The sequence below is a fragment of the Pinus tabuliformis genome, chromosome 1_2, assembly GCF_031772625.1.
Source record: "Pinus tabuliformis cultivar Carrire ecotype Pingquan chromosome 1_2, CPIR1, whole genome shotgun sequence".
In the NCBI taxonomy this organism is placed as follows: Eukaryota; Viridiplantae; Streptophyta; class Pinopsida; order Pinales; family Pinaceae; genus Pinus; species Pinus tabuliformis.
The window spans coordinates 343,587,369-343,659,457 of NC_142298.1; the positions used below are offsets into that span (position 1 = coordinate 343,587,369).

The 72,089-nt window shown below is 36.0% G+C and overlaps 1 protein-coding gene across 1 annotated transcript; it reads left to right on the plus strand.

Moving 5' to 3' along the window:
• Nucleotides 1-43,055: 43,055 nt before the first annotated feature.
• Nucleotides 43,056-44,336, plus strand: LOC149205780 (uncharacterized). Its single transcript, XM_089393558.1, has one exon. It carries the CDS (start codon nt 43,189-43,191, stop codon nt 43,951-43,953), a length of 765 nt encoding a protein of 254 aa, XP_089249684.1. The 5' UTR covers nt 43,056-43,188; the 3' UTR covers nt 43,954-44,336.
• Nucleotides 44,337-72,089: the final 27,753 nt, after the last annotated feature.

A 72,089-nucleotide genomic window follows, 5' to 3' on the forward strand; every position in this document is an offset into this window, starting at 1 on the left:
GCATATAGAAGTTTTCAAATGACAGTTGCAGGGCCTTGAAATTGAAACCTAATTCAAGTTCAACCATTAAAATTTATTGAATTAACCTAAGGAAGCATTAAGACTTAACACTCACATTTAGTGGTCTACGTTAGAGACACGTTTCGTCGTCTTTAAACCTAGCAGTTGTCTTTAACTTTAGACAACGCTAGTATGGACTTGTGCTCCCCGTACCGTCATGTATATAAAGGGAGACCCCACTAGGTTTTCAATCCTTTATCCATAGGAAGCCGAGTTTTCCACCTTGTAAACATGATACACCAAACACAAAATTCTGGGAGATTGTCTACTCGTACTTTTCGGTTCGTCGGGAGGTATTATGCAGTTCATGGTTACCTAGTAATCTCTTTTGCCTAGATTACCCTGAGCAGTCATTTTGGTCTTTTTGACTCTTTAAATTTGAAAGATCATCGAGAACTTGTCCTTTCAAGCTCGTTATCTCCAAAAGTGACTAGAGTCATCTTTCACCCTTTTCTTGACTCTTAAAATATGAGAAGGAAAAGTTTTGTTTCAGTGTCTTAAAATTAACTACCCACGAAATATTCTTGATTAAATTTATCTTCCTTAGTGATTATTTAGGGTCAATTCCAATGGCAACATTTCCAGAGTCTACTAGTCAAGGATTCCCCTCGGATGGGAATCCTAGTGCTTTACCTTCTTTTGGAAACGCTGGTGCTCCTTATTGGCAATGTTGTCCCTCCCTGGGTTAACCATTGGTTTACCTATGTGGTTAATTTCGACCTTGGTGGTCCTGAGTGTCCTAACTCCTATACAACCATATCCTTCATTTGAACCACATCACGTTGATTCTAGGTTGACCTCTCACCTACTTCCCTTATTTCTTCACCTTCCTCTTCTACTTCATCTGGTGAAAGTTTGAAATCCAGTAACCATGATGCTAAGAGGAAGAAGAAGAAGATGAATAAGAAGAAGTCAAATAAGAAAGAGGCCAATTGTGCAGCTATTACTCCAAATTCACCTCCCGTAGACAAACCTTCCGATCCTCCACAGAAGGTCAGATTCCCTTGCAAGATGTGTAAGGGTGACCATCTCCTTCAAGACTATCCTGGAATTCCTAGAGTCTTTGAGGTATGCTCTCAAGACATGAATTGACCATCCCCATCGACCTCTGGAGATCATTTCGATGCTACACCTTCTTCTAATGATGGTAAGAAGAAGGGAAATAGTATATTCCCCTATAGGTTGTGTGAAGGGAAGAATCTTCTTCACCTTTTCCCTCTTATGGATAGAGCTTCTAACGTTTTGGAAAACCTTACAGCTCCTCAACCCCAACTTCCTATTGGTTATCAGAGGCTTTCTCTTAACCCTCTCCTAGTTGGTAAAGAGATTGACTTGGATTCATCTCTTGCCAATCGTGCTCTTCCTGAGCATCACTCTCTTGTGTCTGTTCCCGACCAACCATTGGTCGAAAAGAGTGTCGACTTGGCTCCACCTTCAGTCATTCACTCTCTCCCCGAAGAGAGTGATGATAATACTGCTCATGTTATTCTTGTCTCCTTAGATTCTCATGAATCGAAGAGTGACCCTCCCATCCCGTTTTTTTAGGAGTGTCCTTTTCCTACTCTTGCAGGGCATGGGGGCCATCATATGATACCCCCATGTTGTAGGGAAAAGTATCCGACTCGGATGACCCTATCCCACTCTAAGGGTGATAGTTCCTTAGCAACAACTGTAAAACAAACTACTTAAGGTTTACTTCTTTATGAAAGCAAAAGAGAATGGAGAAATGCACTAACCGTTGCCTTGCGCTTAATGTCGAATCCAAACTCCTCTCTTTGGCCGCTTGCTCCTAGCTCCTTGTTCTTTTGCTTGCCCAGCTACAATGAGATCCTGCAAAACAACAAAGAAGGAAACTACAAGAGGCGTGCAATCATAACTGGTTCATGGATTAGTGTAAACCAAACATGCAATCATCACAATATATCATTGAAACAAGAGCACATAGAAGAACCTCAATAGCTTTTATTAATGAAGAAATAAAGGTTCTGAGAGTATTACAACCATTGAAGGCTCCAACCCAGCAACACCTCCCAGCAGAAAGAATTTCTCCTCTTCACCTCTCTCAAACAATCACCCAATAGTTCAATAGTGAAACCAACAGCATATCATTACTTTGCACAAAATTCCAGCCTCCTGAGCTCATAGGAGAGAGCTCAATATATAGATGAATTGAGAAAGGATGAGTCAGCTTGCAACTGATGTGTAGCTGCCTTGTGTCCTCTCTCTCTTCAGTTAATCTTTGGTTGATCTTCAGTTCTTGAGTCCACTTGGTGAACCTTGCTTCCACTTGGAGAAACAAAGCCTCTGACTCATCACAAGGCGAAATCCCTGATCCAAGTGTCATTTTTGGAAGATTCCAAAGCAATGACTCATTGTGCCACTTGTCCCATCTCGCTCAGCGCAGGTGGCCTTTGTCCCACTTGCTTTGCAACGCAGGTACACCATGGAGCAACTGAGTTTCAGCGCAGAAACCTAGTGGAGCACCTGCTTTGATTTCAGGATTGCTTGTTTTTGAGTGTTTTCAGGTGGAGAACTGATCTGAGAGCTGTTGGTTTGCTGACCTTGTTCCTCTAGGGGTAGGAACATCATGTTTAGGGAACTTTGGATCCCTTGGATTATTGAAAATTCATGCTTGTTGCTGTAAGGCACAAAATTGTCTATAACAGATGCCCCCTAAAGTATGAGGTCGTTTATCGGGTGAAATGCTTTATTGAGAGGATCCGAAGTTCATTCAATCTGCTGAGAAGTGTCCTGTAATAAGATACAATACGATACATTATTTTTCATACATTTTCATGATCTAGCTGAGGCGGGCATTCCCATGCTCAGCTTTATAAATACATTTTGGTACATAGAACAGATGATCGTCTGATTGTAGACTGATAATTCTCTGCTGAAATTATCATCCTTTGAGAAGGATGATCATCTGCTGCAATGATGTACATATCAAATGTCTTTATATCCTGAATATATATCGCAGCCCGGATGGATGAAACTAGATCCGGGGTCTTCAATCTCTTCCGATCTTCACTCGATGTACAAGTCGATCCATGTGAGAATTTCTTGAAGTCGAACATGGAAAGACATCGCTTGATTACCGGCCAATGATGTAAACCGTTAACAAGTGCGAGAGGAATCACCGATAAGGATGATGACCCTCAAGGTACAGCAGTACAATTCACATGGTGGGAATAAAGGACTTGGCGTCGACCACCATGCAAAATCCTCTGGTCGAAGGTCATTGATGTATACCTGTCGCCGGAAGTGAGAAACTTGCCATTGAGGCATGCAAGCTTCAAAGTACTGAAGGGGTTGTTCCTAGATCAACTCCTTGGATAATGAGCTGATGTCGACAAGGAGCAATCCGTCAAAGGAGGGCCTAAATGAATCCCACATCAGTGACACGGAACGGAGCTAGTGATTGTGATGAGGTGAAAACAAACTGTGATGTATGATTCAGGGTGGCGGTCATGAAGTGGATGAAGGATAATGTATGGCAGTGGGTGGGACACGGTTGACTCTTTGCAGAACCACATCTCTTGAACATATAACGACACTGATGTGATGGATCGGTAGCATTACCCCAATTGTGGATGGTGTGGCGAGGACCATGGTTATGAGACCGGTGAATGAAACAACCCAACCCGATGTGATACGGAGGACAAAGTGTCATGTTCAAGAGCGACTTGCTACCATTAATGCTGTGAGGTTCTCCCAATTTTTCCCCAGTCATTGCTGACCAGTACCTCTTTATTTTTGTCAAGCTTGAGGAGGATAACATATGCTTGTTCTATAACCTGCCCTTCGGGCAAGGCCATCGCTATGTTTTAACGAGCCTAGCGATAGGGAAACTCGTTCTCGTCTAAAGACAAGTTTGTCGCTATTTAATCATTTTAACGAGTCTAACGACAAGGAAAACTCGGTCCTTTTCATTTTTAGAGAGTCTGAAAAGGTACGGAAAGTCAACTCCAGAATTCCTTTTTCGTCATCTAATCCCTTAAGTCCGAAAAAGTATAAAACAATACAGAAGGGATGAATTTTCGATTGCTTTAACGAGCCGAACAAAACAAGCGCTCGATCTTTTTGTGCAATAATCCCTCAGGTCCAAAAAGATTAAAATCTAGAGGAGGGATAGCTCTTCCGGTCGTTTAACGAGCTGGAAGGCCAAAACTCGAAAAACTTTTCATATTTTACGAGTCAGGAGAAAAGAGCTCAAAGAAGACTCGTCTTTTGAGGAACGAGTGATAAACAGGGATAGCAGCAGATTCCAGGTACAGGTTGGAATTTTCCAATCACGGCAGTGTCACAAGGATGGCTAAGTGAAATCACTCTTCGCAGCTGTTCCTCAAAATGGGTAAACAAACATATGGAGATGAACGATTGGTCAAATGAACGGATGGGGGTGAGACTGCAAGAACACGACCAAGGGCTTTAATATGGCTGTCAAAGGTTACATTTACCAAGGTTATTTACCGGTTCATTTTTTCTGGGTGAGCTTGAACTCTAGGGGAAGATTGCTCACAACTTATGTTTATTTTTTAATGAGCATGAACTATGTGCTAAAACTGCTCGGATCTTTTGCATGCCCCCAGCATCATAATGACGCATGTCAAAGGAGGGTGCCCCCCAAGCTTCATTGCATTAAACTTGGTGGTTGGAATGAAGGTTTACCTTTGAATTTTGAAAAGGGGATTTGTTTCATTTTTTAATGAGGTTGACATAGTACAAGAACTATCCTCATGACTCCTTGTTTCATTTTTTAACGAGGTTGACACGAGATAAGAACCGTCCTCGGGGCCCACTGTATTTACAGTATTTCCATTAGGGCGACGATCCATGCTGACAAAATATTTAGGAATCTTCTGAATCCATTGGATATAGAAGATTTCATATTGTAGGTTTCCACTGTGGCTACTTCCGCCAGATTACTTGCCGGCGGTAGGGCAAAAGTACCCATTAAGGCAGGGTCTTTTAGGAGACCTACTCCGATATTTTGGAGTGATTGATTACTTTCATGGATCATTGTGCTGCTTCCCGTAACTTGAGAACTGTTGGGGAGAAATGTTTGTTGGTCGACGATTGTAATTTTTCCTTGAAAAGGAAATACAATTCTCCTGTAGTAGGTCGACACAACTGCAGCCATGGCATATATCCAAGGCCTTCCCAGTAGGATGTTGTAATCGAGGTTTCCGTCGATTACTTCCACATCAACTTCTACTGTTTTGCCCCCCAGTTCAACTTGCAAGTTACTTAAAATCCCGTATGGAGTGTATGATCGTCCATCAAATGCTTTTAACGTCATTGACGATTTCGACAAGGGTGGTGAGCCTAAATTTTTCCAGCAACTCATCGACATAAGACATGTAGATGCCCCCTCATCAATAATTGTTCGATGAACAGTTTTGTTGAGGGCTTTCACTTTAATAAGGAAAGCTTGTTGAGCTGGTAACTTAGGGTCATATCCTTTATGATCAAAGGCCACAAGATTGGAATCCATTGGGCCAATCCCACCTATAGCTGATAATAAAGCTTGCTCTTGGGAGGTGCAATTTTGTGCTACCTCAAGTGTCGACATAGCGGACGACGATTGGGTCAGGTGGCACACTGAGTCATTAATGATTTGAAAAAAGCTTGCTTCTCATCTTAGGCTGCATTTAGGAATTGTTCATATACATCTCGTGGTGAACCTTGAAAGGCAAACTTTAAAAAGATCAACTTAAAATATACTGAATGAACCTAACAACGCATTCGAAACATAACGCAAACATCTAGAGGTCTAGGTAGAGACGTGTTCCGGCGTCGTTAAACATAGTGACTGTCGATCTCTACGAAGGTGGGTGATTCCTCCTGAGAGTCGGTGGCACTAATACGGACTTGTGCTCCCACGTACCGTCGCGTATATATTGGGAGACCCCTATAGGCAATTATCTTTTATCCATAGGAAGCCGTGTCGGCCGCCTTACTGATCGCGATGCAGTGAACACAGCATTCACGAAGATCGACCACCCGTACCGTAAAACGTATTCTGTGGTTTCGCGAAAGGTTTGGCACACCCTCTGCCTAGATCTCCGGAGAAGTTTCTTTTGGCCTTTTTCAAACTCTATAACTGAAAAAGTCCATCCGAGCATTTGTCACTTCGGGCTCGTTAAAACATCGAAGGAGACTAGAGTCATCTTTAGCTTTTTCTCGACTCTTAAAACATGAAAAAGCAAAGTTTTGTCTAAAGCGTCGTTAATAAAATTCATTTTAAACGGAACATAATCACCTCCTATTCCTGCGTTGATCTTCGAAGTTAGTCTTTTGGCATCATAAGTTCTTGTAGAATCGCTAAAATCTTTTGGATAGACTCAAAATGTCTGAACAACCGTCAACATCTAGGACTGTATCGTCCGACACAGCAACAGCAGAGCCTCCTGCTGCTACTCCAACGATGTTCGCTGGTATACCATCTGTCCCGGCAAATTGTCAACAACAAGCCGGAGTCCCATCAGGGACGACAATATGGTTAGTTCCTATTTCTTCATCTGGATTATCATCTGGTACTTCTTATGTTGAAACTCAACAAATTGATCCAGTGTGTCTTCAAAGGCCATTTTACCCTTTAAGTACTGGATTTCCACCATGTGGAGGGCAGTATGCTCTTTCATTGTTCCCTCCTAGAGAACAACCATATAAGAGTTTACAACAAGGATCGGGTCAAACTGGAATTACATCCAGCGGTCGGGTACCAATGCTGCCTCAACAATCAGGAGTTGCATATTCAATGCAACCAGTACACCCTGTGTCAAATATTCCCACCACACCTGCTATGGCGAATGCGTCGCAAGTACAAACGCTACCTGTTGTAATACAACAACCTCTTGTCTCAGCGGCTCAATCACAATCTCAGGGTAGTGCCTCCTTATCTGGAGCGACTCAGGCTCAAACAAGTACTGTGACTCCTCATCTTGGTCAACCATCCAGTATTGGTCAACAGCAAATGGTCCAACAACCAGAGCTGGTTCAATCTCAACGACCGCCATTCCAGCGATCATATAAAGGACCTGAGCAACAAGTCTTTGTGAGTAATGGGCAACCATGCTATAATGGTTATGCCCATCAACTTTGTCAAAGTTGTCAGCATTATGCTGGTCTGCAAAGAACCATTGCTCAGGCGATACCATCTTATCTTGGATATGCTTCGCCTAACCTGAACCAACAGTTGCCCTTTATAGCAACTCTAGAATTACCAGATCTAAACCGGCTGACTAATGATCCAATTGCTTATGCCTCTTGGTGGCCAGCGATTCCGCATAAACTTCCATCGGACATTCCTAAATTCAATGGAAATCCAGGTGAAGACCCGTCGAATCACGTCATGACTTTTCATCTGTGGTGTTCATCGAACACTCTAAACGATGATTCGATAAGACTTCGCCTCTTCCAGAGGACATTGACAGGTCCAGCGGCTAAATGGTACATTGAATTGCCAAGAGCCTCTTTCGACAATTTCAGCTCCTTAGCCACGACTTTCTTAACCCATTTTCAATTACCGATAAGGTATGAAACGGGAACAGAACTCCTTACCAACTTCAAACAGACAACGGCCACTCACATATCTGATCATATACATGAGTGGCGACGTCGTCGTAGGATGGTGAAAACTTACGTTCCTGATCAGCTGTTAGCTGAATGGTTTATAAAGTCGATACTTCCGGCTATAACGGAAGATGTGGCCAAGGGAGGAGTCGTAACAGAGGAGCAAGTCATTGCTCGTGCTCAATACTTAGACTTAGTATATACTCAGTCGGGCACGCTCTACAACAAAATACCTGACGCCCCTAGACCTGAATTTTCAATTCCTCCCCCTCCTGAATCGAATACTAACTCTCACGCCAATAATGGCGTGACTGGCAAACGCAAAATTTCTAGTCAAAATGCAAATGAGGAACTTCTTGCCTCAGAAGTAAATGCCATGTTGACCGACAAGGGCAAACAACTGAAGCAACCAGGGGGCAAGAAGATAAAGAAAAGGAAAGGGAGACCCCCGACAGGGTGTCATATATGCGATGAGGATCATTGGACGAAAGATTTTCCACATATACCTGAGGTTAAGAAACTCTTCAAGAGTTCAAAAACCCCAGCAGTATTGACTGATCCGTTCCCTAATCCAAGCCAAAATCTGGTTGCCAATCAAAATGCTTCCCGATCCCAAGTGCTTATGTTGTCCACCTCAAAGCAGCAGAATAATGCTTTGACAAGGAATAAAGGTTACCAGAATCCACAGCGGTTGAATAACAAGGCTGATAAACAACCTAGCAGTTCGACAACAACTTTGAACGAAGTTGTGCCAGCCATCGTTTCTAAACCAATGATAAAGTCGCCAAAGGGAGTAGTACACAAGTCTACATTTAATCCTCGTGAAAAAATAACACAAGATTATATAAGATTCCAGAGCAATGACTCAGTGTGCCACCTGACCCAATCGTCGTCCGCTATGTCGACACTTGAGGTAGCACAAAATTGCACCTCCCAAGAGCAAGCTTTATTATCAGCTATAGGTGGGATTGGCCCAATGGATTCCAATCTTGTGGCCTTTGATCATAAAGGATATGACCCTAAGTTACCAGCTCAACAAGCTTTCCTTATTAAAGTGAAAGCCCTCAACAAAACTGTTCATCGAACAATTATTGATGAGGGGGCATCTACATGTCTTATGTCGATGAGTTGCTGGAAAAATTTAGGCTCACCACCCTTGTCGAAATCGTCAACGACGTTAAAATCATTTGATGGACGATCATACACTCCATACGGGATTTTAAGTAACTTGCAAGTTGAACTGGGGGGAAAAACAGTAGAAGTTGATGTGGAAGTAATCGACGGAAACCTCGATTACAACATCCTACTGGGAAGGCCTTGGATATATGCCATGGCTGCAGTTGTGTCGACCTACTACAGGAGAATTGTATTTCCTTTTCAAGGAAAAATTACAATCGTCGACCAACAAACATTTCTCCCCAACAGTTCTCAAGTTACGAGAAGCAGCACAATGATCCATGAAAGTAATCAATCACTCCAAAATATCGGAGTAGGTCTCCTAAAAGACCCTGCCTTAATGGGTACTTTTGCCCTACCGCCGGCAAGTAATCTGGCGGAAGTAGCCACAGTGGAAACCTACAATATGAAATCTTCTATATCCAACGGATTCAGAAGATTCCTAAATATTTTGTTAGCATGGATCGTCGCCCTAATGGAAATACTGTAAATACAGTGGGCCATGAGGATAGTTCTTATATCATGTCAACCTCGTTAAAAAATGAAATAAGGAGTTAAGAGGATAGTTCTTTACGATGTCAACCTCTTTAAAAAATGAAATGTCCCCTCAAGGATTAGGGGGCATATGCCTCGTCTGCATTATTATGCTAGAGGGCATCCATTTCGAGCAGTTTTAGCACACAGTTCATGCTCGTTAAAAAATAAACGCAAGATCCGAGCAGTTTTAGCGCATAGTTCATGCTCGTTAAAAAATAAACATAAGTTGTGAGCAATCTTCCCCTAGAGTTCAAGCTCACCCAGAAAAAATGAACTGGTAAATAACCTTGGTAAATGTAACCTTTGACAGCCATATTAAAGCCCTTTGGTCGTGTTCTTGCAGTCTCACCTCCATCCGTTCATTTGGCCAATCGTTCATCTCCATATGTTTGTTTACCCATTTTGAGGAACAGCTGCGAAGAGTGATCTCACTAAGCCATCCTTGTGACACTGCCGTGATTGGAATATTCCAACCTGTACCTGGAATCTGCTGCTGCCCTGTTAATCACTCGTTCCTCAAAAGACGAGTCTTCTTTGAGCTCTTTTCACTGACTCGTAAAATATGAATAGTTTGCCGAGTTTTGGCCTTCCAGCTCGTTAAAGCGACTGGAAGAGCTATCCCTCATCTAGATTTTAATCTTTTTGGACCTGAGGGATTATTGCACAAAAAGATCGAGCGCTTGTTTTGTTCGGCTCGTTAAAGCAATCGAAAATTCATCCCTTCTGTATTGTTTTATACTTTTTCGGACTTAAGGGATTAGAAGACGAAAAAGGAATTTTGAGGTTAACTTTCCGTACCTTTTCAGACTCTCTAAAAATGAAAAGGACCGAGTTTTCCTTGTCGTTAGACTCGTTAAAATGATTAAATAGCGACAAACTTGTCTTTAGACGAGAACGAGTTTCCCTATCGCTAGGCTCGTTAAAACATAGCGATGGCCTTGCCCGAAGGGCAGGTTATAGAACAAGCATATGTTATCCTCCTCAAGCTTGACAAAAATAAAGAGGTACTGGTCAGCAATGACTGGGGAAAAATTGGGAGAACCTCACAGCATTAATGGTAGCAAGTTGCTCTTGAACATGACACTTTGTCCTCCGTATCACATCGGGTTGGGTTGTTTCATTCACCGGTCTCATAACCATGGTCCTCGCCACACCATCCACAATTGGGGTAATGCTACCGATCCATCACATCAGTGTCGTTATATGTTCAAGAGATGTGGTTCTGCAAAGAGTCAACCGTGTCCCACCCACTGCCATACATTATCCTTCATCCACTTCATGACCGCCACCCTGAATCATACATCACAGTTTGTTTTCACCTCATCACAATCACTAGCTCCGTTCCGTGTCACTGATGTGGGATTCATTTAGGCCCTCCTTTGACGGATCGCTCCTTGTCGACATCAGCTCATTATCCAAGGAGTTGATCTAGGAACAACCCCTTCAGTACTTTGAAGCTTGCATGCCTCAATGGCAAGTTTCTCACTTCCGGCGACAGGTATACATCAATGACCTTCGACCAAAGGATTTTGCATGGTGGTCGACGTCAAGTCCTTTATTCCCACCATGTGAATTGTACTGTTGTACCTTGAGGGTCATCATCCTTATCGGTGATTCCTCTCGCGCTTGTTAACAGTTTACATCATTGGCCGGTAATCAAGCGATGTCTTTCCATGTTCGACTTCAAGAAATTCTCACATGGATCGACTTGTACATCGAGTGAAGATCGGAAGAGATTGAAGACCCCGGATCTAGTTTCATCCATCCGGGCTGCGATATATATTCAGGATATAAAGACATTTGATATGTACATCATTGCAGCAGATGATCATCCTTCTCAAAGGATGATAATTTCAGCAGAGAATTATCAGTCTACAATCAGACGATCGTCTGTTCTATGTACCAAAATGTATTTATAAAGCTGAGCATGGGAATGCCCGCCTCAGCTAGATCATGAAAATGTATGAAAAATAATGTATCGTATTGAATTTAGGAATGTCCGATGGAAGTTTATGCGGAATCGCTGGCCACCAAGAGGCATAAGCAATTGGATCATTAGTCAGCCGGTTTAGATTTGGTAATTCTAGAGTTGCTATAAAGGGCAACTGTTGGTTCAGGTTAGGCGAAGCATATCCAAGATAAGATGGTATCGCCTGAGCAATGGGTCTTTGCAGACCAACATAATGCTGACAACTTTGACAAAGTTGATGGGCATAACCATTATAGCATGGTTGCCCATTACTCACAAAGACTTGTTGCTCAGGTCCTTTATATGATCGCTGGAATGGCGATCGTTGAGATTGAACCAGCTCTGGTTGTTGGACCATTTGCTGTTGACCAATACTGGATGGTTGACCAAGATGAGGAGTCACAGTACTTGTTTGAGCCTGAGTCGCTCCAGATAAGGAGGCACTACCCTGAGATTGTGATTGAGCCGCTGAGACAAGAGGTTGTTGTATTACAACAGGTAGCGTTTGTACTTGCGACGCATTCGCCATAGCAGGTGTGGTGGGAATATTCGACACAGGGTGTACTGGTTGCATTGAATATGCAACTCCTGATTGTTGAGGCAGCATTGGTACCCGACCGCTGGATGTAATTCCAGTTTGACCTGATCCTTGTTGTAAACTCTTATATGGTTGTTCTCTAGGAGGGAACAATGAAAGAGCATACTGCCCTCCACATGGTGGAAATCCAGTACTTAAAGGGTAAAATGGCCTTTGAAGACACACTGGATCAATTTGTTGAGTTTCAACATAAGAAGTACCAGATGATAATCCGGATGAAGAAATAGGAACTAACCATATTGTCGTCCCTGATGGGACTCCGGCTTGTTGTTGACAATTTGCCGGGACAGATGGTATACTAGCGAACATCGTTGGAGTAGCAGCAGGAGGCTCTACTGTTGCTGTGTCGGACGACACAGTCCTAGATGTTGACGGTTGTTCAGACATTTTGAGTCTATCCAAAAGATTTTAGCGATTCTACAAGAACTTATGATGCCAAAAGACTAACTTCGAAGATCAACGCAGGAATAGGAGGTGATTATGTTCCATTTAAAATGAATTTTATTAACGACTCTTTAGACACAACTTTGCTTTTTCATGTTTTAAGAGTCGAGAAAAAGCTAAAGATGACTCTAGTCTCCTTCGATGTTTTAACGAGCCCGAAGTGACAAATTCTCGGATGGACTTTTTCAGTTATAGAGTTTGAAAAAGGCCAAAAGAAACTTCTCTGGAGATCTAGGCAGAGGGTGTGCCAAACCTTTCGCGAAACCATAGAATACGTTTTACGGTACGGGTGGTCGATCTTCGTGAATGCTGTGTTCACTGCATCGCGATCAGTAGGGCGGCCGACACGGCTTCCTATGGATAAAGGATAATTGCCTATAGGGGTCTCCCAATATATACGCGACGGTACGTGGGAGCACAAGTCCGTATTAGTGCCACCGACTCTCAGGAGGAATCACCCACCTTCGTAGAGATCGACAGTCACTATGTTTAACGACGCCGGAACACGTCTCTACCTAGACCTCTAGATGTTTGCGTTATGTTTCGAATGCGTTGTTAGGTTCATTCAGTATATTTTAAGTTGATCTTTTTAAAGTTTGCCTTTCAAGGTTCACCACGAGATGTATATGAACAATTCCTAAATGCAGCCTAAGATGAGAAGCGAGCTTTTTTCAAATCTTTTTGACTAATGAAAATCTTAACTACTGAGGGAGAAGAAAGGCAAATCTTTTCACACAGTTCATACAGCACAAACTAATGCACTTTCTCCTAAATCATCATGCAAACTTTTTCAAATGCAAAATGCACAATGCATGTATTTTCTTTTCCCTTTCTTAATGTGGATGGGTTACAAAAAGAAAGTTGTTATATAACTTTGATTTCGATTTAAAGCGAAAGTAAACAAGCTTGTCCAAAATCAAAAGACACCTTAAGATTCACTTGCTTAATCACTGGAAATGCATGAAATCAAACCATAATGACGAAAGTAAATGACTAATCAGCTATGGACAGCAAACAAGCTAACTCTTTAGACCAGCAAAATGCCTAACACAGGTTCAGATCTAAGAGGCCAAAAGCAAGACTAGTTTACTTTTCGTTATGGGAAATTGTAAATGAGTAAGAAATACAAAGAACAAGTACAATTTCGTTATATAACAGAGGCGGAATGATGGCAAGTAATATTGGTTTCAGAACAGGTGCAAGACTGGTAACTGGCAGCCAAATCAATAGTGAAAACAGGCAAGAAAAAGGGACGAAACCCCAAATGCACTAGGCAAATTTGGGCCAACGCAAGTGCTGCACAGCCAGTCTGGCTCTCAGCACAGGTAGCCCCTTCGGGACCTGCGTTGCAAAGCAGGTAGCCTGTGTACTACCTGCTTTGGAAAACGAAAGTTGCGTTTTCACAGTTTCCGGGCCATAATTTTCTCAAAAATGCACAGTTTTTGCTCAAATCAGAAGCAATCAGTCAAGCACACTCAAAGGGATGATTAGGAAGGTAAAAAGCTATCACTAAGAGCTTACAAGGATCCTTGTAGATCAGCTCTTCAAATCATGAACTTGCTCAGAAATGAGCTAGAGTAGCTGCCCTCTACTTCGCTTTTGATATAGTCAAAAGCTTTTCGATTTGGTACTCTTTTGTTCAGGAAATAAATAGCAAAATACTACAAACACAATCAAACGGATACGATCCCCAGTGGAGTCGCTAGTTTGTTGTAGGGAAAAGTATCCGACTCGGATGACCCTATCCCACTCTAAGGGTGATAGTTCCTTAGCAACAACTGTAAAACAAACTACTTAAGGTTTACTTCTTTATGAAAGCAAAAGAGAATGGAGAAATGCACTAATCGTTGCCTTGCGCTTAATGTCGAATCCAAACTCCTCTCTTTGGCCGCTTGCTCCTAGCTCCTTGTTCTTTTGCTTGCCCAGCTACAATGAGATCCTGCAAAACAACAAAGAAGGAAAATACAAGAGGCGTGCAATCATAACTGGTTCATGGATTAGTGTAAACCAAACATGCAATCATCACAATATATCATTGAAACAAGAGCACATAGAAGAACCTCAATAGCTTTTATTAATGAAGAAATAAAGGTTCTGAGAGTATTACAACCATTGAAGGCTCCAACCCAGCAACACCTCCCAGCAGAAATAATTTCTCCTCTTCACCTCTCTCAAACAATCACCCAATAGTTCAATAGTGAAACCAACAGCATATCATTACTTTGCACAAAATTCCAGCCTCCTGAGCTCATAGGAGAGAGCTCAATATATAGATGAATTGAGAAAGGATGAGTCAGCTTGCAACTGATGTGTAGCTGCCTTGTGTCCTCTCTCTCTTCAGTTAATCTTTGGTTGATCTTCAGTTCTTGAGTCCACTTGGTGAACCTTGCTTCCACTTGGAGAAACAAAGCCTCTGACTCATCACAAGGCGAAATCCCTGATCCAAGTGTCATTTTTGGGAGATTCCAAAGCAATGACTCATTGTGCCACTTGTCCCATCTCGCTCAGCGCAGGTGGCCTTTGTCCCACTTGCTTTGCAACGCAGGTACACCATGGAGCAACTGAGTTTCAGCGCAGAAACCTAGTGGAGCACCTGCTTTGATTTCAGGATTGCTTGTTTTTGAGTGTTTTCAGGTGGAGAACTGATCTGAGAGCTGTTGGTTTGCTGACCTTGTTCCTCTAGGGGTAGGAACATCATGTTTAGGGAACTTTGGATCCCTTGGATTATTGACAATTCATGCTTGTTGCTGTAAGGCACAAAATTGTCTATAACACCCCACCAAGTAATTCTATTGTTTCTTTTGATTGGAGTCAATTGACTGCTTTCCGCCTCCCATCTTATGTGCCTTTCCAGATCACAGTGCAAGCCTATAATATGGTAGTACATGGCACTGTATTAGATTAAGGCGTGTCTATTAGAATCATGTCTTCTACTACTTTGAAAGCTTTGGGATCCCCAAAGCTTGTGCATGTCACCCAGAATATGTTGGCTTTCAACGGAGGAACTAGTCAGGCCTTAGGAATCCTTCCTAATTTCCCTATTACTTTAGGAGGAAAGACCATCTATATAGACGTGATGGTAGTCCAAGGTCCCTTAGATTTCAATCTTCTTCTTGGACGTGACTATATTTATGTCATGGGAGCTCTTGTTTCTTCACTTTTCCATCTGGTTTGTTTTCCACATGAAAGGAGAATAGTGACCATTGATCAATTGTCATTCATTGGTCACCAAGTGCCTCCTATACAACCATCGTCCCCTATTGGTTCTTATTTGCAAGAAGTAGCCTCCCCACCATAGGTCAATTATGTGGCTACCTGTTCTGTCTCCACATTTGTTGATGATCACGCAAATGGCATGATACATTATGTATTGGGGGCATTGGAACCTGATCTATCATTGGTACTAGTTAACATGTATTCCTCTCAGAGCATGGTTCTCCCATCTAGTGAGGACCTCTTGGGAGCCATGTTCTCTTCTGGTCCATAAATAATGACGGAGAAAAGTTCCTTGTCTTGTGTCAAGCTCATTAAAAATTGAAACAAGGGGTGTGAGCATAGTTCCTTGTCTTGTGTCAAGCTCATTAAAAAATGAATCAAGGTGTCCAAGGAAAGTTTCTTCCTATATCAACCTCGTTAAAAAATGAAACAGATGTGTGAGGATAGTTTGTTACTATATCAACCTTGTTAAAAACTGAAACAGATGTACGAGGATAGTTTCTTCCTGTATCTACCTCATTAAAAAATGAAATAGATGTCCAAGGATAGTTCTTTTACTATGCCAACCTCGTTAAAAAATGAAACAACTCCCTTTTCCAAATCGAGTATTTGATTAAGATCTCGTCAAATTCCAGTCGAGTCTTTCCTTGATATTGAAAGTGAAACTCCATTCCATCCACCTTTTAGCAACCCGATTTCTACTTCTGTGAATGAAGTGAAGTTTGGGGGGCATGTGCCTTGGCTCTCATCATGATGGGGGCATGCCATTTTTTTAATCCAAGCATAGTTTTTCATTTCAAGCTTGTGTAAACATGAAACCGAATCGAAGCATAGTTCCCCGTGGTTCATGCTTGTATAAAAATGAACCCATCTCCATTTTAACCCTTGTGATTGTCATTTTTATCAGCATCTCTCATCAGATAAGCCTTGGTTTTTGTACATTCCATCGCCACCATCTTTGGCCGATCATTCGCTTTCACTTGGTTGTTTTTCCCTTTCTTGAGGAACCACAACGATGAGTGGTTTTACTTGCCAGCCTCTTGACCTCTTAGATTTTGAGAAGTTCCAACATAACCGAAACCAGTTGCTACCCTTTATACCACTCATTCCTCCAGGACGAGTCACCTTTAAGCTCTTTTCTGACTCGTAAAAAATGAAAATATTGCCAAGTATTTTTCCCTTTTAGAATCGTTAAAGCAAATAAAAGCAGGGAGTCATCTTTGAAATCTTTTCTAACTCTCAAAGTATGAAAATATTTCTGAGCTCTTGTCATTTTGAACTCGTTAAAGGTTGTGAAACGTCATTTACCTAGTATATGTTAACCCCTTTTTCGGGCTGGGATAACCCTATTTACGAGAAAGGTATACCTTCGTAAAACATGACTAGGAGGTTCTCCTAAATATTGTTTTCTACCTTTTCGGGTTCGAGAGACAACTTTATGAAAAGGGACCCTTGGAGTTTTATTTTCCATCTTTTTCAAACTCTCTAAATATGAAAAATATTCTAAGTTTCACCTTTTTCGGACTCATTAAAATATTAAACGACATAGGACTTTTCATTATGATGAGACCGAGCTTATCCTTCCTACAACCCGTTAGAATTTACTAGGTAGGATCCATCTGAAGGATAGGCTTATATTACAAGGATATGCTATCCCATTCAAGCTTGTGTTTCAAAAATAATTGGGGTACTCAAAAGAAATGATGGGGGAAATTGGAAGTATTTCATCAATTGTATTCTTCAGTTGAGGTAGCATGTTGGTCTTGAACATTGACACTCATCTGTTGTTCGTGTCGGGTTTTGGGACATCCTCACTCTGTTACTTGCCTCCCTGGGTTTTGGGTTATCCATTTTAAACCTCTCATATGATCTCTGCCACATCACCATGACCTCTGATCCTATGATGTCAAATACTGCCAAAATCCATAGTTGCGTCATCCACATGTTCAAGAGAAGTCTTCTTGCCTGTACATCATCTGATCATCTGTCACATTCTTGGATTACTCTCATTCATTGTGTTTCCCATTTCGTGTCGATAATGAAGGATCCATGATGACCTTCCTTCGACAGATCACTTCCTGTCAACTTCAGCTCATTATGCAGGAAGTTGATCTTGAAACTCCTTTCTAGTACCTTAGAGCTTGCATGCCTCAATCGCAAGTTATTTGCACTTGACGATAGGTTCTCATCATTGGCCCTCGATCGAGTGATTTCACAGGTGTTCGACTTCAGTTCCTTATTCACACTTCGTGAATTGTACTGATAGTACCTTGAGAGCCATTGACATTATGGGTGGTTTCTCTCGTGCTTGTTAACAATTCACATCATTGGCTGGTAATCAAGTGATTTTCTAGCATGTTCGACTTTAGCATGTCTATTCACATGTTAGAATTTGTACTTTGATCAGGTCATGTTGGAGTGCAAGACCCTAGGCTTAGATCACAAAAGTCCAAGTTGCGAGGAGTGATGAGTCATTCATGATTATATACATGATTCTTTAGACAGATGGTTGTGACCATGCCATGGGTATCATTTTGATCTTGCTCAGTCAAATGGCTGCGACCATACCGTGGGTCTTTTCATTTTGATCCTCTCTATGCAGATGGTTGTGCCCATGCCATGGATCTATTTCATATGATCCCTTCAGTTGGATGGTTGTGTCCATGCTAAGGATCCATGCACATGATCCTTTTCTTGATGGATAGCTGCGCCTATACCATGGATTCATGTATTGTTATATGCCTCTCATGTTTATCAGGCATGACTATCAGATTTCAGATATGTACATGTATGTTTGAGTTGCAGGTCTTCTGATGCTGGTATTCCAAGTCCTCACTCCGTCTTAAAGCATTTCAGCCATTGCTCTCAGCTCTGACTTCATGCTTTAGGGGGAATTTTTTACACAATAATTTGTCACTATCCTGTCACTCCCCGTTCCTGATATCAGGGAACCCTAGTAGTTACTATTATGTTATACTTTCACCATGAAACCTATTCTCTTGCATCCCTTGAAGTTTGAAGAAAGTAGTCCCCACTCCCTTCAGAATATTTCCAGAGAATCCTTCTAAAAACCCAGTTTTTAAGATCAATGTTCTTTCCTAGTGTCTCACTCGTGTTGATTTGCAAAGTTTAACATTGCGACCCACACCGATCAGTGCTACTGTTAGCCCAATACCCACACTGGTCTACTTCTGGAAAGTTTTTATAAAAGGAAACTGAGTTTCATGCCTAGAAACTTCTAGTGGTGATGTGTTGGATGTTTGTTTCGTCAGATAAGGTTTGATAACTCCATATAAGGCTCTTTCCCCCTTAAAAGTGGACCTTCCAAAGGAGATAAGACCTTCTTCCCCCTTGAGTGGATCTCATTGAGAGGAGGATAAGAATGAGATCCACTCAAGGGGGAAGACGGTCTTATCTCCTTGGGAAGGTCCACTTTTAAGGGGGAAATAACCTTATATGGAGTTCGCAGCCCTTATCCAACCAAACGAACATCCAACACATCACCACTAGAAGTTTCTAGGCACGAAACTCTGTTTCCTTTTATAAAAACTTTCCAGAAGTAGAGCGACGTAGGTATTGGGCTAACAGTAGTGTCGATTGGTACAGGTCACAATTTTAAACTCTACAAATTGGCATGGGTGAGACACTGGGAAAGAGCATTGATCTTAAAAACTAGGTTTTAAGAAGGACTCTCTGGAAATGTTCTGAAGGGAGTGGGGACTAGTTTCTTCAAACTTCAAGGGATGCAAGAGCATAGGTTTCATGGTGAAAGTATAACACAATAGTCACTACTAGGGTTCTCCAGGATAAAAAACGGGGAGTGATAGGACAATAACAAATTAATGTGTAACAAGTATTCCTGCTGAAGCTACTTAATCCTGCTTTTCTTTCATTAATCCTTGCTTTCCTCTCTTTTCCTTTTCTTGCTTTTCCTTCCTTTCTCCAAAGCTATAGTGCTCCAAGAAAACTCTAAGTGACCAAGAATGAGAAAGAGAGAGAATAATGAGAGAGCTCCAAACTTAAACTGACCAATAGCTTAACACTAACTAAACTTGTCAATTGATCCTCATAAGCCTTTTCATGAATGAGGCCTCTATTTTCTTCATTTTCAATTATTTCCCTTCATTTTCCTCCTCACATGAAACCTGTGACCTTTCACCTCCTTTTTCTCCTAATTTCCATTATTTTCATAAATAAATATTCCAAAAATTCCTTTGCCTTAGCCTTTGCCAATTTCCTTAACCAAAAACACACATCCAGTGATGCCCACTAGGATATCTTTGCCCAACATTCAACTTTGAATATGTGTCCCTTAACCATGGTCATATTTTTCCTTTACTAACTTTTATTACATGGAATTTTCACCAGGGCTATTACAGAGCCCACTCCCTCGGCGACCACCATCCTCGTTGTTAAACCACACCAAGATCTCATCAAAGAAATTGAAAACAACCATAATTCCCATGGAGCTTTATAACTTAACTCATTGTACTATTTACAATGAAAGACCTGCTCAAAGAAAAACATCATCACAACATGACAAGATAATAACCATACAGCTTACTCGAGCTTTATAACACAATTCATTACGGTATTTACAACAACCACGTATACACATATGCACATTTGCTAAACCAACAAATAAAAGGATACGATGCCCATATCAATCAACAAGGGAGTCCAAACACTCACACCTCCACCCTCAAAGTAGTACCAGGATTCACCTCCTTCCCAGGAAGTCCATAATCCATTGCCACAGTCCAAGCTACATCTAATGTCTGGCGCTATAATCCTGTGCCACTTGACTTCTCAGTGAATAGTTACTAACTCATTGTTCCACGGCGAACTCCCAATGTGCATATGATTCCATCTGGAAATGATAATGACTAAAACCAATATATCCGTGACCTTCCCTTCTCTGCTACACAGTCCCTCACGAAATCTGGTCACCCCCTTCCATGTAATCACTCACATTCCAAGTTCACCGAAATCCACTATCGTGAATGATCCATCCCTTGGCAAGGCTTCCTCGCATTAGAATATAAAACAAAAAGGCATATAACTACCTCAACCATCATATCAATAATAGAATGCGCATGGAAATCAATGGACACTATTGGGTACCAGTGTCCCACAATGGCCCTGGTCTTGAAGTGATTTACCAACATACTGTTGCATGTTCTAATTTGTTTTTTTGTTGCTGCCAATTCTTGGAGTCGATTTCAACCACCCAATTGGGCATGCTCATGCATTCCTATTCCAAGCACATAATTTCCATTAGACTCAAATAAATTGAAATAACTTCAAATCATACCTCATTAGGAGTTCGTCAATAAGGTACACTCGCAATCTTGTTCGCTTCCTGTCACAACAATTCAAACTAACTGTTTGGTCAAAACATCATGTATAAACATATCACATCAGGTTAGCTCAAAACATAACCATCATAGATCAACATCATAAATCACATGTAACCATCATAAACCAGAATCATAGATCATATATAATCATCATATGCCATAGTCATAAATTACATGCATAATAAAACTAAAATAAAATTCTTGATCTTATCCTTTCATAAATCCTTAGCTTCTACCTTTGTCTTTATTTCGTATGCACTCCGGTTCAGTTTTCACACCTGAGAAACACCCAGATCCTTCTCCTCAATCACGTGCACATAAAAATAGTGTGCATCGCACACATACAACTATACACATCATACAACACCATGCAATACATGCATCTACACCAGTACCATATGTACCACATGTACACAGTACCACCTGTACACTACAACCACTTGCACAATGTGTGCACAACATCACATGTACACGACACCACCTACACAATGTGTACAAAACGCCACATGTACACTGCACCATTGTACAATGTGTACACAATACCACATGTACATAGTACCACACACACGACATGTATGCAAAACCATATGTACACATTTACACATGCACGACATGTACACAACACCACCTACACACAACGCCACTTGTACAACATGTACACATCACCACATGCACACAACACCACTTGTACAATCATGCACACAATACTATATGTACATAGCGCCGCATGTATAACATGCAGGCAACACCACCTGTACATAGCACTTCATATCCAACATGTACATAGCATCATCTGTACACAACATCGCATATCCAACATCTACATGGCACCATCTATACCTAACACTGCATATGCAATATGTTCACAACACTAGATGCATATAACATCACATATGAAACATGTGCAGAACAATAGTACCACACATCCAAAACCATATTGTCTTTACCAAGAAACATTTCTTCCAGTGTCTTATCCATGATTGTCTGAGCATGTCACAGACCACACTACTTTCATTTCACTGCTATATCCCTCAGTATAACCTATCCATAACATAGACATAATATAATCACATAATATCAACTCATAAACACATGATATTGATATCATATATTTTTTCATGGCTACTCCTCCCCATTGATTCCTCGTAAGACCAGGAACGTTTTCCTGTCATTCGCCTGCGTAAGAAATCATTCCTCCACAAGGCTGATTCTTGGTGACCCTGTCAAACAGTGACATAGATACATGGATACATACATACGTATACATAAAAATTATCATAAAAAATCATGATCATCAGACAACGACATTCATACACACATACATGTATACATATAAACATCAACATAATCATGATGACATCATAGCTATCAAAATCATAAGGTCTAGGTTAAGAGAGCTTCCTTATTTGTGCATAACATGTACAACATTGAGAACAATCATTCCCAACATAGCCAGGGCATCTAAAACCTCAGATCCATTTACTTTACCTTTTCTGGTTACCTTTCTCATGTCTGTACTACCACTATCTATTTACCACAATGGACCAACTAGTCCAACCGACTGTCATAGTCTTACTTTCCGTTGTGCTTACTCATACACCGAGCTTCATCCATGTCTTAAATCACCTGTTGGGTACCACAAATCTCTCCCTGAGCTCCCTTAACGTTTTTCTTCCCCAAACCAATTCCCAAGACTCAAACATAAAAGGCAAGCCAAGAAACAAACAAGAATAAAACCATGAAAACCAATAACGATACGAAACTGCAAAAAAGTGGGATAGTTATGCACCAGACACATGCAAAATCGCAAATCAAGCACAACAATCACAAAATACCAAAAGCACAAGACTAACCACAGACACTATGACTCAATCCCCATGGTTCCCAAGGAAAGCTCAACCAGATCCTTCTTCAAAATTTCATGGCAATTTCTTTGCCATGCAATCCCCTGCATCATATAGCCATAAACACATAACTATTAGTGCATAGATAAATATAACTATACACCAGATACATTATCTTGTTGTGTTGCACACATTTCTTGCAACTGAAAACATCCATGCCATCTCTCAAGCGACTCCAATTCCTTGACAAATCCACATGTAACTAGAGACTATCTAATATACCTATCAATTACATGTCCATGAATATAACACATATCCACATAATTTCAGACAAATCAAGGTTAAGAAGATTTCCTGTGTGCAAAGTACTCATTCGTTTGGAATTAGGGTTTCCAAACATAGCCAAAGGAATTATTTTTGAATTCCTTTCCTTTACCTTTTACCTTGTTGCAATCGATGCTTAGTATGTACTATCACATCAACCAACTGTTAGTTATATAAACACATCAATTATTACCTTGTCATGCTAATACCTATCATGTTTCTTGCAACTGCTCACACATATCAACCACATGTTCTAATATCAAGACGATCATATCTATCAATTTGAAACCAACCTTTACAAAAAATCATGTCATAATCCATAATCAACTCATAGTCATTAGGCATAATGCTACAACTATCAACTACATTCAAGTACATATCAACTGTCTCAACACATGTGTGTTAGTACAGTCATCTTAAAACAATATCATTGGAATGCATACTCATATTATGAAGCTCATCAATCATTCAACCAACTTGTAAACATACCATGTTAAATAAATCAACTAGCCACAAAAAAATCAAACACCAAATAGAAGACATAATCAAATGGTCAAGCACCAAGTATATGACGTAAGAAACTCATACCTTAATGTATCTCAGGGGAGGCAATCTTATCTGCACAATCAATCCATATTAGCATGATATATCTTCACAATATATTAACCCAAACATAAATAATATCATGATATCCAAATAGTCACTAGCTAGCATGTTTACATCATAACGCATACACAATTATGATTCACACATATGAAAATTCAATCTAGATTAGTACAACACCATATCACAAATATGTTAGCTCATACATAAAAGTCGTAACCCTAACCATCTGCATAGGCCAATCCAATTTAGCATGATACATATAACATCAAGGTATAGATTATATAACCCTAATCATCAAGCTAACTATCATTTAAAAACAACAAGTTAACCTATAAGATACTTCATCAACAACATATAACATAATCATCAAGTTATCTAACCTAAAATTACAATAGAAATGCATACAACCGTAGGTTACTATCATTCATGACTATCCAACACATGTGCATATAACTACACTAATCAACTAATATATATCATGAATGTAACCATAACATCAAAATACATGTACATAAACCTAATGTATATAAACCTAATGCATATAACAATCCTTGACTTACGTACCTACATGACAAACATACAATACATGTATGACGATTTTCTCTTACCCCAAAGCCTAATGTCGTAATCTCATTATGATGATTTGCATCTCTTGCTCTATCTCATCCAACAAATTAGCATCATAACATACAAATATCACCCCAATGACCTAAATTTCATACCGTGACTTCACAAGGCATGTTTGACCTACTATTCATGCATAACTATAACCAAGACTATACATGCATAACCATTGCATATAGACATATAACACGAGTACAAAACCATATACAGATCCTTCTAGCTAGAGTCTAGTCATGAATGCATGACCATATCAACTTCTCAAACCATGACCTCATGCATGACAACAACCATTACTCCATTGTACACATTGCCACATGCAACCATCAACATGCATAAACAATTCCTAATCAACTACACATACACATGAATACATGTAGTCGAGCATAAGTGATCAATTCTTGTAACCAACCTACCAAAATGATACATGTAATCAAATATAAAGGAATGCAACCTAACATACAAGGATGTAATCAAGCTGCATATAATCTTGTAACTAGTCATATACTCTTGACGATGCATTCCATAAAATCAACATCAAGTTCCTCATGACAACCTTATACAATGCAACAAGCACATGGAATGCAAGTGTAAGAGACACATGCAACTGATATGCATGCATGACCAGCACATTCACCCAAGGAGAGTGCAACCACGCTCTGAAACCACTCTGTAACACCCCCTCCTCCTAGGTCTACCCAAGCTATGGACCAGTCAAGGTAAACATGCGACGATAGAGGTTACTATAAGGGATTCAATTTCCTTGCTAACCTTAAGGAAGTGGAATCGACGAAACACCTTAAAAACCCCTCCACATCAGCAACAACACCCTCAAAAGACATGTTAGCCACTCAAACATCCTATCCTTGAGTCCCATTGATGATTTAAGCCTTTTAACCCCTGGTCCCTCCAATGCTATAGAAAATATAATGACCATAAGAGAAACTCACTCTCACAGACCTATGTGCCAGCATCCCTAGACTCTTTTCAGCAGACGTGTGCTAGCGTCCCTGGGATTTGAGCCACTTTTCTAGCCCAAAATCTTGACATCTGCTCAAAATTTGTTATAACCTTCAGAATCCATCAAAGACATGATGACAATATAAACTAATCCAAAATCAACCTTAGGACTAGGCCTGCACATCCCCAATCGGGACTGACATTCTGTTAAACACTTGGCATCAATGAAACCTACAGGTCTAGGATACAAGCCAAAGCATAAATGATTGAAAAAACTTATGAAACATAACTAGAAGGATCACCACGTACCACTCGACCATAGGCATGGATGAACCAAATCTCTCTTTTAGCAAGTCACCACCGTGCCATATTCCAAGCATGAATGTGGAATCTCATAGAACAACCAAATCAAGAAAAACCAAGGGAATCCAGAGGTTAAACCACCTCCACCCTCATCAAACCATGATCACACCAAAACTAGTGCTTCGATCACAACCGAACTGGGCTTGGAATGCCATCCTGAATCCATCACTATCCTTGAGGAATTTTCTGTCTCCTTGTCTCTCAGGCTTTACCGCAAACCAATCCTAGATCACTAGGCCCTAAACTGAGACTAGTCTCTCAGCCTTTACCACAATCCAAACTCGGATCACTAGACCCTAAACTGAGACTTCTCCCTCAGGCTTTATCGTGTATCCCGCCAAAACCAGTCAAGGGATTCCTAGGCCTTTGGGAATGAAACTTGAGAACGCTTCCGCCCCAGATTCTGAAATCCATCTGGCAAACCAAAGCTCAAAGATAAGATAAACATCCTAACATACCATGGAATCCATAAAAAGGAAAGGATAGGATGAAAACCACTATCATAACTTGGTAAAACCATGCCACTAACAACAAGAGAGTCATACACTAACATGCAAATCCATGCATGTCCAAACCAGCTAGGAGATCACACATGCAAAAGGCTACCTGCAAGTATTCTTGCCAAAGCTTCTTGATCATGCTTTTCTTTCCTTGATCCTTCTTTCCTTCCTTTCCATTTGCTTGCTTTTCCTTCCTTGCTCCAAAGCTAGAGCGCTCTAAGAAAACTCTAAGTGACGAACAATGAGAGAGAGAGAGAATAATGAGAGAGCTCCAAACTTGAACTGACCAAGAGCTTAACAATGAATAATCTTGCCAACTGATCCTCAGAAGCCTTTTTATGAATGAGACCTCTATTTTCTTCATTTTCCATTATTTCTCTTCATTTTACTCCTCACATGCAACTTGTGACCTTTCACCTCCTTTTTCTCCTAATTTCCATTATTTTGATAAATAAATGTGCCAAAAATGCCTTTTTTACTTTTAATGCCTTTGCCTTTTCCTTTTCCAATTTCCTTAGCTAAAAACACACATCCAGTGATTCCCACTAGGATATCTTTGCCAAACGTTCGGCTTCAAATATGTTTCCCTTAACTGTGGTATTATTTTTCCTTTATTAAATTTTATTACATGGAATTTTCACCAAGACTATTACATATGTTGCAAAATTACTGAACAAATATGGTATGATGGATTGTAATCATGTTGCTACACCAATGGAGAAGAATTTGAAACTCACTTCAGAAGAAGACAAACCATTTGAACGTCTTACAACGTACATGAAACTTGTTGGAAGTTTGATTTATTTATCTATTACTCGTCCTAATATAACCTTTGTTGTTGGAATACTTTACAGATTTATGCATCACCCTTGTGAGGGGCATTGGGTAGCAACAAAAAGAGTTCTGATATATTTGAAAGGAACCCAAACTTATGGCATCCAATATTCCAAAGTTTTAGACTTCCATCTTGCTGGTTATTCAAATTTTGATTTTGATGGAGATATGGAGAATTGAGTCTCTACTTCTGGTTATTTGATGAATCTTGGATCAACAGTCATCAATTGTAGATCACATAAGTCATTTGTTCCTGCTGATTCTACCACCAAAGCCAAATATGTTGCAGCAACTGAAACTACAAAAGAAATCATTTGGCTTAAAAAAATACTTGAAGATTTGCAAGAGAAACAAAAAGCTTTAACTTCTGTATTTATCGACAACTCTTCTGCAATTCAACTGGCCAAGAATCCAAAGTTTCATGATCGAACCAAACATATCAACACCAAGTATCATTTAATTCGACATCATGTAGAGGACAAAACAATTCATCTCACACAATGTCTAACTTTAGAAAAAATTGAAGATATCTTTACCAAAGCGTTGGGGAATGAAAAGTTTGAAAAGTTTAGATCTTTACTTGGTATGTCAGATGTTCCTTTTGATTAAGGGGGAATGTTGAATAATCCTTCTGTATTTTGTATGTAATTATGATTAGGACATATATTAGGTATTTTCCATGTTTTTTGTTATGGAGACATAACTATCTCCCTTCAAATTTGATTGTATAAATATGTCCTTTTTTTAATAAATACATCGCATAATACTATATTTTTATTGTGGAATTCTCCAGGCACTTGTAACACCTTCCATTGAAGATTGTGTTGGTATATCCACTCCTAGTATTTTATGAAGTCTTTCCAGTGCTACAAAACCCCATTGATCCTACACTTGACTTGTATCGAGCTTCTATTTCAAATGGTGCTGCATGCCAAGTCATCTCTTTTAACCCCTTAGTAAAAAAAAATCTGATTATCGCTTCTTCGCATTCAATCAAGACACACACTCAAATACCCAAGTGAGTTTTTTAAATTAGGTTTGTAATGTGGGGGCTCCTCCATAGGCTAATTCTCTATTGTACCCACTTACTCACTTTGTGTTGGTTGCATTGAATCAATAACATCTGTGTAATCAAAGTTTAGAATCAACATTTTTAATAACATCTGTGTAATCAAAGTTTAGAATCAACATTTTTTCATCCTCACCCAAAGAGGAAGGTTTCATCATAGTCATTCCAAATATTATGTCCTTCCTTTTGCAAACAACAACACAAAATCTAAATTTGCATAATTGAAACTTGCCATTTTTTTTTTATTTAACTGTGGAGAGTTATCCCACATTCACCATGATTTTATAAACAATTTCCTTTATATATCCTTATGAATGCGTATAGTAAAGAAACTAGCGTGCTATAAAATAGCTTTCGAGTAAAATGAAATATTCGTATACGTAATGATATGAAATATATAAAACACTATGGCCCTTATGAAATATATAAAAAACATATAAAACACTATGGCCCTTATGAAATATATAAAAAACATATAAAAAAATATAATGTGGCCCAAAGAATATAAGACACTCTTTCATATAAAATATAATGTGGCCCATAAGATATAAGACACTATAATGTATGAAATATATAGGGCACATATAATTTCATAAGACACATATAAAAGGATATAATGTGGCCCAAAAGAGATACCTTTTATTTATAAATAGGGAAACATTTATATAAAATGAAATATAATGGATATAATGTTGCAATGTGAAATAATAACATGATATATTCTACCAATGTCGCCTGTGTGAAATAATAAAATGATATATTTTCATATAAGGGATATAATGTGGACTTTGTGAAATAATAAAATGAGATATTTTTTATCTATAAATAGGGAATTTTTTTATATGTAGGATGAAATATAAAGTAGTTTTTATAAAATAATAAAAATATTTTTTATTTATAAAAATAATAGGTTAGGAAATTTTAACTTAATACTATAGGAATTTACAGGGCAAGTTTTTTAGATATAACACCAAAACGCACTGCTCACAAGCAGATCACAGATCAGTACACCAATATTCTTGACGTGGTTAAAGCTCTCAAAGAGGGAAACAGTCCATGGCTTGAGCCAACGTAGCCACTTCAAGCAATTTATTAATGTAAAAGAAATAAAATTTACATAAGCTTCTCTCATTAACGATCACCTAACAAATGACCCTCCATGCTTTTTAAATAGAGATCATGGACAAATCAGGTGTTAAGCCACAGATCAGGTGTCAGTAATACTGAGGAGAGAATGAACCATCAGATCACTTCATTTCTAGGACATATCGTGACCGTAGGATTGTAAGTTACAAAAAGTATAAATTAAATAAACACACTTTACCTAACTATACACTAGACGAAGTTGTACTTAATTATTTCCTATGTGTCGGAATATCCTAACATCCCCACTTAAGAACAACTTAGGATAGGATTGAAGGATGTACAAAGATGACATAATAGGAGAAGGAAGGAGGCATTAAAGCCTATCCCCCCTTAGTTGCAACTTCCTAAACTCCAACCATAAATCAAAGTTTAGTAAACTTCGCCTGTGTGAGAGCCTTTGTAAAGATGTCTGCAACTTGATCATCGGTTGGAAAACAATGCACTTCAAGAACATCATCATGAATGAGATTTCTGTGAAGTGCATGTGTAGTTCAATGTGTTTGTTGCACTGATGTTGGGCTGGATCTTTGCATAGTTGAATGGTACTTTGATTATCACACCAAAGTGTAGTCGGATGTTGCTGCTAAAAACCAAACTCTTAGAGGAGCTAACAAAGCCACATGGCTTCCTTACTATCTTTAATGGCACCATGATAATCTGCTTCTACTGAAGAAAGAGAAATGGAACTTTGTTTCTTGCAAGCCCATGTAATAGGTCCATAACCAAGAGTGAAGACATAACCTGCAGTAGACTTCCGATCATCAGGGTCACTAGCCCAATCAGAATCAGTGAAACCAACCAATAGAGGATACGTTTCTGCACTATAATGAATCCCAAACTGAACTGGACCCCAAATATAATGAAGTATTCTTTTAGGTGCTTTCCAATGAATTTCATGAGGGTTTTTCATAAACCGAGCAACAAGGCCAACATAAAAGGAAAGGTCAGGACAGGTATGGGTCAGATACAAAAGTTTTCCAACAAGATGATAGTATAAGGTTGCATCAACTTCAGGGGAAGTACAAGTGACTGAAAGTTTGGCTCTAGACTGAAAGGGAGAAGGGGCTGGCTTACAGTCTTCCATGTGAAGGTGGAGTAGAAGATCACAGGCATAATTGGACTCGGAAAGGGAAATACATTCTTTGGATTGCAAGACTTGAAGACAAAGAAAATAATGCAAGTGTCCTAAGTATATCATTTCAAACTGCTTTTTAAGGTTGGCCTTCGCATGGTTTATAAGGTTGGGATCACTACCAGTAAGGATAAGATCATCAACATAAAGAACAAGAATGATAAGAGACTTACCCACTTTCTTGTGTAAACAATATTGTCATAATGACACCTACAAAGGCCAATATCTAAAAGAAAGCTGTCCATTTTGGCATACCAAACCTGAGGGACTTTCTTGAGGCCATAAAGGGATTTATTAAGCCAACATACGAGGCATGAGTCTATTTGTATAAAGCCAAGAGGTTGTTCCATATAGATTTCTTCATGCAAGTCCCCATGGAAGAAGGCGGATTTAACATCCATCTAATGGACTTCCCATTTGAAAGGGGCAGCAAGGGAAAGAAAAAGGCAGATAGAGCTCATTTTGGAAACAGGGGAGAAGGTTCCAATATAGTCAATGCCTTCAACTTGTGAAAAAGCCTTAGCAACAAGACGAGCTTTATGTTTATCAACTTTTCTATTTGGTCCAAACTTGGTTCTGTAAACCCATTTGCATCTAACAAGTTTTCGTCCCTTTGGAAGAGGAACAAGATCCCATGTATCATTTGCCAATAATGAATGATATTCTTCATTCATAGTTGCATCCCAATCTAGATGGCTTGAAGCTTTTGCAAAGGTGTCAAGACAATAATTCACTGAAGCTTGAGATAGTAAAGAAGAGGCTCTATCGAACTGACAACGTGTACGACATTGATTTGTAGGATCACCTGTAAGAACACTTGTCACATCCCGAGTGGCACAAACCCATTTTGGAAGATGAGGAGCTGAAGGAGGACCTTGAGAAGGTGGGGGATGCTTGTCATCCTCGTTGTCATCATTTGAAGAAGGAATATTTTCAAAAGTAGAAGGGATAGAGAGAAGTGACACATCCGCCGAACTAGGCTCGTAGGCTGATATATTTTCTTCAAACTTTACATTTCTTCTAATGATAACATTTTTGGATTTAGGTTAAAGAAGTCTATATCCTTTGACATCTTCAGAATATCCAACAAAAATACATTTTTCAGTCTTAGTTTCCAAGGCTTTATGTTTCTCATCTGGAATATGGGCCCATGCTTCACTTCCAAAAACACGAAAGTGACTTACATCTGGTTTAATTGAGCTCCATGCTTCTTCCGGAGTGATATTCTTTAAAACCTTAGTAGGAGTGCAATTTACTATGTAATTTGCATAGTTAATTGCTTCTGCCCAAAAATTAAGACTAAGTCCCTTAGATTGAAGCATACAATTAGCCATTTCCTTTAAGGTGCGATTCTTCCTTTCAGCTACACCATTTTTCTGTGGAGTATATGGAACAATATGTTGCAATTGAATTCCATGCTAAGTGAAAAACTTGATGAATTTGTTGTTAACATATTCTTCACCATTATCAGGTCTTAGCTTAAGAATTTGATGTCCTGATTGTCTCTCAACAAAGGCCTTAAAGGCCAAGAACATGGTAAAGACTTCACTCTTAAGTTTTAAGAAATATACCTAGGTACGTCTGGAGAAATCAACAATGAAAGTTAAGAAATACTTGTAACCAGAGAATGAAACAACTAGAGGTGGACCACATAAATCACTATGCACAAGCTGTAAAGGGGCTGAGGCGTGCCAAGAGGCACGTTTTTCAAAACTATTCCAATGATGTTTTCTGAGTACACACCTGGAACAAACACCATCTCTACAAGATACCATAGGAAGACCTGCCACCATATTTTCTTTACATAGATTTTGAAGGGAGTGATAGTTTAAGTGACCAAATCGATCATGCCAATATTGCTCACTTCATCATTATGAGCAACAAATACTCAGGGAAGAGTTGATGACCCAAATTTGTTAAAATTATACAACCTTGTATAATCATTAGCAATGTCGGTAGCTAAAATTGGTCTAGGATCTCTTAGGTCCTTAATTACAACATCATGAGGTGAAAATTCAACGGTTTTACCATCATCTGAATGAGTTTTCTGATATATAGATAGAAGATTTCAAGATAAGGTGGTAACACATAATACATCATTAAATTGACCATTGTCTAGATGAACAGTTCCATTCCCTACAACACTAAGATATCTATCATCACCAACATATATATTTTTGGTGTTACAGTCATTTAGAGAAGAAAACATGGCTTGGTTTTTGGCCATGTCATAAGAAGCTCCAGAATCAATGAGCCATTGATGAGAATGAGAAGAAGAAGATACATTTAGTGCATAACTAGACTGTGATGCTTGACAACCACATGCACAAAGTGTTATTCCTGAAGATGAAGTTGAAGTTGAAAAGTGCTCCAAATGGATGTTATGCTTCTTCATTGTTGCTTCCAAGGCTTCCATATTCTTAAAGCATTTGGATTCTAAGTGGCCATCATGATTACAAAAGTTGCAATGTCTATCAGTCTTCTTCCCTTTGTTTTTAGTTGCCTTATCATTTTGTTGTGTTTATTTTTCATTTTGAGACTGAAATGGCTTATGACCCTTGTTTAGTTTAGGATCATTCTTTTTAGGATGTTGCTTCTAAGGATTCTTTGAACTTGGTTGCTGTTGGGTTTTTAAGGCTTTCTTAGAAGAGTTTCCAGTATTAAGAAGACCAAGATGTAAGATTTTTTCTTTCTCTCTTATTAAAGAATCATAAAAGACATCAAAAGAGGGGGACTTGTAGTCTTATCCTTGAGAAATAAAGGCTTCTCTACTAGAATGGAAGGTGTAAACAAAAACAGAATAGGCTAGTCCTAACTTAGTAAGAATGGAGTAAATATGACTACCATATTCTTTCTTAACCTTAACACCTTCCAAGAGAAGTCGAAGGATCTTGAACTTGGAAAAAAAATATTCAATGGAAGAAAAATCATTGGGGTCCAATGAGAGAAACTCATGTTCGAGTCGCTGGGCTCTAATTTAATTTTTAATTCTAAAAACTTTATTGAACTGTTTCATTGCTTCATCGGGGGTATCAATTTATGCGATATGGAATCTAAGGTCTGGAGAAATAGACATCCCTATAAACCCACGTGCTTGATCTTGCTTATTTTCTCATTTGGCTTTCTTATGTTCATCTTGAGGTTTAGACTCTTGGCATGAGGCTATTCTATAAAGACCCTTACTTCTAAGTAAATCCACCATGTAGGATAGTCATTGGAAGTAGTTGGTGCTGTCAAAAATAGCTAGACACAAACTTTCCATTTTAAAAGAAATTGAAGATGAAACTAAGTGTTCCAATGGAAATATCTCAAAAAATTAGGCGGATTAAAAAAAAGGCTCTGAAAACGGTTTCCAAATGAAGAAGTTATGATTTTTTGAAGAAAAGTTGTTGAAGAGGCCGGCGAACCACGTGAATGTTGGGAAGTGAATGATAATGTTATATTTAAACCCATCCCTCTTCCAAAGTTAATCTAATTAGTTCACTTCGAAAAAAGAGATTACTTTATGTGACCCACTTTTATAAATAAGTGAAAGTCATTTTTACAATGGTACTTTACGAACTATCCACTAAATTGTAACTTAAATAAAATATAAAGTGACTTTAGAATTATAAGTGACTCAATTTTAATAATGGGTGAGAACACTTTTACATAAAGTAACTTTAAAACATAAGTTACATGTGTTTTTTGAAAAAGTAATTCAACAAAAAGAAAGACTTGAACTAAGACTTCTATTCTCATAAAGTAACTTTAGACCAAGTGAGCTATAGTTGAAAATGTTAGTAAGTATTGGAAAGGAGGAAGGGGTGGTTTTTTTTTGTTTTTGCTCACTGAAGCTTTTGAGTGCGTGCTTATTTGGAAAACCCATTTTTTCCTACAAAACATGGAAAAACCACACAAACCAAATGAACAAGCAAAAGTAATCCAAGCCTTACGACTTAAAGTTATATTTAGCTAGAAACTAAATATTTTCCTCAGTGTTTCTAATTTTCTGAGATCACACTAAGGCGCAACAGAAAAGACAATACGCATGAGAAAAATCATTTCTCTCTATTTTTGGTTTGCCTAGATCGCACAGAGTCACGAGTCAAAGAGCATACGCAGAAATGAAAGGTAAAGATCCGGTAATAAAGAAATTATAGAAGACTATAAACATAAATAAACAAAGAGATAAATAACTATAACTGCAAATAATGACTCTATACCTCCAAATATTAAAAAAGACATAGCTAGGGCTACCAGAAATCTTTTCGCATGAAATGAAAGGGGTTCCTCACTGGAACAGATGCTCCTAACATAATAGAGTTGTCCTCTTGGCACGAAAGCAATTAGAAACAATAGATCTAGAAAACGACAGTCAGATGCAGTTGTACGAGCTTCAAATTTGGATCACCAAAGGATGCTGCGCTTGAATAGCTATGATACCATGTAGGTATTTACATGGTAATTTCCTTAGATAGAACACTAAAGGACACCACTCACAAACAAATCACAAATCAGTACACCAGTATTCTTGATGTGGTTAAAACCCACAAAGAGGGAAACAGTCCATGGCCTGAGCCAACATAACCACTTCAGACAATTTATTAATGTAAAAGACAAGAAATTTACGTAAGCTTCTCTCATGAACAATTGCCTAACAAATGACCCTGCATGATCTTTAAATAGAGATAATGGACCAATTAGGTGTTAAGCCACATATCAAGTGTCGGTAATACCGAGGAGAGTGAACTGTCAAATCACTTCATGTCTAGAACATATCGTGACCATTGAATTATAAGTTACAAAAAGTACATACTAAATAAACACACTCTAACTATACACTACACCTTATAAAATGAAATATAAAAAATATAATATAGCCCTTATAATATATTAAAAAAATTGAAATATAATATGGACCTTATAAAATATAAAATAAAATGAAATATAATGTAGCCCTTATGAAATATAAAAGACACATTTTATTTATATATACGAAACTTTTTATTTATAAAGGTACCACTTTTTATTTATTATTTATAAAGATAATGAAATATAATGTGGCTCTTGCGAAATATAAAATACATTTTTATTTCTATATAGGAAACTTTAATGTGGGCCTTATGAAATATAAAATACACGTTTTATTTATAAAAAGGACACTTTATTTATAAAAAAGGCACTTTTTATTTATAAATATAATAAGTTAAGAAATTCTAATCTAATTTTAAATGAGTATTAAATTAAGTGGGTGAGGGAATCAAAGTTTTTGACCAGGTAATTTTTAGGATATAACATTGACTCTATTTAGGGATTTTATCAAGGAAAAATATATCTTGTACTTTATCTGTTGATCTATGGAATCAAATCTGCAAACTTTTTTCAACCATTTTTGATAACTTGTGAAATCAGAAGATTGAAAAATAAGAGAAACTTTCTTCTAGATACTTGTTTATTCAAACTTGAACTGTATATACACATTCAATCTAAATGCTCTAGCCATATTCGTTTTTATGTACAACGATCCATACTCTAAACAACTCAAGTTATCTTTGTGAAGTGCAATCAAAATTCCAATGTTACAAGGTAATCTTTTGCTGGTTGGAATTCAAACCTCTTTTCTTTTAACCATGAAAATAAAAATAAGAAAAAATAAAAGAAATTCATACTAAAGCCTAGCCTGGAAACATACCCAGAAAATGTTGCCGATTGCATTGTTTAACATTTTCATATAATCTACTACTAGGTCTTTTAAAACACAAGAAAGGATTGTATTCTATTCATGTTGCCCATATAAAATATTTTCATTCTCAAAAATAATATTTTTATCTTCAAGAAAAGATAATAGGTTTTCTCTTTATATGTCTATCAACAAAAATTTTAGTCTTTCTATTGCGAATATTTTATCATCTTCTTATGTTTGATCAATTAACTTTCCACAAGCATTTAAATTATTTTCTACCTCTATAGAAAAAATTTGTTCCAAAGAAGAAGGCTTACATTTTTTGAGATAGAAAGTAATATCATTTTGAATATAAGCCAAATAATACAACCTAGTAGTTACTTCATAAGGTCTTGTCTCTATAAGTAAATGATTATAGGTCCTTTCAAATCTCTTGTTAAATATGGCAATAAATTCATTATTTTTTCTTTTGATAGCCTAAATTTTTGTAAGATATTGGTCATGTATCTTTGCTTCACCCAAATTTTACAAGAAATGATCATGAAAATGAGTCCAAGAACCTATTAAATTATCTTTTAAATATCTAAACCATATCTTTACCTCTCAGTTAATGATGTCGTCAAGGAATCTTCATGTTGAATCTCTAATGAATCTGTGATGTTTTGAAAAGCTTGCATGTGTTGCTCTCTTGAAATGTTATCTTCTCCATTAAACTTGGGAAGATACCTGAGATAGTTTGAGGGAAAATCATGAAGAATTAATCAAAACTTTGAAGGCTGATATATTTTTAAAACCCATGGATGCAAAGTTGCACATTATTAACTACTTGAGCATTGATAATAGTATTTTGTTGAAGATGATTCAAGAAAAGATCATCATTATTTTCATAATAGAAAAGAAATTTCTCCTTTCTAAAACCCATGGATGCAAAGTTGCACATTATTAACTACTTGAGCATTGGTAATAGTATTTTGTTGAAGATGATTCAAAAATAGATCATCATTATTTTCATAATAGAAAAGAAATTTCTCCTTTCTAAAACCCATGGATACAAAGTTGCACATTATTAACTACTTGAGCATTGATAATAGTATTTTGTTGAAGATGATTCGAAAAAAGATCATCATTATTTTCATAATAGAAAAGAAATTTCTCCTTTCTAACAAAAGAAATAACTTTCTCAATATGCTATTTGTTATTTGTACAAGATAGAAGAAAATTTTCATTAATTGCATAAGAAAAACCAACAATAAACTAATTAATAAAATAAAAAATTATTAAAAATAGACATTACTTATACCTATTGTTTCTTAAAAAATACTTCAATTTATATATAAAATTTACTTGAAATCTAATAAAATGAGTAAGTAAAAGATAAATAACTTGTAACTCATTCTTATTCACCAAATTAGATCTAAAAGATTCTCTAAATAACCTTAGGGAAATCCGCAACCTTCATTCCTCGATAACGACTTAAACACAAGGACTATGAAAAGTGTTGCAATTCTCTCAAAAGTTGTATACTTTTATAATGATTTCTTTAGATGTGATTGGTTAGAATTATTCATGGCATTAGGTGAGTCTTAAATTACTCTTCTATCATTATAATATGCATTAAGTGTGTCTTTCTTGCTCATAGGACAATAAAATGAATTGATGTGTTATATTGAATCATGTCAATAAAGATGGTGTGGGATTCGAGTTTGTTGTAAGCAAAATGAACCATATTTTTTAGTTGGACTTTAAGTTGGTGAAAGGGTCATGTTAAAATCAAATTTTAAATTTTATTTTTGATTTTGTTGTAATATTTTTGATTTTGCTTAGGTTTTCATTAAATATTGAATTGGATTTTTATTTAAGAAATTTTGCGAAACATTTGGTTAAATACATTTTTATAATAGTTTTTAGGTTTCAATAGAATTTTATTATGTGGAGATTTATTTCAGAATAGTTGTTATTTGGTTAAAATGTAGATTTGTTGTGGTGTTTTTGTGGATTTTTGTTTCAAGTCGATTTTTATTTCAAAATTAAGATTTGGCTGAAATTTTAACTAATATAAGAAATATATATTTAAGCTTTATCTATTTAACTAAGAAAATATCTATTTAAGATTTAGAGTTATAATGTTTAACTTTGAAAAATAAATATTTATTTTTCTATATTATTGAAAAATATATATTTTTGATTGGAGCATAACATTAAAGTCTTATTGTAGCCTTTGCACAATATGATGCTATGTGGATAACTCCCTCATATATTTTTTCCATAATTTTGGAATGCAGTTGCAATATTTATGCTAAATTTTTAGAGATTTGTGCAGTGATTTCTTATTGTTAAGCTAGTAAAACCATCTGAAATTAAAATATTTGAAAATAGCTTATACTCAAGTAAATAATATTTGCCATCAATTACTATTCACCATAATTTAAGAAACTAGTTACATAAAAGTAGATAAAAACACAATATAAGTAAATATGACTTATTGTACACCAATATTTATGTATTCTTCATACGGTCAAATTTTTTTGCAAATCCTTATTTTTTAATAATACATTAAATTTTCTACTTTATATCAATTTACTATTTTTTTAGAAAACATAATTTAATATAAATTTACTATTTTTCAAAAAACTTTCTACTTAAGTAGCGACCACTAACCTACCCTGCTATACTTGTTTATTTTTACTTTTCATTGAACATAATTATTTATATTAAAATTTTAATATTATAAGGTTAAATTTTATACATAAAATTTAAAGTGTAAACGTATATGGTATGTAATGAAAAGCCATAAAATAATAAAAAGGTGTTCTATCTCAATCATTTAAATATCCATAAATTCAGTGGGACTGATGTCGACATAGGTGTAATTAGATAAGCTTATTCATGGGGACTGATGTCGGGTTAGGTGTAACTAGATAAGCTTATTAGAAGATAGCAAATAAATAAGATATACTTGGTTAGTTTTTGTTGGATGGATTTATATGTTTTTTTTATTAATATGAGTTAAAGAAATAGTATAATTTTTTTTTTATAAAACAAATATTTGAGTATATAAGTTGTGTAGATATTTAAATATTTACTTAAATGAGTTGCGTAGATATTTAAATATTTACTCAAATACCTACACAACTTATTTATTTAAATATTTAAATATCTACACAACTTATATACTCAAATATTTATTTTATAAATAAAAATTTCAAAAATTATACTATTTCTCTAACTGACTCATATTAATAAAAAAAAACATATAAATCCATCCAACAAAAACTAACAATATAAAACAAATTTGTTTGACATTTAAATAAACAAATACAAATTTCATTCAGCCATAAATGTATAAAAGTCAAAAATTAAATAATATAAAATTTAAAATTTAACTCATGCACATGGGGACTATTAAGAGGGTTATTTTGAGATGGAGTATCAGCGAAACACTTAAAAGTATCCTAAACTGAATCATCATGAATTCAGCCTCTAGAATTTCGCAGCTTAGTGCGAAAAACATGAATTTATTAGCTCTTGCTCAGTCCATTAAAATATATCCGTACGGTGTATCACCCTCAACTGAAATTTTTCAATATACGACTTTTGTGTAAGGTGGATTGAGCACAAATCTATTTAAAAACCATAAAACATAAAGAGAAGTTTGTTGTCAAAGCTATACCTATAGCTATATAGAGCGAGTCTAGTGGGTCAGCACAGGGAATAAGCGTACTTATCTTCAACGCTGAGGGCTTAGCTTGCAATATATTTTATTCGAAGACATAAATAAAAAATAAAATAGTTTTTTTTTTAAACATCATTTGTGATTTTATTAAATGTGTTTTTCGTATTAGCAAATATGTGGGGAATTCAATACATTATCATTTTTCTATGGTATCTTTCATTGACATAATGACTAAATCTATGGGAGAGAGATTTCAACCTAGACTTTTTCTACATGTTTATAAGAGTACATTATTATGTATGGCGAACATAAGAAAATGCAAAAACAATACATTGAATTATTTTAGGGATTTTTGGAGCAATGAATCGACATGGAGTTGGGAACTTGAAGCCATATTAGAATATGTTTCACGTTCTCGCTTTTCTTTATTGGTTTTCTTGCCACTTGTGAGAGGGGGTTCCATTGCATTCTCACAGAAAGACTTTTTAGGGTTGTTTCCGCTTCATGATTCTGCATGAACTACTCGAATTGCCATAACTTCCTTGTAGAATTTTGGGATAGACTACTTCATTTGTGCAAGAGTGGAGGGAGTCAACTGCAATGTCCTTTTCTCAAAAGAAGGATCTCGACTAGGAGGAAGGGGTATCTTCTTCTTGTTCAACATCTTGAAGAGCTTGAAAATAGTTTTTGTTGAAAGAAGGTTTTGGGATTGGATCTCCTACAACAAATTTCTTTGGATCTTTAGCCTTGATTTGTTGATTCGTTCTTTGCTTTTGTGCTAGTTAGAAGCTCCTCTCTTTAGAAACAGGGGCTTGAGTCTGCTCATCGTTTTTTCTTTAGGGGTATTTTTTGGTAAAGTACCTATGAGAATGGCATGCATGCATTTAGAAGGAATCTGCTCATAGTCCAATTCTTGTGTATGGGTTCATTCACCAAGATTTATCTTTAGGGTCTCAGGTAAACCTTCATTGAGGTTTACCTTAACATAGATGCAAGCATAAGAAAATTGACCTCCTTTTGGTTTTTCTTTATCCGGATAGTGGCATAGCTTGTTTCCAATTTCTCTGAGTACATCACTCCCCCAAAGATGAAGAGAGAGGTGTGACAACCGAACCCACACGAGCATGGTAATGATCTTAGAATTTGCATTGAAATCAAGAGTCCATGGAGTAATAAAGAGGCCTCTGAACCCCCCATGCAATACAGATATGATCTGAAAATCAATTCTCTTTCCATTTTATTGATAAACAAAAATACATGGAAACCTCTTCCAACTATAAGGAAAGTTACTTATCCTTGAAGCTTGGGGGCCTATTGCTCCACGATTAAGGTTTCAATAGCTTTTCGATTCGGCCACAAACCCATCAACTTGCATATCCTTATAGAGTTAAGGCTCTCTTACACAGATATTTAAAGGAGAGAGACCCACTATAGTTGTCTCATGTAATTTCTTCATAAATTTTTGGGGAGAGAAGCCACCTTAGGTTTTTGAACCTCCACTAAGGCTTTGAAAGTTACCTCTTCCTCCATGTCACTGCAAACAAAACAGTGAAAACAAACGTTACCAAACAATGATCCACACATCTAAACCTTCCAAACAGACACGATCTTGCTCCAAACTTGCAACGGCTAGGGAAACCCTAGCTGCCTAAAGTTGTAATACACAAAGCTCTCCATCCTCATTTTCTATGTGGCAAAAGTTAAAATTAACACTGCTGCATTATTATGGAACTTACATTGGCACATTAACATGACCTACACCTTGAACAAACTTTAGGTGAATTAAACTATGAAGGGGAGTGTGCCTGCTTGGTTTTGAATTGGGGTCATAATCACTACAACTCTCCAATTCGACCACAAAGGTCCTTTCATTCTATTAAATAAACAACGTAACATTGCGGTGGCTTTTTCTTGGATTATGTTTGTGAATAAATTTAGTTAATGGAGATTCATTTTTGAAATGCGATGCTCTGTAGATCCATTAACTCCCTTCAACTCGCTCCATGCTAAGAGTTTATCTATCTCTACCTTCGATTTACTTTCTGCAATGCAAATAATTTAAAATTAACAAAATCCATAATAACATTATTTTAATGCAAACAAAATTAAGATACAAATATAATTGTAAGCTTAGTGTTAAGATGTATATTAGTTTATTTGTGAGTGGAGTTTAATTTTTATCTAGTTTTAAGTTCAAATTTTATGGGAGAGATTGAGAATGGAAACTATTTTTAGTTTTAATTTTTTTAATGTAAGTTGTGTACATATTTAATAATGTCTTAAGTTTAGAATGGTCTCACCATCCATCATCATATACTCAAATCATCACCATTAAAGCATAATAAATCCTTAAAAATAAAAAGTATATCCAAAAACCAAAAACTTATATCAACTATTTTTACCTAAATTAAACTATCCCGAAACTTCCAAACTAGATTTAATTTCAACCAAACTTCATACCACCCTTGTGATAGCATCCCACTCTAAGTAATATTTTTACCTAAATTAAACTATCCCGAAAATTCCAAACTAGATTTAATTTCAACCAAACTTCATAACACCCTTGTGATAGCATCCCACTCTAAGTAATATTTTTACCTAAATTAAACTATCCAGAAACTTCCAAACTAGATTTAATTTCAACCAAACTTCATACCACCCTTGTGATAGCATCCCATCCCACCCTAAGTAAATAATTCTTCTATAGTATAGACAAACTAACCCCTTTCTAAACTCAAACTTACTTTTATATAAACAACTGTAGTCATGATTGAAACTTTTCCAACTTGCCCCTTAATTTATGACAAGGAAAACGTCCTCCCACCAGAAGATTATCGTGATTGAAACTTTTCGAACTTACTCTCAAATTTATGACGAGGAAAAAGTCCTCGCACCAGAAGATTATTTTAGTCGAGGGTCTACCAGACTGGAACGATTCCAAACATAATATCTGACACACAAATCGAAGATTCTTTTGACGGAAAATCTTCAATCTCCCCGATTTCAGAATCAACGTCGTGCCCACGATGAGGGATGGTGAATAGTAATAAACATGGAAGCAGGGGGCTCCATTATATTTAATATAGTGGTCGCGAACAAATTTCTTTGATTCTCCGTCCATGTTCAATTATTTTACAGTAACTCGATTACATCGCCCTTCTACTAGAGATTATTTTAATCCATAATTACAGGACGCCAAGACCCCACACTGATTCTCACAACACGTCTGTTGCCTCCAATTCTCCATCTTTGCTTTCTTTAATTAGGTCTGACTATTTCCATTTCCGGTGAGGATAGAAACGACGACTTGTAGGTCTGCCGTAACCCCTATATATGTAGATGTGAGGAAGCACGCCTCATTGTTTCTGCCATTGGTTGGATAGTTAGGTTTTGTTGCATATTTGGGTTTTTTGCTCCAGTCTGCAAAGATCGTTGTGAATAATACAGTTGAGGAGTCAGGGAGGCGCACAAATTAGGCGGCGTGGAATTGAATCAGAAGAAAACAAGGGAGGCATGAGTTCGATGGAGCAGCAGCAGCAAGCAAAAGCTTCGAAGCGGGAATTGCAGGGTCCACGTCCTTCACCGTTGAAGATCTGGAAGGACTCTCACAAGATCCGGAAGCCGACGATGCCGGTGCCTGCCATGGCATACAGACCACCGGTGATTATATACACGCGCTCTCCTGAGGTCATACACACTGAAGCCCAGGAGTTCATGACGCTCGTCCAACGCCTGACAGGTCGCGCTAACGCTCACGGTGATTCCAGTATGCCCTCCTCCTCTTCTTCCTTTCAATCTCAAAATTGTCCTGCACTTCCCTATTCTCATACCTCTGTACCTGGAAACCCTAATTTCGTCCAGATTGATGCTTCTCCTAGACCTCCTAGACCTCCACGTGGGGTACATGATTTCCCCGTGAAAGAAGATAATTCTATTGTCACACTTTCAAATCCTTCTGAACTTTCAGGGAACAATCGATCTCAGTATTCTACTGTCCAATCCATGTTATCTCCTACTATTCAGTATGGTTCGATGTCTCCCTTATCCCCCAACTTCTTCTTGCCATCACAGCCTCTGTTATCTCCCAATATATTTCACGAGTTTCCACTGTGTACACCCCAGCCAGACTATTGCTATTCACCTTACAGAAATCTGATACGAATGCAATCAGAACCCATTTTTACACTTCATGCCATCGACGCAGTTTCCTCGTTGCCCTCTCCTCTTCCCACGGATTGCGATCTATTTAACCATTCAACCTCTCATATGGGTAGTTGATGGCAATATGAATGCAATTATTATAACAGAGAAGTGCGTGGTGTTTCTGTAAAGTCTTCACCTTAATAATTGATTAGTAATGATAAGCTGCAGCTCAGCAGGGCAGTGGGTTTTAAAAAATTTAAGGAGCACGATTACAATAAGACATTAATAAAGGATGTGGGATGGATTCCACAACTTCTTCAGATACTCAGGCTCAACCCTTTTTAAAGGGATAAATAGACTGTCAATATTGGACTCTCAGGAGTCCGATTTCTGTTCACACCAGATTTCTGTTCACAGCATATGTTTTCCATTGGTTGTGGCCCTTAGAAGATCTCTCGAGTACCAAAGAAATTCTCTCTTCACTATTATTGAGAACGTTATTACTAATAATCTTCAATAAATGTATTTATTGATGATATTTTTATTTAATTTATATAAAAATAATTAGTATAGATTTCTACTAATCTAACAATCGTCAGGTGTTAAAAAGAAATGTTAAGTTTTTATTTATCTGGAAAGAAGTTGTAGAAAACTAGACCTGAGTTCTATAATTTCTTAGTTGCATTATTAGTTTGTAAACTTATATTGCTATCATTTAGTTATAGGAGCTTTGGAGAGAGTATGTTGTTAGTGTTACATATTAAATACTAGGGATCTAGAATACTAGGGATCTATGGCAATTTATTATTTTGCTTTTAGTTTGAATATTTTATTGAGTTTATCAACCACTTACTTACTAGAGTGTGTATTCTTGATTAATTTATGGGATGAATTACAAATGTGTAAATGGTAAGGTTTAAATCTGAAGAATGTGTAAATGGTAAGGTTTAAATTTCATTGGTTGTTTTGATTTGTTTTTAAATAAATTAAAGGGAAAATATGATGATTTTTATATATAAATTATTTTTTTACAAATCACCAATATAAATAAGTAGATAGAAAAAGAATATTAATAGATTGGATAAAACCATACCAAATTTTGAGAATAAGTTTTTCTTTATTCTAGTATTTGTTAAAATAAATCTTATGGAAAAGTTTCTCCATCCATGTAGATAATACCTAATTGTTTAATGAATAACATGATTTAAAGAAATATTATATTATTTTACCATCGCATGTGGATGAGAAATGTGATACTATTTAGGGATTGCAGGATTACAAGAAAAGGTCTTGAGCTAGTTGACACTGAAGAAGTTTAATGTTGAGGAGATTAATAATGTATTTGAAAACCCCTTCTTGGCTAATTGATGGTCACGACAATGTATCCAATGATATGTCTAATATCCTTATTGATTCTAAGAAGGATGATGTTGATGATTTAACCTCTTATAATGCCTTATTAGTAACTATAGCTAAATTTTCTTCATAGATTGAAAAGGATCCTATAGATATTAGGCACTAGATATTAAGTAATATGGGATACACTAATGGTATACTTTGTGACAATGGATATAGTATTTTTATAAAAATTACTCTTGAGCTTAGATAGGTTAGAGAATATCTTAGACATTTTGAGATTTGATTGAAAAATAAAATTGGCTTTACATCTACTATTATTTTATTTGTTGTAGGTGAAAGTAATGTAACTTAGTTACAAGAAAATGAATCAATTTTCAATGATTTCACGAAATCTACTAAAGGTTTGGTTGATAAGGCTATGCTGAAATTGGAAATTATTACTACTTATATATAGAGCTACTTTGTAGCTTTCTTGAGTGAGAATATGAGCTTGTTAGGTTTTCTATTACACCAAAACCAAGGCATTACTAAACTTCCAAATCATTATCATTGCCTTTTTTTAATTGGACAGAGAGTGGATCCCAATTATGTGAGTGTGAAAATCTATCACCCTCCCTCAGAAGAGCGGATCGAAATTGGCTTAGATACTATACAAAAGTATTCTATTTCTCACAAGCTTGTGTTAATGTACATCCAAGACCTCCATTGTTATATAATGGAGGCCTTCTATATACATTAACATAAATAAAAGGCCTCCATTATTATATAATGGTGGCGTTCTATGTACATTAACATAAACTTATGAGTAATAAAACATTTTTAAAAAGCTTACATGTTCTCTTCCATCAAAATAAAATTTTGTACCATATATCCTTCCTATAGAGATTAAAAGAATATGCATATGCTTTTTATGCCTCTTTATAAAAGAGTTGTGAACAATAAAGTTTTGGCTTATTGTATACCATTAGGATTGAGTGTCCTTGAATTGATAAATATTCATGGAAATAATTGATTGTCCTTGACTTAGGATTGAGTGTCGTTGAATTGATAAATATTCATGGAAACATTTAAATAGGTTATTAGGGTTGAATGTGGAATCATTTAAATATGTAATTACGAACCTGTTATAGATGGATATCATTGAATGTATAGTAGTATAGTTGTCCTTTTATTTTTAATTTTTGTTTATCCATTGATATATCGTAATGCCAATGACAAATACCCCACGCTATATTGTAATGTCAATGACAAAGACCCCACGCTGAGTCTCATTACGCGTCTATCGCTCCCGATTCACAATCTTTAATTTCTTTAGTTAGGTCTGACCATTTCCATTTTATGTGAGGAAAGAAGACGACGACTCGTAGGTCTGCCGAATTGTTTATGCAGATGTGAGGGAGCACGCCTTCTTGTTTCTGCCGTTGGTTGCTTAGTTAGATTTTGTTGCATATTTGGTCCGTTCGCTGTTCAGTCTGCAAAGGTCGTCGTGAGAAATACAATTTACGAGTCAGGAAGGCGCACAAATTAGGCGGCGTGGAATTGAATCAGCAGAAATAAGGGAGCGATGAGTTCGTTCCACTCTACAATCCTGCTCAAATTTCAGGGAACAATCGATCTCAGTATTCCACTCAATACTTATTATCTCCTACTATTCAATATGGTATGATTTTTTTTGTTGCGCTCTTGTTAATGGCGGTGTTGATCCAACGCTTTATGTATTTTATAGCATATGCTTAAATTTTACTAACCTTTACTGTTAAAAATATGTGTTTACTAACACCTACCGATTTTAATGTAACCGCATAGCCAACTTCTTTTTCCATACCAGCATCTCTTATGTCCAAATATATTTCACGAGTTTCCTCTGTGTACATGACCACAGCCAGACTATTGCTATTCGCCTTACAGAAATTTGATGCGAACGCAATCAGAACCCATTTTTACACCTGATGCCATCAACGCAGTTTCCTCGTTGCCCTCTCCTCTTCCCACGGATTGTGACCTCATTAACCGTTCAACCTCTGGTAATATGACTGCAATTATTGTAAGAGAAAAGTGTCAGATGTTTCTGTAAGTCTTCACCTTAGTAATTGATTAATAATGTTGCGCTGCAGGTCAGCAGTGCAGTGGGTTTTTAGAAACCTAAGTATCTACATTACCGAATATACCATAAATAAAATATCTAAATTTATATATGGAACATAATTTTATATCGATTTTGTCGTTAAAAGTAAAAAAAAATTATAGTTTACAAGGTAAAGAATTATATATAAATTATATAAAATAATTAGCAAAAAATAATTTTTTTAAGTTTTTATGGTTAAAATATTTTAAGTAATCTTATTCTTTTATGTTTGATTAAATTTTGATACAAAATTTTTATTCAAATTATTTGATCTTTCCCAACTTTTATTAAATTCTTAGTTAAAATGAATCTATGTTTGTTTATATTAAATTATATTTTTTATCTAACTCTTTTTTCTATCATAAAAATTATATTATGGAACTTCTTTCTATTCTATGTGATAAAAAATTAATATATAGTTAATTTTAACCAATTTAACATAATGTCTTTATAATTAATTGCAAAGAATATTTTCTTAATTTATTTATGTTTTCAAAATTATTATCATTAATATTGAAGAATTTATATTTTCTAAACGTGTTTTAAGCCGTCCTTTACAATGTTGATTTTCACTTTTAAAGAATAAATAAAAAAAATAGTTTTTGACTATTTTTTTTAATTATGAATTATATGTTTTTCTAAATTATGAATTAGATTTTTTTATCTTTTATTATTTTAATAGTACTCTAACTTTTTTCTAATAATAGTTTTGACATTTAATGGAACTTCTAAATTTTCCAATGTTCATTTGTTAGAATTGAAAGTAATGTTAAGAAGTCTATTGTTTTTTTTATGTTAATTATTTTATTTTTTTACATTAGATTAGATGCTTAATCATATCCTTATTCTCAATAGGCATAAGTCCTAGCTCGAAGAAGAAGATGGAAGAAGTGATATTCTTCTTCATTTTAAAATCATAAAATTTTGGATATGTTCGGTACTCTTTTAGACTTATTTAAAAATGTTTTTAACCAAACTTTTTAGTCATAGGGGATAATTGACATAATAGGATTATCAACATTTTCTTACTTTTTCTTCTGTATCTAAAAATCCATTTCTTTATAGTCTTTTCAAGTTTTTTTTTTCCATATGGAAAAATTCATCTCTAATTTTTTAACACTAATGTAGGCTTTAGACCCTCCATTAATCCTCTTCTCCACACTATAATCATAGTTGAGTTTGGGATGCACATCAACAATAAAACAATTTATGCTTATATGCATTAACCTCCTCTAAATTGTTGTCATCAATGGTGAAACTAAGTTAATTAGTATTTTTGCATTTGATGATACATAACCTCATTCTTATCAATATTTTCTAACATACCAACACTAAAATAAAAATGTTTGAGAGGTGTCAATAGTTTTACAAGATCATAAGGGATTCTAGACAAAAAAATGATATTGCCTACATATAAAATTGTGATAACTAACAATTGCCCCACATGTTGCAATGGAAACATCATAAGACACTAGCAAATGAAAGAGTAGCATAGAAGAAAGAAGTAAAAAGTTTAAGATTGTTATTTACCATGAATAGAATTAAGAACATGTCAATGGGGTTTTTGGGCATCTGCTTCAGTTGAGTACATAAATCCATTCTTCCATGGTACCTTATAGTTTTCTCACCACATAGAATTCTTTGCTTTGAAGGAACTTCGTCCATAGCCTACAAACGAACTCCAAAGACTAGAAATAAATGTGTGGGAGGAGTGCCAGAAAATGCTTAGCAACATCATTTGTTCGTAATGATTTTTTGCGCATGGAAGAGTTGATATAAATTTGAGCAGCATGGATTTTAGGTTTTTCTTGAATAGTTCACAGGTTGTAGCCACTTACAACATTTTTGAAATGTTTCTTAAATCATCACAAAGAGACCCTTCTTATAAGTGTCACTCGCATCCAACTTATGATTGAATCATTTTTTAAAGGGGGAACAACAAGTTGCAAGGGTTGTTTGGTTAACGAAGATCACTGGAGTCATTCACCCAACATTGTGAACCTTCATCATAGACAAAGAACTCTTGAATGGGAATATTTATATAAGATATTACTTTACCATACATAATATGCCCCTCCCCCAATAAAATAAGCAACATTAGTACTCACTGTTAGCTATGGCAGACGAGTTTCAAAGAGGTTCAAACAATTCTTTGCTGATAGGAATTTTAGAGGACCACAATTTAGTGCTTGATCAATGCTTTATACCAAATTTTATATCCAATTAACTACCTTAATGTGGTAACTAACATATAAATTAGAGCTAATGTTAAACTAAACAATGGCATCAAATGAACTGAGAGTTCAAAGAGATCTTTACTTTCATCATCTTCTAGATCCATGCAATTTTCCTTTTGCTTCTCTTTACCACAACACCCTAACCTCCCTGTCAACAATGAATAGTTGGATGCCCCACATATCTCTAATCAAGTGTGTTTTCCCCAAGTGCCAGTGATATCTTTAGCAAATATCACCTAGTAATTTCCCTGTGTTCAAAATTTATTGCATGTCATTTTAGAAACCAGGAATAACATGAAATTTCCACAATTCTTAATCACTAGGACTTAAATAACGCCATAAGAAAAATTATATACAAAGAGTAGCAGAGCATATGGAGAAGAGGCAGTGGATTGAATTGCCAAAAAATAATGAGAAAAAATGATTGCCAGTGCATTGATGAGTTGTTGGGATTCCTTTGTTGTATTTCGTTGATAACCATGGGATATATCATAAGCCTAGTTAACATGGTCATATCGATACTTGGGTTCATAGTTATATTAACTCATCATCTCCATTTATGCAATGCCCGCAGCTTTATAAAATTAGTACTATATGTTCTTGGGTGGAGAATCAATGTTATATTTTCTTATGGTTGTGTTATGTTTTTCTATGTTACAGGAATTAGGATGCTAGTTACATTGATATTCCCAAGCCTTATCCATCATACAAATTTGGTGGAGGTTGTTACAAAGCTTGTCGCAACTCCTCTTTACACAATGAAAATATTCACAGGCTCTAAGAGACTCTTTTCCAATCCCAATGGGCTCTCTCACAATCTTCCCTTTTATCCCTACTATGTGAGATAGTCATAATATGGCTAAGATATTGAACTGAATGTATTTTCCCAACATCACACCAATCAAGTTATGGGTCTAGCATATCACAAAGGCAAGCCTAGTTGGGCATTGGTTAGCCATACAACTTTTCCTTATACCACATTCATGCATGTAGGGCCTAGTGTAAGGTCATTTTTGTTTTAGACAATTTTGTGACTTACTCCACACAAGCTAATAATGCCCCTATTCACCCTACATGACATCAATCATGTCATGGATATAGTAGATACATCTAGTTGGTTGTTTAGTAGCCATACAAGTTTTCCTAATACCACATGCATGCATGTATTTATCATGTATATAATATATGTCCATCACAAGTATTAATCCATTAATCATCTAGAAATGATGATTTTTAATTTTAGTAATCTAACAAGGCAACTTTTTGGCACTTTTATGAGCATACTTTTTTAGTCAATTTCACTCAAAATCTGGTTAGAAATTTGCAAAAATCATAGTTAAGTTGTTATGTGTATACAATCTGAGTACCCCAAAGGTTTTCCATGGTGCTGAATCCATTTATGTATTTAGAAATACAATTTAAACAACAGAACAAAATCTTACCAAAAATCATTTTGCCAAATTCCAGTCAAATAAGCCAAAATGTTGTGCCATTAGATTGCACCTTATTTTAATAAATTGCCCCCCCAAAGCAGAAATAGAGCATTATTACCGTTGTTCCCATAAATGATACCCATAACCTATGAGTTGTGGCATAACTTACATAAGCTTTCATATGGCTACTTGTAGCATTTTTTAACTTCTTAACAAGAAAGGTAGGTATTTCTACACACTTCTACCCCTAAATAAGTGCATGTAATTCATGTTCTTCATAAAAATAATCTCATATTGGTGTACTATACAAATAGGGTCACAACAACAATTTTTTCAAACTGCACAAAAATAACCTCATATAGGTCCATGGTTATGTATCTTTAATTCCATAGGCTTCTAAGGCCATTAGAAACCAGATTTTGAAAGTATTTGAGTTACAAAGAATGATTTCCCAATTAAGACAAACTCATATTGTTAATGTGTGTTAACAAATTGAAAGGGTATGTGAACACTCAAAACATGCAGTTCACATAAGAATTCGAAAAGGGATTGTGTCAAAATGAAACAATCCACCTACTTTCACAAAAATAACTTGTCTTTGATGTTTTTGTCAAGTGGAAACTATAGAAACATTTAGGAAAACACATTCCTCCTTTTTTTGACAGATGAAATACAAATCAGGGAAATTTTAGTTTCTTCTTATGTAGATAAAAATACAAAACCCAGTCACTTAAAACATGTGATTTATTCCTCCATTATTCTTCATATTCCTGAATATAACATATTTATTTAAGAGAAGCCATTTGCTATAACTTTAATCAGAGTCAAGAATAGTGTACCCTTCCCCTTCCAATTTGAAGAGACAATCTAGCATGCTTCAATTACCTTTTTCAATGATCTCTGTTAATATTATATACTCCCAATTGCAATTTAGTGCAACTATTGTTATAATGTTTTTAGTTTATGCTTTAGTGACTTAGTATGGTTGTGTTGAAGTAGCCATGATGGACTAGGAGTTTAGAGTTAGTTACAACAATATCCAAGCAAACACTGTAGAGTCGAGTAAAGTCTAGTCTTTTCGATGCAGAGAAGCCCTAAAGAAGCAATGGTTTTGCATGAGCTTATACCATATAGCATGCCTCACACAAAAATTGTACATGATTAAGAATTACTTTGTTTCTTGTTTCTAAATTTTCCATACCATGCTTGATACGGATTCTAGTTAATTGTATTCCTAATTGGGCCTAGGGTAGGGTCATTTACCTTCAGATCATTTGGTGACTTACTCCACACAAGCTTATCTGTATATTCCTTGTTTTCCCTACATCGTACTCTTGGGTCCCTATAATACTAGTGATTACCCCATTACTATTATAGTTATACCCCTTATTAATATTGTTGTGCCCCTATTTCCCCCATATTGTTATTAATGTGCCCCATAGAATCCCTCTATTGTTATTTTTGTGGCTTTATATTATTATTGTTAGGTCGGCTAGATTATATTGTGACTCCTTAGAATCCTATATATAGAAAGGAGGTTTTTCCATTTGAATCATCCAAGAACTGTTCATTTATGTAATGTAAAGGAGGTTTCCCCCTCGAAGAGGCTAAATTCTAAGGCGCTGATCTATCTTTTCTATCTTTTCTTGAGTTGGTTTCTTAACATTTGGTATCAAAGCTTTGGATTCTAGGGTTTCACTGCTCCAAACAGGTCATCGTGGCATTTTCGCTATAACTTTGTTTCTGGGACGTTTCAGAAGTTGAAAACAAAACCCATTTGAGAAGAAATCGCGCTGAACCTCGGGTCCAAATTTCAGATTTTTTCGCTCTATATTTGCGGAGATATGATCTGAGGAATTTGGTCTTTTTGCAGACTCCTGAATTACATTCCAAACAGGTGACTTGGGGAAAATCGTCATAACTTTCTCTCTGGGGATCGGATTGAAATTTCGTAAGAAGGTAGAGAAAGAGGACGGACTGTAGTTTCTTGTATGCATTGTTTAGATCCAAAGGTAAAAACAGTGACTCGTGGCACGTCGTACAAGTTCGCTCTACTGAACTAGTCTATAATCAAGTCACTGTGGGAGATTTCACATAACTCTTCCTTGGAGAATCCAATTTGGGTCAGACTTGTGGCATTAGAAAGAGGACACAAAGGGCTACTGTAGGTCACAAATTCAGAACTAGATGATAGAAAAGTACAGAGATACATCAGAGGCAATATCGAGCTCCTACAAAGTGAAAAACGGTGTGTAGAATTTCTTAAATTTTTGCTTAAGCTTGGTTTGAAAATTTATTTTGAAGGAATTAAAAGGGAATAATAGAGCATTATTATCGGTAACTGATGCCCCGAGGAAAGAAAATGCAAACACCTAGTAAGGAACCTGAAAGCTCTAGCATGACTCATGAAGAAGAAGAAGAAATGCTAAATGATATATCAAAATTACAAGAACAAGTGCAACAAGTGTCACTTGCACAAAAAGCAACAGAATCTAAGATGGATGGTTTAAGAAAAGATGTAGAAGCTAAGATGGATGGTTTAAAAAAAGGTGTAGAAGCTAAGATGGATTGTTTAAAGAAAGGCGTAGAAGCTAAAATTGATGGCATGGATGATAAGATGGAAGAATTGAAGATAAATATGAATAAGTTGCTACAAGAAATGGTCACTAAGGGTGAAAGGGTATTAAAGGAAACTCATGATGAGAACAAAAGAAATGTTAATCATGATTCCATAGACTCTAATGTTGGATCGAAGACTCGCATATTCCAAAAATCAATATGAGGAAGCTTGATGGCAAGGATCCCGCCACATAGATATTACAGATGGAGCAATTATTCGATCTCAATAATGGTTATATTTGGAACTAAATCAGTTTGTATGGTATCAATGTCTTTGCTCTCGTAAACAATTCATCACTTGGGCAATTTTTACGGAAGAATTGATAGCACATTATGAGGATACAAAAAGCAACACTTTTTTTAGCCAATTGATAAGTCTCAAACAAAAGGGTTCAATAATGGAGCACATTAAGGAGTTCCAAAAATTGAACATAAGGGTAAAATATATTCCAGAGGAGCATAGGATTGATGTGTTCATAGGGTCTTTAAAGGATAATATCCAACATGATGTTCGCCTTTGGGAACCTGATTCATTAGAGAAGGCATTTAGGTTAGCAAGAAAAATGGAAAGCAAAATTATGGCAACCACGAAGCATACCACTCACAACTATAAAGACGGAAGTGTTGTTGCCCCTAGTCTTCCACAGCCTATAAGGTTGACACCACAACGATTGGAAGAAAAAAGAGCAAAAGGGCTTTGTTACAGTTGTGATAGAAAATACACTAAAGGTCATAAGTGTGCTGAGAAGAAATTATTCTACATAGATTGTGAAGAGGAAGAAGAAAAGGAGCACGAAAGGTCAAAAGAAGAGGATATACTCCAGGAACAAAGCCTAGATGAAGAACAAATAAATCCGACCATATCTTGTAATGCATTGGTGGGAATTACCACTCCTCAAACCATCAAGATAGAAGGACAAATCAAGAAGAAAAAGGTAATAGTGTTGATTGATTCAGGAAGCACCCACAATTTTATTCATTGTAAGGTAGCAAAAGAATTGAATTTCTTCCTATATCTAGCACCAGAGTGTCAAGTGATGATTGCAAATGGAGGAACAATAAATTGCTCTGGAAAGTGCCATAATATCAAGCTATCCATGGGAGAATATGTATTGACTAGCCCAATGCTTTCCATTCCAATGGGAGGTGTTGATGTTGTACTAGGAGTCCAATGGCTACAATCCTTGGGTACAATAGCTTTTAATTTTCAAGAAATTTTCATCAAATTTTCTACAGAAGGAAAGGAAGTTGAATTAAGGGGTATTGCAGGGAAACTAGGAAAGATAATCAGCTCTAATGGTATGACAAAGCTTCTAAAAAGGGAGCAAAGAGGTGTAATTTCACAATTATGTTCACTAGATGTTTCCACATCGGAATCATCTATTTCTCCAGATCTCCAAAAAGTCCTGGACAATCATTCCAAGGTATTTGAGACTCCCAAAGGTCTCCCACCTATACGTGATCATGATCATGCTATTCATCTGATTCCAGGAAGTGTTCCTCCAAACATCAGGCGGTACAAATATCCCTATGTCCAAAAGAGTGAAATTGAACGTATGGTTGCAGAAATGCTAGAGACTGGTATAATTGAACCGAGTCAAAGTTCTTTCTCTGCTCCAGTAGTATTAGTGCACAAGAAGGATGGATCATGGCGTATGTGTCCGGATTATAGGGAGCTCAACAAGCTCACTATTAAAGATAAGTTCCCCATTCCTGTCATTGATGAATTACTGGATGAATTGCATGGATCAATTTACTTCACCAAGTTGGATCTTCGTTCAGGATATCATCAAATCAGAATGAAGATTGAAGACATTCCGAAAACAGCATTTAGAACTCATGAGGGTTATTATGAATTTTTGGTCATGCCTTTTGGCCTTACCAATGCACCTTCAACATTTCAAGGTTTGATGAATTCAATTTTCAAACCATTCCTTAGAAAATTTGTGTTAGTATTTTTTGATGATATACTAATCTACAGCAAGTCTTGGAAGGATCATGTTGAACATGTTGATAGGGTGCTACAACTATTGGAGCATAAACAATTATATGCAAAAAGATCCAAACGTTTCTTTGGAGTCCAGGAGGTGGAATATTTGGGTCATATTGTATCTCATGAAGGAGTTAAGGTAGACCCTAGCAAAATTAAAGCCATTAAGGAATGAAAAATCCCCACATCCATAAAGCATCTGCAAGGATTTCTCGGGTTGACAGGGTATTATCGCAAGTTTGTTAGGAATTATGGGAGAATAGCAGCACCTCTAACAACATTATTGAAGAAAGATGCATTTTCATGGACTCTGGAAGCAACAAAGGCCTTTGAACATCTTAAAGAGGCAATGTGCCAAGCACCGGTCTTAGCTACACCGGACTTCACAAAAACCTTTATTGTGGAATGTGATGCTTCAGGAAATGGAATTGGTGTTGTTCTAATGCAAGATGAAAGACCCATTGCTTTTGAAAGTCGTCCAATCAAGGGAAAGTTTTTAAGCAAAGCTATTTATGAGAAGGAAATGTTGGAAATACTCCATGCACTTAAGAAATGGTGACCCTACCTAATGGGAAGACACTTCAAGGTAAAAATGGATCATGATAGCCTTAAATACTTTTTAGAAAAAAGATTATCCTCTGAAGGGCAACAAAAGTGGGTCACAAAGATGTTAGGTTATGACTTTGAAATCATCTACAAAAAAAGGAAGCAAAATGTGGTGGCAGATGCACTCTCAAGAAAGGATGAGGATGTGGAAGCATTGTTGTGCACCATTTCTATTATCCAACTAGATTGGATAAACGAAGCAAGGGAGGAATGGAAGAATGACAAAGAAGTGTGGGCACTTATTCGAAAGTTACAACAAGATTCCAGTACGTTTGATACATTTAGCTTGAAAAATGATTCGTTATGGTACAAAGATCGCTTATACCTCTGTAAGAATTCCCAGCTAAAACAAAAGATTCTTATGGAATTGCACACTTCTCCCTTAGGAGGGCACTCAAGATTTTTAAAAACTTACCACAGGGTTAAGAAGGAATTTTTTTGGGATGGCCTTAAATCAGATATTCAAAAGTTTGTGGTGGAATTTTTGGTTTGCCAACAAAATAAAGTTGAAACAATTAAGACACCGGGTCTATTACAACCTTTATCCATTCCAAGCCAACGTTGGGAGGAGGTTTCAATGGATTTTATCACAGGTTTACCCAAATCTGAGGGAAACAGTGTCATCATGGTGGTAGTTGACAGACTTACCAAGTATGCACACTTTTGTGCATTATCACATCCATTTAAAGCCAATACAATTTCTACTGCATTTATGGAAATAATTCAAAAGCTACATGGAACCCAAAGATTATTGTAAGTGACAGAGATCCCATTTTCACTGGAAATTTTTGGACAGAATTATTTTCTTGTCTTGGTACTCAGTTAGCTCATAGCTCATCTTATCATCCTCAATCGGATGGGCAAACTGAGATAGTAAACAAATGTTTGGAAGGATATCTTCGTTGCTTTGTATCTGATAAACAAACACAATGGGTCAAATGGTTGCCTCTGGCTGAATGGTGTTATAACACTTCCTTCCATACAACAACAAAAATGACCCCATTTATGGCACTTTATGGGTATCAACCACCATCCATCACATCATATTTAAGAAAAAATTCTAAGGTTCAAGCAGTGGAACATCACATCGAACATCAACAACAAGTCCTCCAACTCTTAAAGGATAACCTCGTGTTGGCACATAATAGAATGAAACAATAGGCAGATCAACATCGCAGTGAAAGAAGTTTTGATGTAGGTGATTGGGTATTCCTACGGCTACAACCATATAAGCAAATGTCCCTCAAGCAAGCTAAGAAGGATAATAAATTATCACCAAAGTATTATGGTCCGTACAAGGTGTTGCAAAAGATTGGTACTATGGCATACCAATTGGAGCTTTCTGCAGCTTCTCGATTGCACCCAGTTTTCCATGTTTCATGTTTAAAGAAGGCTATAGGCAACAAGCTCCCAGTTCAAACAATATTGCCAGAACTTGACGAGGAAGGAAAAATTATATTGGAACCAGAAGCAGTCACAGAAACAAGAACTCGACAGCTACGAAATCGATCAATTTCAGAGTATCTTATCAAGTGGAAGAACTTATCCGCTGAAGATTCCACATGGGAGGATGAGAATTTTATGCAGAAGTATCCAGAACTACTCAAGCGTTGAGGACAACACTTTTTTGAAGGAGAGGGGCATGTTGGGTCCCTATAATACTAGTGATTACCCCATTACTATTGTAGTTATACCCCTTATTAATATTGTTGTGCCCCTATTGCCCCCATATTGTTATTACTGTGCCCCATAGAATCCCTCTATTTTTATTTTTGTGGCTTTATATTATTATTGTTAGGTCGGCTGGATTATATTGTGACTCCTTAGACTCCTATATATAGAAATGATGTTTTGTCATTTGAATCATCCAAGAACTGTTCATTTATGTAATGTAAAGGAGGTTGCCCCCTCGAAGAGGCTAAATTCTAAGGCGTTGATATATCTTTTCTATCTTTTCTTGAGCTGGTTTCATAACACGTACCAATCGGGTTATGGGTCTAACATATCATAAAGGAAAGCCTAGTTGGTCGTTGGTTATCCATACAAGTTTTCCTTATACCACATATATACATGTAGGGCCTAAGGTAGGGTCATTTTCCTTTCAGAGAATTTCATTACTTACTCCGCACAAGCTAATAATGCCCCTGTTCACCCTACATGACAAAAATCATTTTATGGATATAGTGTATGCATCTCATTGGTTGTTTAGTGTCCATACAAGTTTTCCTAATACCACATTCATGCATGTATTTATCATGTATCTAATATATGTGCATAAAAAGTATTAGCCCATTAATCACCTAGAAACATTGATTTTTATTTTTAGTAGTCTAACAAGGCAACTTTTTGGCATTTTTTGGGTAGTTTTTTCAGCCAATTTTGCTCAAAATATCGTTATAAATTTGCAAAAATCATAATTAATTTATTAAGTGTATACAATCCTAGTACCCCCAAAGGTTCTCTAGGGTTATAAATCCATTTATGAATTTAGAAATGTAATTTAAACAACAAAACATCACAATCTTACCAAAAAGTCATGTTCCCAGATTCCAGTCAAATAAGCCAAAAAGTTGCACCATTAGACTGTGCCTTATTTTAATAAACCCCCCCCTAAAGCAGAAACAAAGAATTATTACCATTGTTACCATAAGCGATACCCATCACCTATGATTTGTGGTAGAACTTACATATGCTTGCATATGATAACTTGTAGAATTTGTTAATTTTTTAACAAGAAAGGTGGGTATTTCCACACATTTCTAGCCCCTGAATAAGTGCATGTAATTCCTAATCTTGATAAAAAAAATCTCATATAGGTCTACTATACTGACAGGGTCAACAATTTTTTTTTCAAACTGATCAAACATAACCTCATATAGGTTTGTGCTTATGTATTTTTAATTCCATACACTTATAAGGCCTTCAGAAACTAGATTTTGAAAATATTTGAGTTACAAAGAATGAAGCCCTGATTAAGACATGCTCATATTGTTAATGCGCGTTAACAAATTGAAAGGGTGTGTGAACAATTAAAACATCCAGTTCACATAAGAATCAGAAAAGGGATTGTGTCAAATGAAACAATCCACCTACTTTGACAAAAATAGCTTGTCTTTAATGTTTTTGTCAAGTGGAAACTATAGAAATATTCTGGAAAACTCATACCTGATTTTTTGATAGATGAAACAAAAATTGGGGAAACTTTAGTTTCTTCTTATCTAGATAAAATAGAAATTCATTCACTTAAAAAATGTGATTTATTCCTCCATTGTTCTTAAGATTCCTGAATATAACATATTTATTTAAGAGTGTCCATTTGCTGCAACTTTAATCAGAATCAAGAGTAGTGTATCATTCCCATGCTAATTTAATGCCAAACTATTACAGACAGATAAAACTTAATCTTCAATAATGATATTGTACGCTTTGGCTCACAAATGCAACCAAAACATTTAATTCCATGATGTACTCTAAACAATTCAATAAAATACTCATCTGAGAATCAAGTATGCTTGTATTCTTGATACCATTCAGGTTAATGGATATCAAATTCATATTAGAACACATTTTTATGATCTTAAGGCATAGATAACCTCCAGAGTGCAAGAACAAATATAAAGATAGGGCCATAATAAAGTCTTCACGAAAAAATGTTTCAAAGGTGTATCATATTTGACTCCGGTTGATTTATGTCTAAATCCTAACTAATCAACATGTGCATGTATGATCTTAAATTCCATTTCACACCACCCCCTAACACTTACATTACTTGTCAAATGTGTATCCATATGCATCTGAAGTGCCTCCCACAATACAAGTTCAACAAAATAAATGCATAGTTCCTACCATACATGTTGAAGAATTCAAATTCACTTATATTCAGTGTCACACGGGAATGCCTTCCCAATGGTAGGGAACACATTCCTAGGACGTGGGTACTTTGAGGGAGATATTTCCCATGCCCCCTTTTAGAGGGGACTCAAGGGAATGCAATAAGAACATCACAAAAAAAATGAGAGGTTTACATTCTATCTTTTGATTAAAGTCAGTCATATTGAGGGAAAAAAAGGCAAAATAAAAATAAAATGGATGTAGAACTAATGTACATGTGGATGAGAAAATTGAAGAGGCGCAACTCAGGTTGATTGGTGTGCCATGAGTAATCTTAATAAACCAAATTATTATGATTCAAAATAAATGGGGCTTGCGCTAATTGTTATACTCCACAACCTAAATTGACCCTAGACCTTCCCAACAACCTAGACCAGAACAACCCACTTGACACAAAAATAAACGTACTCAAGGAAAACAATGGGCCAAGATTGGATTCAAAATATGTGCATAGCCTGTAAATAATTCTTCCTTTCACTGTTCTACTTTCCGTTGTACGTTTCTCACTACTCTGCCCCTCTATTGCCCCTTTCATAAGAAAATTCTTTCAAAAGCATTTTTTATATGCCTCCTAATAGACATTCAAATCCTTCTATGGATTTTGAAGATGATCTTGCATGCTTCTATTGGTTTTTTCCCCATAAAGTTCATGAAAAGTAGCTTTATCTTAAATTTTGAGGTCATATGGAGTTGCTGGTAATGTTACTATCACTCTCTGCTAAAATTATTGCATACATATCTTCTTGGACTATAGGATTTGGTTATAGGTGGCAAGCTTTGAACCTCTCTTGAGGAATTTGAGTAACCTCCATGCCCATTGTTGGTAATGTTAGTATCACTCTCTCCTAAAATTATTCCATACCTATCACTACCATATATGTTAAAAAACAAAGAGCACTAATTAAAATCATGCATTAGCTTGAATTCCATACGAACAAGAGTTGAACTGCCAGAAAGATTATAACATATCTGTAATGTTAGTATCACTCTCTTAAAATTATTCCATACCTATCACTACCATATTTGTTGAAAAAAAAGAGAACATATTAAGGTGATGCATTAGCTTGAATTCCATATGAACAAGATATGAACTTCTAGAAATATTATAACATATCCACACAAATTAAGATCACGCGTTAGCTTGAATTTCATGTGAACAAAAGAGGAATTGCCATAACAATTATAACTACATATCTATTGTATATCAGGTGTATCAATACAAAGAGATCACCTTTATTTATAATTGGAGTGGAAGGAGCCCAACGTTAAAATGATAGGTGGTTGGGTAGTTCACTTAATAAGCAATAATAAGTCAAATATGCATAGTAATTAGACATTGACCTAAGTAATTTTAATCAAATTGTGTATCTACACCAAAAATACCTTCTTTTACTGGAGTGTCTGGTGGTATAAGGAAAAATTTGCATGATAAAATGTGTGATAAAAGTGACTCATACTCCATATAAAGTGCCTGCCACATGGACAATCATTAATAATAGCCTTAGATTTGTGAGGAGTCATAAAGTATAGAAGATGCAAAAGAAATGAAAGAGTTCCAAAGCATTTCAAAAGTTTTAGTTTATTCCAAATTCTCAATCCTGAACAAGTTTTTTCCCACATATTTCATCACATGAATAAAATAGATATCCAAAGGTAGAATTGAGGTACCCTAGAAGACCAACTATGAAAGTCACATGGTCTAGCTTCACTCCTAGCTGTTGCATTTGGTGAAAAAAGGAGAAAGCATCATTACAAGCCCATGCATTCCATAACCTGCTATTATATAATTATGAATAGTTGAAATATTCAAATATAATATTGTATAATCATTATTACAGGAGATTTAAATAACTCAAATAAAAGTATCATACTTCAAATTACATTTTCTTTCGATATTTGTCTCATAGTCCCAACCAAAATAAATTATTTTACTCAGCGTCATTAATGCCTTGTTTTTTATAGATCATCAAAAAGCGAACAAATATTTTCCTCCATGATCCATCCTCCATAATCCATATGTACTAAGTACTTGTTTTTCTTGTGGAAAAAGTGAAAAAATATTGGCATCCATGATCCTTCCTTCACAATCTAGTAGTATCTAACACTTGTTTTTCATCTAGAAAAAGTGAACAAATAATGGCATCCATGATTGAGTAGTATTTAATATAGGTTCTTCTTGCAAGGTTGTGCATACTAAAATTGCATGTTATTTCTTGTAGTTTTTTACTTTAAATTAATTTGGTTGTGAACACTAAAATTGCATGTTATTTCTTGCAATTTTTTACTTTAAATTATTTTTTATACATTAAAATGGGTAGTGTCTTGCATATGGTAAATTGTGTCTCCAAGGCTAAAAAATCTTGTTAAACAAAGAACAAAAATGGAAGATTATAAAATTCTTGATAAATCATTTAAACAGTCTATTAATCATGAGTCCATACCCTGTAACCAAAACTTAAGAGATATATAACTTCATTTGGTAGGGATTCCAAGTAAACCTCTGTAATCTCATTTTCTAATAAAACTTGAGCATTGATTTCCATCATTGCCTTCAATATTTGTTTGAGAGAGTCCCTTTGATTTCAGAAAAAAATTCTTGTATTGTCTATAAGGCTTCCATGAGAAAATTTTGGAGTGGGAAGTCACCATTTATGATCGTTTCTTTATTTATTACCTCTCTCTTTAGATTAATCAACCATTGATCTATCCTCATACCAAAATTTAGTTTCCCTGAATTTCTCCAAAACTTCCTGCATGTCGAGAATGGTAAATAAAAAATAAATTTCTATATAATTTCTTTAACAACTTGCAAAGAAATTGAGTTGTAAATCTTATAAGAAGCATTTCATCCAATTTATGTAGCGTTGGGATATTCATATGAAGGTATGACCACGCTTTGGTAACCATGATTTGGTGAACAACAATTTTCTAACTCTTTACGAATCATATTATGAATTCTTCTAGCCATTATATTCTCTAAACCATGCACCTCATACAAATTAAAGACAGATAAATAGTCTGGTACTTAAAGGGAAAAAAAAATTGGAATTAGGCATAGACGTGAGGAGGGTGACATCATTACCTCCATCTCGGTTCCATCTATTGAGCATGGATGAGATGGCACCAATTCTACAATATAATCAGTCATGAAGAGTAACCTCAGTTTCTTTCCACCACATTGTCTTGCACTCTAGAGCCAAGGGCTCCAACCTCCATAGATTTCCGAAAATGGCAGCAGCATTTGACAAATTCAATAAAAAATCCAAAACTGAAAAAAATGAAACCAATTGGATCAAAAGGAAAATTTTCATTATTCCTCGATATTGTTGGCATTATGGTTAATGTGTTGTCATTTATGGCAACCTACCTGATAATAAGTCAACATTATGCTAATACGATGATTATGCAGGCTGGTACAAATGTGACAAAGGTAATGAACAAAGGAATGTCAAGTTTAGAGATGGATGAATGATAAAGGTGAAGTTTGGGAAAGTATATGCAAATGTTATTCATAAGGGTTGGGTACATATGCGAGTATTGTGAAGAAAAGTCACGTACAATATCCGCACCATGGTAACTTGAATACTATGGGTCTTTGCCATGGTATTGACACGTAGTAGTGAGTGCATCAACGATTATTTGATCTCATCAAAGAATACCAATTTCATTACTAAGGGATTGGCATAAGGTATTGGGTAAGGCTAAAGATACATAAGGAGATGGAGACCAAAGTGTTGGGTGTGCAAGAATTGTGTTGTCTATGAATGATTTGATTTGAAACATGTGTAAACTAAGGAGTAAGGAGAAGACTCAAATATGAAAGATGTAAAATATATTGACATGTTTTCTTAGTTGATTTACTTGCTGCAAATGTTAATATTAATGAAACTGTGATGCTATGCTCTAAACAATTTATTCAGAAGTTTGTAGTCAAGGTTGCAAAAAGTGAAATTGTGTTTGCAATGAAAGTTTTTAGAGATATATGCAGGTATGTTTTGGTATTGTCACATACATACATGGATCCATCTTTGAAGAGTCACGTATATATTCTGTGAAATAATTCTTTGAGTATGTGTAGATTTGTATACGAGTGTTGTGCATGGTGAGACTGTACATACACATATATTACATATGAAGGTCACATACATAAAATAGGGTTTGATATGCTAGTATATGTTTGCATATCTCATCATTGATGTTTATAGGTTATTATTGGTTTACTAGATTTTGTATGGCGATGATGTCTTTATTATGATCGAAGTGACTTGGTTGAATTGTTCGAGTTTAATGGCACATAAGTAGATGATCTATAATTAGTTTAGCAATATGTGATTGATTCTATGATCTGCAGGTGGTGAAATGGTATGTGAATGATTTAATGATTAATGATTTCAGTGTTCAATATTATGATAATTGTATGTAGGTATTACACAGATAAATCACATATATATGCGGGCTTTATTCAGTACAGTCGCATATGCAATTTGATATTTATTGTTTTTGGTTTGGTTTTGTGTTCAATGCCTTGATACTTCAGAATTTCAGTTGATTTACAGTGTGACAGTATCGTCTAGGTGGACTATAGGTTAGTTTGATGATTTTTTTATAGGTGGATCGAGTTTGAAACATTCTCAAAAGTGGTCCACAAGGAGAGAATTGTAGTAGTGTTCAGAAAGGGGGTGTAAAACAAGAGAAGGTTGTAGCATTTTGTAGGTGGTTTCCTATGTAATGGTTAGAGTTTACGCCAGTACAAGATTGTAAGAAGTATTTCTTTATAATAAAAGAAGAAGATAGAGACAACAATAGCGGTGGTTTTCTACCACATTGGGTTTCGACCTAAAATCCTAGTGTTCATGTGTGTTGATATGTTTATTGTTTGTTGATGATTTATCTGCTTCTTAGTGCTCATGACTACTATTTAATTGATGAATAATGAAGTAATCATGCATTGATTAAATATAAACATATGATAAATTATTTATATCAATATACATAGAATGCATTAATCACAGTTGCATACACACACTTGTTTCCTTAGTGACAATAGTGTACATAAATTAGAATAAGGAATAAAAAAACTGAAGTGTGTATTTTTCCTAATAATTGGTATCAGAGTAGGTCCCTAAGAAGAAGCTTTATCTCTTAAAGGGAGATCCATCAAGATGAGAAATAAATAGGGAGTACCTTATATCTGGCCACCCTTGTTTAATGGAACTAAATTGGTTTTTTGGAAAGTCATAATGATAAAATATTTGTAGTCGATTGGAGTTGATGTTTGGGGAATCATTGCAGGAGGCTACCAATATCCATCCTCCATCCCCAAAGATGATGTAGGGAAGAAACAATTGATACCAATGAAAAGGTAGTCAACGCTCTCTTAGGAATCTTGGCAGAATCAGAATTTCTATAGGTTATGTAGTTTAATACTACAAAAGCTATATGGGATAAGATTATCCAAAGCTATGAAGATGGTACTCGGGTAAAGAGCGCTAACCCCAAAGTTTTCTTCCAAAGTCTCTTTCATTGAAGGAATGTAGTATTTGAAGAACCTCACTATTGAAAAACTACGTGGGATATTAACAGATTATGAAATGAGAAAAGGGGTTCCATAAAATATCATAGAAGCAACAGTCAAAGCCACATATAAAGGAAAGGAAAATGAGGATCTTAAGGAAACATGTTACATATCAGACGAAGAAGAAGTGAATTTCATAAGGAAATTCCAAGTAGGAATTGACAAGTTTAAAGGTAAGCTTCCTTTCAAATGTTTTGCCTATGGAAAAGTTGGACACTACACTGCTAAATGTCGTTATAAAGAAAATCATGAGAAAAGGAAGAATTCTTCAAAAGGGAATGTTAGAGGAAGGTTTGATAATAATAAAAGTTTGTTATACACACGAAGAGAGTGAATATTATTCCAATAATGTGGATGTTGAAAATGATCAAGAATATCAATTTCTTATGGAATTTGAAGAAAAATGTGTAGATGAATCTGATGATGTTTTTATGGATTCTCTAGAAGAAAAATACAGTCTTATTGTAGAAATAACTCAGCTAAAAATCCATCTAGAAGAAGCCAAATTCGCTGAAGTTTTGAAGAAACAAATTCTAGAAAGGGAAAGGAACATTGAAAGTTTAGAACTTGAAATAGTGGGTTTAGGAAAGGAACTTGATAAAACGAAGGCTCTAAATATTGGATTTGATAAATGATCTCAGACTTTAGAACAAATCATGAAAGTGAAACACTCTCCTCTAATTAAGACATGTCTTGGATACAATTCAAATCGTGAATCATAAAAAAACTATAAAATCTTCTGAAACAGGTATAGGAAGATATCTCCATGAAGTAAAAGGAAGTAGTCGTCAAAATTTCAATTCTTAGCAAAGGAATGAAGGATAAAAAAAATCTATCAGGTAAAATAACCTTACCACAATCAAAGGGGAAGCTACTCAAGAAGTTATTATACTCTCAGGTACTCCTACTTTAATGGTCAATTCTTCACTTTTCATAATTTTGGTCATAAAGTTGTTCAATGTATCACTTATAAAACTATTATGAGTAGCAAAGCAAGAAAAAAAAAGAATGGGATTGGGGCAAAGAAATATTTTTATAATGTTTTGTCACCTCTTTAAGATGAAATTGAATGTTATTTTTGCAGTAAATTTGGTCATAAATAAACTGAATGTAGAAGCAGAATGGGACCATCCTATCAACATGAATAAAAGACAATAACACCCAAGGTATTAGAAAAGAAAACCATAGACTCTGAAAATTGTTGTCTAGATTTATACGCAGGAGATCAAGAAAATCGGTGGTATAGTGACAACAAATGTTCAAAGCATATGACAGGTGAAAAAGATAACTTTAAGTATTTTAGTGAAATAAAGAAAGAAAAGAATGAAACCTTTGAAAATAACTCACATACTGCTATCAAAGAGAAATGAACCGTGTTATTAAAGAAAAAGGGCAAGGTTGGAAATGTTTTATTTGTTGAGGGATTAAGAGTACATAACTTTTTTATTGTTAGTCAAATGTATGACCAAGGGCATGAAGTTATTTTTAGATCAAAGAACTATGTGGTAAGAAATATGGACACATGTAAGATCATAACAAAGGGAGCAAGAACTCTGGGTAATGTCTATGTCTTGTAAGGCAACTGAGAAAATTATTACTTAAGCAAATATGAAGACATTTGGCTTTGGAAAAATATATTGGGACACCTTAGCTTTTCTCAATTGTACAAATCAAGAAAAATGGGAGCAATTCCTGACTTGCCCAACATCTCTCCACCTAAAAATAACATCTACAAGTCATGCCAATTTGGTAAGAAAACTAGATTTCAGTTTAATGCTAAGGAAGGTACTTCAAGTAAGCCACTTGACCTTATTCATATTGATTTATGTGTTCCTATGAGAAAGAAGTCTCCTTGTGGTGAAAAATATTTTATATTTTTCATTGTTAGACACTCGCCATAAAATGGATTAGATATGAAGAATAAGCATGAGATTGTTTTCATATTCACAAGATCTACATTTATATATTACATTCTTGTGACCCTTGGTCTTCATATACCAAGTGGTCCTTGGTCTCTGGCAGATATTCACATTCCAAACCAGCCATTACAGGATTTGGTGTCAAACATCCCCCCCCCAATCCGAAGGGGTATGTATGAGTCCAAGAGATAGATCTAACACAAAATACAAAAATTATAACAATCAGATGAATGTGCTCACTGAGATGATGCCATAAGGGGGTGATTTAAGGATGACCACCAACACTGGAATACTTAGTGTAGTTCCTGAAACTCTTCCAAATCTAGTAAGAAGTTGAAATCTTCTACTAGAGGAAGTGTCCCTAATGCTTTGGAGAGGGAGACCTTCAACATGGAAAAGGAAGCTCTAGAACCTGTGGTGGTTTAAGGATGAATACCAACTATGGAATGCTTAATGCTATTTTTGGAACTCTTCTAGAACTAACAAGAAGTTAAAGTCTTATGCTAGAGGAACTGTCCCCAATTCTTTGAAGAGGGATAATCTCAACCTGAAAAGGGAGGTCTCAACCCCACATAGATGGTTTAGCGCTAACCACCAAACAGAGGCATGCTCAGAGGCATCTATGTCTCTGGATACAACTCTGAATATGGTATGGCAGGTTGTGGCTCAGGCTCACTTGATGTGGCTTTGAAGCTTGTAGATGACCATCACTTCCCCACCTATCATATACAAGGTGAGATGATGGAGAAAACACAACTAAAATACTTTTCAACACTCTAGAAGAAATCCTCACATATGATTGAAATATATTATTGGCTATTTAATCCCATTACCAAGAAGAGATCCATCCCAGGTGAATTTTTATTCTTGTAGGAGGCTTGTTTTTGAAAGCTTCTGATTGAAGAATGAGTGGTTTTATGACAATGCTCACATGGATGAATATCAAAACAATGATCTTTCATATGGCCAACTCAGTCACAATGTTGGGATCTAATACTATGTTGTGGTTGTTATGGATGAGGACCAGAATATGGAAAACTGAAGCTTAATTGTCATGGAGAAACCTAAAACTTCGAAATTGAATGGGATTGGAATAGTACAAAATATTAAAGTACACATCCTTGCCATATCCAAGACCAATTTTGTTTCTATTATTGAGAATCTCTTCCCAAGGTTTGATAATTGGCTTGGGAACTGTAGATTGAATTTCTACATCTATATCTTTATGCAAATCTTCTCTGGAACTGGGCATTGAATCAACCTCAACTTCATATTCTTCTTGATGATGGGAGTTTGTCTCAATTTTAAACAAAGGATTGTTTTAAACATAAAACAATTTAGAATGATAACTCTTTTGTTGAAGCTCATCTCACTGGAACTATGATTCAAGTTGCAGAAAATCAATCTTTTATTGTGCATTTTGTAGAAATTTTTTAATATTTTCAAGAGTTGTTTTGTTAATTTTGGTTGTGTCATCAGAAGGAAAAAGTATCAAAGTATTCAGTAACTCTAATACTATATTAATTCAGGTCATTTTAATTAAAAAAGCATGTAAATCTTACAAGTGCCACTCCTAAGAAAGAAGAAATCCTATCAGCTATGAATCAATGCCTCTAGAAACACCTTCCATGTGCCCTCCACAATTGACTAAAGCTGAGAATCCTGCAATTGAGTCAAAGGTTCATATCGAGCGTCGACACGCAGTGTTCACATTATGCATGTTTATGTGGGAAAATGTAATATTGTGGATGATCCTGCTTATCTCTACGTTGGTCTTAGATATGCGCTTCCTCTTTGTCATATCACAAAAATTGTAAATTGGAAATTAAAGCGAACTCAAAATCTAGACATTAAGCATTCACTTTTTTTTATCAATACAAACAAACTATAAAGAATATGAGGTATCATGTCTTTTCTCCATTAAATCTTTATACGTGTGGTTCCTTTCTGTCTACAACTTTAGCATGGTTCATGATAAATTCACATATCATCATAACATTTGTGCCACCATCGATGGTTATGAAAATATTCCCCTCGTTACTACTATTGATTTGTTATTTAATCAAAAGAAAACTATTAAAATGGAAGAGGATCATCCTTTACAGCTTGCATAACACTCAAGCTATGATTTTGACCTCACAGCAGCCTTGTACTGGACTCAAACTTGCAATATTGAAACCATAACATCTCATTCAAATCCAATTCTAACTAGAGTCACAATCCACAAGGTTTTCCATTCATTCTTGGTGTCACCATAGATTAAGTTGAGCAACAAATGTTGATGTATGGTCCTCAAAAATTAATGTACATAATTCACACCTTCAACATATGCAATCATCAAAACATAGAAACGGATTGGATATATTCAAACCGGACATAGAAATGCCCTCCACTATCGTGCGAATTCATAGCTTCAATGCATATCCACTTAGCACAGCATCAGACAGAGTGTTTGATTCTCCATGCTCACCGCACCACTACTCAAATGTGGAGGAATCACTACTCAAATGCACCACTACTCAAACAGACCACTGCTCAAATGCATAGTTACAATGAATGCACTAGGGGTTTAATGCATCCTTCGAGACTGTAATTGACTTCGTTCATCGAACAAAGATGAGTAAACATACACAAATCACTTCTTAATGCATAAATAACATATATTTAAAAGTTTTGTATTCCCTTCATGGCTTCCTTCAATAGACAAAGGAAGCTATATTTAGTTGCACACATGGAACCTCTTATATTCTACTAATATGGAGGAGTCAATTACCATCGCAGTCTCCATTATTGCTATTGCTTGCACGATTGGGGTTTCACTATTGAGGACAATGGATTAAGAATCTGGCCTTCCCATAGTGGGGCACAAACCCATCACCACAATTCCACGTTCATTGCACCACATAATTCAATGAATGGTAGAAAATCTCGTGAAAACAATTACCAAAGGTGAACCCATAGAATTAAATTCAAAAAAGAATGATGCACACGAGACGGAGAAAACAATTTTTTTTTTTTTGTATTTTTTTACAAGGGTAACACTAAATAGGGAAAATGGTAGACACAAAACTTCAAATGGAATGGCTTATGCAAGTACATAAATTGCATTAATGTGTAACTGATGGATTCCCTAGCTGTAGACTATAGTGATTTTAAGACTGACAAAAGTGAGGAGTAACACATACTGACATACGTGGGCTACAATAAAGAGAAGAGGTACATATGTATAGTAACAATTGCAAGGTTTTGGATTGAAAATAGATGTCATAATAGGTATAGAGAATAGCATATGAAAAGAAAGGGCCTTGGGCAAAGAAACGACCTGTGCAAGGTTGTGGAAGTGCCATGGGGCATAATTCTAACAAGGAAAGGAGGTGAAATTCAAACCTATGCAACTGTTGAGCACCAAGAATAGACATATGAAGGCTTGGGCAGATGGACATATATATTTTTTTTGACATGCAGAGTGGTTAATGAGCAGTGTAGGAAGGGAGAACTACATGCACATAACTCGCAATGTAGAGTTACTTTGGTAATGTAAAACCTTTCTAAATTCATAAGGACATGTATGAGCAGCATAGGAGATGGCAGGAATGGAGCTAATATGTTTTGGGAAGGAGGCAGAGCTAGCAAGATCTAAAAACGTCCAAGTCTGTCTAGCACTGATACCATTTTAGAAACTCACCATAAAATGGATCAGATATGAAGAATAAGTGTCAGATCATTTTCATATTCACAAGATATAGATTTCTATTACATTCTTGTGACCCTTGGTATTCATATATCCTAAATCTCAAATGATAGGTGAAAAGGATGCAATAATACAAACTAGAAGAACTCTTGTTGGAACTTCTAGTTACCTAGCCTTACTATCCACAATTGCACCTAAAAATGTGAATAAAGCAAGAAAAGATGAATGTTGGGTTAAGGAAATGAATGAATAACTTGATAGAATAGAAAAAAATCGAACATGGGAATTAGTAACAAGGCCTCATGATAAAAATGTTATTGGGACAAAATGGGTGTTAAAAAAAAGACTAAATGAAAATGGAGAACTAATTTGGAACAGAGCAATACTTGTATGCAAAGGCTATGCTCAATAGGAAGGGATGAAGTTTGAATAAATATTTGCACCTATAGCTAGACTTAAATCCATAAGAACGTTTCTTGCATTTTCATGTTTTCATAGCTTTAAAGTATATCAAATGGACGACAAATCTAAATTCTTAAATGGGGATCTAGAAGAATAGGTCTATATAGAACAACCTGAAGGGTTCATTCTTGGGAATGATAAAATTCTTGTGTGAAAACTCAATAAAGCATTGTATGGATTGAAACAAACTCCTCGTGCATGGTATTATCATCTTGACAAGTACCTTCAGCTACAAGGATTCAAAAAAGGGTCTACAAATAGCAACCTATATATCAACATGGATAAAGATAAACTTTTTATAGTTGTTGTTTATTCAAAAAACATCATATTTGGAAGCAATTTAGAATATATGAGTCAAGGATTT

Bases quoted from the DNA above. Each gene is read 5' to 3' on its own strand.
- LOC149205780 (XM_089393558.1), top strand. From the start codon at position 43,189: ATGAGTTCGATGGAGCAGCAGCAGCAAGCAAAAGCTTCGAAGCGGGAA.